We start from the raw sequence: 72,089 nt of genomic DNA on the forward strand, positions 1-72,089 counted from the left end.
TTCCAACGGGCCAATCAAACAGGGAGGATTGAGTGCTTACAAGGAGATGTGAGTTGGGAGATGTAAGTGGAGCGGTGAGAGTGCCACCATAGTAGCCGTCGCTGAAAGGGAGACGTGGAGGCGAAACCATGGCCCCGGTGAACACATCGACGACAAGACAATCTCCACGGTAGCAGCAGATGAGATGGCCATGTGAAGAGCCAGCAAAGTGCATGTTCTCAAAAGTTTCTTGAGGAATCTGGCAGCGAAGGGCGCTATTGTTGCTAGCTACATCAATGACTTTACGTATGCGTAGCATGTATCGAGAATTCTCAGGAACAGAAGAACATTTTTCAGAAAAAATGGAAGGAAGAGAAGAACCTTGGTTAGGACCAGCGGGTCGGATAAGAAGAGGTGGGATTAATGTGCATAGGTTAGATGCAGATCGATAGGAAGAGAATGCTGCACGCCAAGAGTGGCAGGTTGCAGCAAAGGCAAGAATGTCAATGGAGGATCCCAACAGAGCAACAATGGAGTAAAGCGGGCCATCCGGAAGATCGGCCCAACCTTGTAATCCAGACACAACAGGGTTAATTGAAGTAGAAACTACCGACAATCTGCTGGGGCTCTGCATGATGGGAATTTGTCTGCATCACATACCAAATTCAGGGCCTAATATCAGAACCGATGAACAATTTCAAGGATATGATAAAATAAAGAGACATATATCATGCAAGAACAATGTATATTTCCTCAGGGGCCTAAAATACGCCTATGCATGAAGAAACTTGTTATACACTAGCAAAAATAAGGAATTTGATACTACACTCTTGTGGGATGCCAAAGTTCAGACAGTTCATTATCAGATAATAAGACCTGTACTGTTTAGCAAATGTCTCACAACAGTAGACACTTTTAACGAAGCCCATCATTTATAAGAACATGAGGTTAAAAGAGGTGACAATTATTTATACCATGAGACGGATGCGTTGATGATATGTTTATAAGATCATTTCATGGAGCGCCAATTTTTGAGGAAAATCAAAGCTTAACCGGATCAGTCCATTCTAATTCAGGCCACCCAAAGATCCAGCGCGAGCTGAGTTCTAGATGATTCGTAGGCATATGCATGACCCCATATAGATGAAACAAGGGAAATGTGTACGGGAGAGAACGAGCACAACACAGACCTTGCGGATCAGGATGGGAGGCGGAGGCGGTGGGGGTGGGCTGTCGCCGGCGTCTTCGATCTCCTGCGTTGTGGCGCTGTGGCTCGATCGCCTCCAGAAACCGCCCGGCCGCTTCGCCTGGAAGGGAAACGGGCTGTTCTCTCTCTCAGACTCTGGTTACTTATTATAAGGCTTTCCGTTGTGGGCCGACTTGGGTTTGCATGGGTCTGCTTGTTCTAAAAAAAAAGATACTACTGATTGTTTCCTGATCCTGAAAAAACAAACAAACTGCTAGTTTTTGCTTTTTCTTTGCGGGGAACTTTGAGACCTTTATTCAAAACAAAGTACTCATGGGACAATCAGCCATAAGGCTGGTGAATGTGATCAGGAAGGGGGGGTTCAGAGTCCAGCCAACTCTCGGTAACCATGAGCGAGCAGGCATGGTTCGCGCAAAAGATTGGCTGGAAAGTTAGCTGTCCTGCTTACATGTTGAATAATAGATGAAGTAAACGATGAAGCGAGCTCTCGAATTTCTAATTGGATACGAGCCACAACTGTTTGTGAGCCATGGCGAGAGTTCCAGAGGTTCACCACCTCCGCGGAGTCTGTTCCCAAAATCACATGTGAGTAACCCCCAATTATGCGAAGATAACTCCGGCCCAGGGGTGAGGTTTGCATCATGCAACTCCCAAAGCCATTGGCGAGCGAGCGACACCTCTGACAGCAGCCAACCCAGCTTCAAAATTAAAAGCAACATCCGCGTTAATCTTAACCCAACCGTCAGCAGGTGGTCTCCAACTATAACCTGAAAGAACAGCAACTTGATCACTTGGGATATCAAGCCCCGCTAGATCCTCTCCGACTTGGCGGATAGGAAACATCGGATCAATTTGCACCTCATGGTAAGTCCATTTGTTCCTCGAATTCCTGATCACCCACTACTGTAATGTTTTACATGATCTTGATCTAAGCAGGCCCGTCGATGAGGGGGAGCGAACTGAGCGACCGCACAGTGCCCCCCAAATCGTGGGGCCCCATCGAAGGAAAAACCTGTAGATGGAAGCTTGGTTAATTGTCTCAGTTGCCGCTAAAAAGACACTAAAAGACCACTACATTTTTTGAGGGGTCTAACAAAAAACAACATAGGTGCCCCTATCTACTCGATGGCTGCATGAAGCACGGAAGGTCAAAGGCCCAAAAATAAATATCAATGCCCAACGCACCGATCGGGAGCCAGGACACGACGCAGATCCATGGATTCCGCTTCGTTGCAGTTGAACAGGCAGTCGAACTGGCGTCTGGCGATCCGCGATTAGCGAAGCCCTAGGCGAATATAGCGAGGCGCCGAAACCCTAGCATTCTTCCTCGTGCCGGCGCAGTTGCCTCCGATGATCCGATCCGTTCCCATCGGCTAATCTCTTGCTGCCGTGAGACGCAAAAGTCGCGGACCGTGGTGCCTTTCGTTGCTTCGATCAGGAACACGCCCACGCCCGGACTACCTAACGTGTTTTAATCATGACTAGAACAATGCCTGTGCGTTCCAACGAGATATAAATGTTCTAGTACGTTAGCTTGTGATTTCCTATCGATAATAATGCGATTGTGTAAATAAATGTTCTTCAAATTCTGCATGTGAATTACCTTATATTTTGATTAGAAGTTTGGTAAGTAAATTCAAGTGGAATTGGTTCAGAAGGTAAGTAAATTAAGGTGATTGATTATCATATACATGAAAGGTTGGACGAAGGGGTGGTGTGAAGAAAAGTGAAATGGAAACCTTTCATTCTTTTTATGTAGTAGAGAAGAGCAATGTCTTTTTTTTCCAGTTTATTTCTTATATTGGAATGATCTAGTCATCTAGCAATATTTGAAACTAATTATATATTGTTTGACCTTTTATAATTTTTTAGCTTTTTACCTAAATCTTCATCATGTCTATGAGAATTAGCAAAAAATATTTTGGTGCTGCAAAGCGTAAGAAGAAACAAAGGCTGGAAGTTGATGCTCAATCTAAAACAGATGTTCCTTTTTGGTAGAACATGAGGTTAGATTATTACTTTAGTACCCTTCACCTTTTTTAGCATTAGATTTGACACATGCCTAATATTGTACGAAATAAAACACACTTGAGATTATATAATGAAGTGAGATTATGTTTTACGAATAATATTTTTTCTATGATATGAGTTGCTCAAAATTTTGGACCCCATTTCGGTTTTCGCCAGGGGCCCCGAATTCCTAGAGACGGCCTTGGATCTAAGAATCGACTATCACACAATATATCCCGCACCCAAGTGTCTTTATGGAGCCTGGGTAAGCGGAAATCAAAACAGGACATGGCCTCATCCCAGAAACGCCTTGCATGGAAGCGCTCAATTTATGCATGCATGAGATCCTTCTACTCCGCCTTGCAGATGTTGCACAAGCTGATTGGCATAATATGTCGACGCTTTAAAGTTGCTTCATCAGGGAAAATACCATGAACCACTCTGCACCAGAAGACCCTAACTTTAGGTACAACTTTGAGATTTCACAAGGATTTCCACATCTATTCATTTGTCTATGAGGTTCTGCTAACCGCCCCTTCCTCGAGAGTTGCACACTCCTTTTGATTCATGAAGCACGGCTCGTTGATTTTACAGAGAAGGTACCTGGGTTTTTGAAAGCCCAAGCTAAGAATCCTCATGGACTCCGTTCCAAGTTGGGATATTCAATCTAGCATCTGCATCAGGTGGGAGGAAAGTATCACTGTCTGAATCGGGATATTCCGTCACTCCCCGCCACTAGGTCAGCTCGCCAAGTCCAATTTTCCTTGTCGATGAGTTCATTCACTATCTGAATTGGTGAGTCGGCTGGCGGAAACATAGGAGAAATACGAAGAGTAGCCGGAATCCATTTGTCATGCCAAATTGATATGGATTGTCCATTGCCAACCAGCATACATAATCCAGCTCGCAGAGCCTCCCGTCCCACAACAATGACTCGCCAAATTGGTGAGGCCGGCTGTGGCACTGGGGCATGCATAAATCCGTCTACAGGAGGTATCTCACCTTCATCATTCAAACAAACAATGATCCAAGGTTAGTCATGAACCTCCGACCATACTTTCCAAGAAGTGCCAAGCTAAATAACTCTAGATCTTGGAAGCCCATTCCAAGCTTGATCATTGGGCTCGCGAGTGATTTCCATGACACCCAATGCAAAGATCGTTTGTCTAGAGAACTGCCCCACCAATATTGTTCCATACTTGACGTGATGCCTTTACATCCTTTCTTTGTAAGCTAAAGCAACTCATACTGTATGTGCGGATTGCTTGTATCGCAGTTTTCAGCAAAGTCCCTCACCCAACACAGGCAAGATTTCTCTCTCACCACCCCCTCATAATAGTTCTCGACCTCTCTTCAATTTCCACTTGTAATTTCTCCAACTATAGTAGGAAGATCAAGATATCTTTCGCTGAATGCCTCCACTGCAATATGAAGCAAATTCTTCACACTTACCCTCTGAGCTTGAGGGGTATTTGGTGTGAAATAAGCTGAACTCTTTCCTCTGTTAACCATCTGGACCGAACGCGTAATTTTTCATAATGATCACCCTGTTACGGATGAGGTTCGGACAACCCCAAAGCACAACATTCGGTATTGAGTGATTCGATACTCGCATGGTCTAAGGAATCATACATATGTTAACTCCCATGTTATAAACTATAGACTTCAGATGATATAATCTCGAAGTATAACATACAACTTGGGTCTTCAACAGGAATGTTCTACCAACATCATGTTGCGTTCTCTAATCCAGCTCAACCATAGTCCAAGGCTCAGGGGAGTCATAGTGAGAGCATGAAATGTATACACAGTTACTCTTTCTACCCATCTTTTAGCGTTCTTGAAAGCAAAGGTAGGGCTCCTTGTGTCAGTGCCAACAAAGAGAGCCTACTCCAATTTCTCCACCTTCACCAACATGGCTAGCTCAATTGACAAATTGACTTGGAAGGCCTCAAAGGTAACCAACTTGTAGCTTACAGAGAATTTGATCATCCACCACACAGAACCAACCCATGTACTACAGTGGATGCCAGGAGGTTATTTGCAGATCTATGCCCATGAAGATGCCACATCCTGGACACCGAGTCGATGGCTCAAGCGCGCACTAAAGAGCATTTCATAGTCCAGCATGAAGACCGTACCCCAGAATACCGCAATCTGGTAGGTTTTTCTACCACTGGAAAAGGGAGAAATTGTTGCAAACTAGCAGATATGTGATGGGCAATTTGAGAGGCGTAGTGAGGATACCTTATTTAATCCTAGAGTTGTTATTGAGTGGTATCTGAAGTGTTCTGACTTGAGTACTCGTGCAAACATTGACAAGGATGTGATTGTAGAAGTTGAAGAGAGCAATGATCTCGTAGAGAAGGCTGTCCAGAAGGTTTGCCCAACCTAGGGGCGTAGACATGTGGAAAGCGTCCTCAGAGGAGCTTTGACTGTCTTCCGCAACACCGACTTCCATGTGACACACCATCAATCAAAACCGAAAATTCAAAAGCAAGAACACATAAATAATGGAGAGAGTAACTAGTTGACTGCTTGAAATATGGATAGATTGTTTTGAGGGTTAGAAATATGGCTAGATGTGCAGCGGCGGAGACAGGGGGCGAGAAGGGGCCTGCCCTGTAATGGGCCCCCTCCAACTCAAACACAAGTAAGAAAAACTAGGGAATGTCGTGGACTTAATCACCCTCCTCCCATGTTTAACGTGTGATTAGAGTAGCCTCGCTGTCCTCCTGCCGCCTCCTACCCCGTGCAGTTTCTGGGGATCAGATTCAGAGTATATACACCTCCATCACAAGACCAAGCAACTGCTCAGCCACGCGGAAGTCAGGAAGACCAAGCGAGTAACTACATCAGGAAGGGTGTCGGCGCTGCCAAGAAGCGCCTCAGGCCACGACCGTCTAAGTGGTCGTCGGTGCTCTCTTGGTCGCCAATTCCCCATCCAACTGGCCAATGTTTGCATTACTGACCACTCTCCACTAAATTCTTTAAAAAAAATTGTCTTATACTTGTCAAATTGTACATAAGCTAATTCTTTTGATTGTGTTTTGTGCGATCTAGATGCAAATTTTGAGACTTTAAGTTATGAAGAGAAAAACCCCTGCTAAGCGCCGTCAAGATTAATTCAAACTAAAATGGAAGGCCGCTTTGGCATTGCAGAATAATTTACATTGAAAGGGAACTAGCAGTTAAGTTTTCTTCTGACAATTATTGATATTTCATCCCACTAACAAGTGTAGGGAAATAGTTTAATCGAATAGAAATATCAGTATGTTTTTATAGTGCCACTTTGTCACATTATTGTAGTATTATGATAGCAACAACCTAGACAAAGAAATCTTAGGAACTAGGCTTGGCCCCCCCATACTCAAATCCTTGCTCCACCCCGGTAGATGTGCTATTTGTTATCCCTATAGTACTAATCATTACTTCCCGTTCATTGCTAGTTTAGAATAGATATGCACTGCTGCTTGACTTTGGCGTGGCATGCTCGGTTCTGTTAACCTTCGACATGTGATCATCTCTCTAGAATGTACTCTAGCAAAATCCCCTTGCCCATGACATGTCATTGCCGCTGCTGGCAAGGCATTACTAGAGTCTCTACCAAAATTGCCACCAGTACATCATTTGGGACGTCACTGTTGGTCTACACAAAGATCCCGTCAAGTACATCTACATCAAAGTTTGCCCACCGATTGCCCCCCGACTAGCCTCCCGAGTACTATTTGAACTTGTATTGCGAAAATGCCACAAAGAGAAGTGTGTAATTCCTAGCACATGCTAGAAGGGCACCACATGGAGCCTATCTATCTCGATTGTTCCATCAGCAGATTGCAACTTTGACTGCCCCTTTGATATTGCATACATCATTGTGGATCCAATGCATTTTGACTTGTTGCCTAGGTTGCGCAGCGATGACCCCACCAAATCAGCAACATTAGTATAATGCCTCACCATTGGTTTCCCCACCTTGAGCATAGATGATGTTGTTATCTACATGCATGATGTCCAAGACCTGCCCCAAGGCTGGATGGAAGGGGTGATTGTTCTTAACATGAGGAGGAAGAAGTTGCAAGGAGTTGCTAAGCTTGTTCCCAAAAATAATTCACTTTCATGTGAAACTGCATCAGTGAAGTCTCAAAATTTCTTATTAAAGATGAAGACACATGCGAATCTTGATAAACAAACACAAAGGTAGAAAATGTAGGAATTTACTCACTACTGGGAAAAGGCTTATAGGTGGCCTCTGATGAGTGGCGGGCGCTGCCTAGCATCGGAAAATTAGCCGCTACTACTACACTCTTTTGAATTTCATTGGCAAAAAATAGCAATGGCGGGCACGGCCTAATAGCCCACCATTGGTGCCTAGAGAATCAGTAGCGGGTGATGAGCGTCTCCCACCATAGCTATATTTCGGCGACCCACGCCCAAAATTTTCAATTTTTCCATTAGTCTGCAGTGGCGTGTGTAGTTTACTGCCCGCCATAGCTATATTTCAGCCCCCTGCCACCTGCCACTCAAATATAGCTGTGGCGGGTGGATACTATCGCCCGTCACTGTTATTTCTGACCTTATCCACTTACCTCATGCCCACGTGGTCTCTCACACCTTATCCAGATGCGACATATGTCTAGAGCACGAGAACAACCACTGAGAGCACTAGAGCAGCTGCTGAGAGTGCACGAGTAGCCGTCAAAGCTGCGAGAACCGCCCAAGCCGAGATCTCGAAGATATTGTAAGGCGAGGAGAGCTCATGAAGGAGCTGAACTTTTACTTCTAAATGACTAGTGCACCACCTTTATGTGATCTATATGATCGACACATGTGAACTTAATTTCTATGTTGCTATGATGGAGCTGAACTTTTGCTATTGAACTACTAGTGAACTGCCTTTATTTTATTTGTATCATCAATGCTTCTGAACTGCCTTTATTTTATTTTATTTTATTTATTTATTTTCGTAGATGAAGTAAAAGTGATATGTGGTGTACTATGGGAAGAATCGAGGAGTCTATGATTCACGCGAGATGCAATGAACAAGTGCACGATTAGGAAAACAACTGCAATAAATGATATAAGACTAAAAAAGAAGCGGAGGATCACGCCAACTTCATTTGCATAGAGAAAATCAACTACGAAGTATGCAAGACTATGTTTACAAGTGGATGAGTGAAAAATTTGATTATCTTTATCCAATTCATTCTCATTATGATGTTGTTGTTATCACGGGGTTGTATATGTATGTAACATGCAACATGTTGGAGGCTTCGCTTAGAAGGCTATGTGTACTAATGATGTTACATAAGTTGTACTCTAATGAGTCCATCTATTTTACTATATTTGGATTATTGTTATGGTAAAATATGTTGCGGCTAATCTGAGATATATCTATTGTAATGTGTATGATCGCATACAATAGTTGTTGTTTAATGTCTAGTTTTACGCTGGTGGCTGGACATGTAGTTGTGGCGAGTGCCTTTGATTGCCCGCCACAACTAACAATATATACCAGTGGCGGGTGCCAAGATACACCCGCCACTACAGAGGCTCTACCAGTGGCGGGAGCGCACCAGCCACTGATGCCATGTTAGCAGTGGAGTGCGCACCTCCTTGCCCGCCACTGCTAGGCATTCCTGCAATTGTGGCTCAATAGAAAGTGGCGTCTTGGCAATTAGTCCAGATGAGAGGGAACAATATTGAATGGATGTGTATATATCTACTGACAAACTTTCTTGTGTTTTATCGTTGTTGCACAATCTCGGGTGTAAAAATAATACACTTAAGGGTTCCACCCCCTAAACAGTCATCACCACATTGGTTACTCCCATGTTGCATCACCGTCGGCCATTGTCGCTGCATCGTCTCTCATCATTGTGGTCCCAACCATCGCAACAGCGTCATCGCTGCAGTGCCATCTTCGCCCAACACCGTGTCATCGTCGTTTTAGTTGTCTCCAAACCATTGAAGCCATCATAACTTCCGCAACGTTGCTTTCGTTGCTACACAACATCATACACATTGCAGTCATTGACACGCCAACATAGCCCTGTTGAAAAAATAAGAGCCGTTGTTGTGAAAAAGCAGGCCATCAACATGCATGCAGCATTGCCGCCGCCATTGCAGCCCCCGCTCCCACCACGGTGGTGCCGCCTACCACACCGGCTCACAACTTATCCGACGACATGACTCCCTACTTGCTGTTGCGGGTGTCTACATCACCACGGGATGGGGGCATGTGGGACCTTGCAGCCGTGGTGGTCGATGTCGCCCCTCCCTCGGCTTGCAGCAAATGGTGTTGTTACGTTGGTCGGCGACGTCTGCTACCGTTTGCAACACCATCATCGCAGCCATGGGCAGGATGCAACAATGGTGAGGCCATGCCACACTGTGTTTTGTTCCATCGGATCTGTTGTGATAGGGATGCAGTTGGCGGTGGTCGGTGTCGACCCCTCTCGTTTCATAGCAGCAGTCGGTGATGATGGCCCCGATGTAAATATGGGAACACGGAAGAGACAGAAAGCACGTTAAATAGACAGGTAAGAGAGGGCCCCATAGAGGCACATATTGTGCTGAGGGATGTGGCCGACACGGGCGCTATGACCTGTCGGACGAGTTTAAGCCTTTTTCTTGCTCTAATTGATGAACCCTATTCATACTTGTTTTAAAAACAGTGATGCTTTTTTTTTGGTTTTCATCAATTTTGTATTGCTTACGACGTTTGTCTATTTTTTGTAGTAGTTTAGATTGCTTACCACATATGTCGTGTGGTCCCACGTTTGCCATGTTGTGGTAAACAAAATTAGTTTTTTCAATCATTAGTAGGCCCAATAACCTGGACATGCCAAATTTCAGGAGGCAACTTTGAGTTAGTTTCGGTTTTAAAAAAAGTTTGAGTTAGTTTCCAGATTGCAGTTTTGAGTTGGTTCACGTGAGCGACTCGGTTTAGACACGGCCGAGTCTCTGCTCGTATACTTGCCTTTATGGCGCTCATAATGTAGCACTTGGCAGAGGTACGACGGCCTGCTGTTTCAGTTAGCACAAGAAAAGTAATAATCCGAGGCCTGTCAACCAGCTGCAGCCAAGATGACGTCCCTGCCTCACGACCTGATCGTGTCCGAGATCCTCGTCCGGCTGCCCGTAAAGTCCCTGTTGCGTCTAAGCTGCGTCTGCAAGGCCTGGTGTACCACCATCTCCGACCATCCATCCTTCTCTCCGGCGCACCTCCACCGGCTCCATCAACAAAACAAGAGGCCGTGCAGCCTACTCATTGCACCACGTATCACCGTCGAAGCCGCGGAACCTTGGAGTTGGACGATCAGCCACGAGGTCTCTGCCCCGGGATTGTACCTCTGGGAGGAGAGCAAGCCGGACGTCGCGGCCCTCTTGCATAGGGATGTAAGTGGCAAATAAATGGCGTCCGCAATCCCGTTTAGATAGTTTTTGCTAGCTTGATAGTTCATTTTCCTCAAACAAACAAAAAATCCTTTTTAAACTATCATATCATAAGTGGACTTTAAACGGGATTAAACGGGACCCGGTTGACATCCCTACTCTTGCACGACACCTCATCATTCCCCGCGGAGGACCAATGGCCAAGGCACCGGTTCGCGCACTGCGACGGGCTTGTGATGCTGCCCACAGAGGATACCGTGCGCGTGCTAAACCCGGCCACGCGCCAGGTCGTCGTGCTGCCTTGGAGCCCCAACATCGTCACATCGGGTCGGCGCTGGGGAACCGAGGGCCACCAGGCGTTCGGCTTCGGACGGGATCATCGCTCCAACGCCTACAAGGTCGCTCGCTTCTTCTACCGCGAGTGTCTTGGCGAGGATGCTCTCGGGATGGAGGTGTTCACCATTGGAAAGGACGACTGTTGGCGTGAGACGGTCACACGGCCGCCATTCTGTTTCGTAGCAACGCAGACGGCGACCTTCTTCAAGGGCTCCTTGATCTGGACAGTCGACCATCAGTCGCTCATGTATGAAGACTTGTGCCCAGAGGAGATTGCGGACATGCCGTGCTTTGTCCGCTTTTGCCTGGAAGACGAGTCATTCAACATTATGACAGTCCATGGTACCGAGGGCCCAATAAATTTAAGCCCGTCTTAGCCGAGCTAAACGGGGAGCTAGCCATGCCGCGTCCAGGTTATAAATCAGTCGAGATATGGATGTGTGATGATGTGGAAAGCATTAGCCCACCACGATGGGAAAGACGTCATGTACTCAACTTCCCATTTTCTTTTCACCAGCTGATAGGCACGTCTAATGACGAGATAGTGTTTCGAGACATTTCGGACTCTCTATGGCGGCAAACTCCTCAAGGAGTTGACATTATGTTTCACATGGAAGCCTTGAGGTATTACAACCATGACACGGGCACGCTTGTTGAATACTCAGGGTAGACCGTCCAAGACTTTGATGCAATCTTTTACATTCCAACCCTAGTTCCAATCTAGCTATAGCTTCTAGTTGGCTTATTTCTCACTATGTAAACGGCAAAACCCACTAGTTTTCTTCGATCAAATCCACTAGTTTTCTTCGATCAAACCCTAGTTCCAATCTAGCTAGCTATAGCTTCTTTTGGCTTATTTCCCACTATGTAAATGGCAAATAAGCATTTATATGTTTCAAGAAATGTTGGCTTCATCATTGTTTCAAGACCAAAGATCCCTCTTGAGGCACAAAACACGATCACATTCCTATTACTAGCATATAGTAGCTTATCCAAATGATTTACTATTTGGATTTTTTTTTAGACAACATAGAACAGAAGTACAATAGGAACATTCTCTATAAACCGTAATGTTCCACTCCTATGTTCAGAGATATAGATAAATTCTATACCAAAAACTGAATGTAATAGATCAACTGCATGTATATTTCTGTTTAAGAAAACACATGAGTTCTCATCTACTTACACGTGTATTGGCATAATTTCAATTGAAAATTTCCAATTAATCCGATCTGATACTTTTACATATTCAACATTTGATCTGATACTTCAGAGCATTTCCCTACTGAATTTTGTGTAAACTATTAGATGAAATTTCTTCATGTACGCAGAAATACAGGAACAATATAGAAAAAAATTACTTAAACTCACATATTAAAAATTTATACTAATTTATTAGCTCATTTTAAACTAATTTTAAGACATTAAAGATGTTGCCCTCGCATTTGCCAAGGCCACTTTGCTAGTGCAAAATAAAAATAGGATACTTAATTATTACTCCCTCCGTAAACTAATATAAGAACGTTTAGATCACTACTTTAGTTATCTAAATGCTCTTATATTAGTTTACAGAGGAAGTACAACTAAAGAACGGCATGGCAATGCACACTTTAGACATAGATCAATGCTACACATGGCTTCATTGGTCCTTGTGCCACAAAGTAAAGAGGCCACACAGTTTCCCCATGACTAGCTCGTGGCCTTGAGAATAGGCTCGTGGTTGGATAACGATCGTGGTACTCTGCTGCGATAAAGTGATGGCCGATTGCACATTTCAAGGCGCATGGACGGCTATCAATGCACAATCACCGTATGACGATGCAGTGCCATATCGTATACATACTACACTTAATCAACACGTAGCTACAGAGATCCTTCAACGATGATGATGGCAAGCGCTCAAGAGCAAGGGCTGAAGCTGCTGGGGGCAGCGTCCGGGGTGAGCCCGTACGTGATCCGCGCCCAGATGGCGCTCGGCATCAAGGGGCTGACCTACGACTACCTCCCCGAGGACCCCCGGTGCAAGAGCGACCTGCTCCTTGCGTCCAATCCCGTGCACAAGAAGCTGCCTGTCCTCATCCATGGCAGTAGGCCCGTCTGCGAGTCGCTGATCATCTTGGAGTACCTTGACGACGCCTTCCCCGGAAATGGCGTCTTCATCCTCCCTACTGACCCCTACCACCGTGTTGTCGCCCGTTTCTGGGCTACCTATGTGGACAACAAGGTTTATTTCCTCTCGTCTAGTTTGGCCCATCTTGACTTTATTTTCATTGAATTGATACTACTTTTTTTGTTTTGAGTTGGACATGTTGGTTGCATGCATTGTGTTATGCATATGTTGGGCATTCGGTCGGAGTTGTATTATCTTATATATCCATTGAATGAAAAATATCGATTATTGAAAAAATCACATAATCAATGTGCTGCCGCAGCTGTTCCCTTCGTGCATCGGCATCCTCAAGACGAGGAAGCCGCAGGAAAGAGCCGACAAGGTGGAGGAGACCTTGTCGTCGCTCGGGCTCCTAGAGGCTGCCCTGGCGGAATGCTCAATTGAAGGGGAGGCGGAGGCGTTGTTCTTTGGCGGTGGCTCTCTCGGGCTGCTCGACATCGCGCTTGGGTGCTATCTTCCCTGGATCGAAGCGATAGGCTGCCTTGCCAGCATGCCGCCGTTCCTCGACGCAACGAGGACACCGAAGCTGGCCGCGTGGGCGGAGCGGTTCAGGGCCGCCGAGCCAATCTGGGGGCTGCTGCCTGAGGCGGACAAGGTGGAGAAGTACATCTCAACAGTTCTTTATCCAAAGTGGAAGGCCGCGCTCACTGCGCCGGAAACTAATTAGAGATCATGCCATCTCGTTCCATCGCTTTTGCTACACTCGCCTTCAGATTGAGTTGATGTTTTCCAGAGGTGTTGTGCTCGTTGAACTGTTGTTACTTGGTTGTTAGGGTCTGATCGTCATGGATGGTGCGCACGCGTGAACTGTCTTCGATCTGAGTTTGTTGTTTTGGGAATAAATTAAAGCTTCCTCAATCTTTCACCTCTTTGTCAAGGACGTTACTGGTACCAAATGCAATGTTCTCCGGTTGAGTTCTTAATAACTATAAGAAAAGTTTAAAACATGTTGACACCACATTTTGGCATGGCAATAAAAATAAATAGGATGGCCTAGAATGAGAATGTGATCAACATGAAAAATCTCCATCTCATCAAAATGGAGAAAAATGATGTTTAGGTCATCTCCATCCGATTTCATATCGAGGGCCAAAGTAGTGCCTGGGGTGCTGAAAGTTGCTGCTCAGAGTACTGTTCGGCTGATCACACACCCAAGATCACCTCCGATGAAAAAAGGTTGCTGCTCGGGGTACTGCGCGAAGGTGAAAAGAACGATGATATGTGCGACATTGCCTGCATGAGTCTTTTTTTACCCCCTCTTTCCCATAATGTAAGATTGTTTCTTACATTATGGGATGGAGGTAGTACTAGAAAAGAAAGAAACGAACCAGTGTGGAAGAACCCTACCCTGCTGAGCCGCCACTGTGTCTCATTGTCGCTGCCAGGTGGCCAACCACGTGTGGCAGCGGGCAATACTCCACTTCCATGTCCTGTCCTGCTGGGCGGCAGGCCCTCTCCTTCGACAAGGCAACATGCTACCTGGTGAGGCGGCGGTCCTATTCGTCCAGTCTAGTCATGGCGGCCGGTGCCCTTCATCAATCCACCTCAGCGGCTCAGACCCAAAGGGTATCCCCGTCTTAGGCTCTCCCAAATCCCAACTGCTCTTGTTAGATGCCGCTGTTTGATGCCTTGACTTTTTTTTCGAGAACACCTTGAAAGGGGCAGAGGGTTCCTACATTTCATTAAGAAGAGAGTTGGTCCAGTTTATAAAAAAAACCGGACCCGAAAACCTAACATTCACGGCTAATCAGGGGTAACCGAAAAAACACACGCCGACCCCAGGGCCGCGCTCCAGCCGAGCTGCCGGCTCCGTCACCCAAGCAACCCATAGCTGACACCCAACAACCAAGACCGAAGCCGCCGCTCCGGCATCCATGCCGACCCCGAGGCCGCGCACCAGGCGAGCCGCCTGCTCTGCTGCCCGAGCAACCGGAGCCGACACCCTACAACCATCTCCAGAGCCGCCACTCCGACATACAGATAGAAACCCCACACGCCGACCCCGAGGCCACGCACCAAGCGAGCCGTCAGCTTCGTCACCCGAGCAACCGGAGCCGACACCCAACCACCATATCCGGAACCGCCGCTCCAACATCCACGCCGACCCCGAGGCCGCGTACCAGGCTGGCCAACGACACTGCCACCCACGTGACCAATGTCAGCACCCCTCCAAGATGACGAGATCCGGAGCAGCCGCTCCGACTTCCGCGCCGGCCCCGAGGCCGCGCACCACCCGAGCCGATGACTCTCCCAGGCCAAGACCACTCCAGAACGATGCCTCCACAAAGGACCGCGACACCAGAGCGCCGCCATCATCCGCTCCAAGAACTGGAGCAAGGGTTTCCCCCGGAGTGTGAGAGAAGAGGTCGAATGCCCTCGAACGACGACGCCTCCAAGTAGGTGTGCGGCGCCCATAGGCGTCGCCGCCGCCGGCTTTGGCCAAGGCCGGAGCAAGGCTTTCGCCCTGAGCAGCCAAAGGAAGCCCTTCCCTCGAACCGGCACACGAGAGCCACCGCCTGCCTGAACCACCACCAACCTCCAGAGCCCGGAGCCACCGATCAGAACAGCCTCGCCGCCGCCACCCGCACCACGCAGAGCCGTCGACCAGGCTACACCATCTCCACTGTAAGAGCCAGAACTGGCCACGTCTGGTCAGATCCGAAGCCCCGCGCAACAGCAACAGCCAACCCTCCGGCCAGCACCAAGCGTCCCTGGCGCGACCGACGGCCGACGCACTGCCGCAGAGCACCGACGCCCCCGAGCTCCAGCCATGGCGCTGCCCACGCAGCCACCACAGCCGTCGTTGCCAAAGAAGAGGTCCGGGGCCGCTGCCCCGGCGTTCAAGCACCACGCTCTCACATCCGCCCCACTGCAGCCGAAGCACATCCCCGCACGCTTGCCCCACGTCTTCGGTCCCTGCGCACGACCCCAGGAGGCAGATCCGCGCCGCCGGCCTCAAGAGCGCCGGCGCCGCACCTCCATCGCAGCTGCCCGCGAGCAGATACATGCTCGCCCGCCTCCGAGGGCCACAACCCGCACCTCCCGCGGCAGCCACCGCGAGGGCCAATGACGAGCAGCAGAAGCCGCCCACCCCACGCTGCCACTAGCCGGATCCGCATACACAGAGCCGCCTGAGCACCGCCAGAGGCCAGATCCACGCCGCCGGAGCCGCCATTGACTTGCAGCACCCGAGCCCCGTCCACCACATGCGCGTGTGGGGGAAACAAATCCCGTCGCCACCGGTCGCCTGGGGGCTTTGCCCGCTGGCGTGCGCCGGCGACGGCGAGAGGGTGGGAGGGGATGGGGAGTAGTGGTGGCGCCGGCGCTGGGATCCGCCCATGCCGCTCCTAGGAGCGACGCGGGGGCTCGAGCTGTCGCAGTCCGAGGATCGATTACCGATTTGCCTTGACTGGAACTTGATCTTTAGTTCCTAATGATTTCCTCTTCCCATGTTATTTCCTTCCTTTAAATTCTAATTCTAAAGTCTCTGAATGTGGAAACCGGTTTAGTAATTTTCGTTTCTATATAACTAGATAATACCTCACGCATTGCTGCAGGAGCTATTAGTCATATGCACATTGAGGGAGTCCTGGATTATGAGGTATCCGGACAGCCGGATTATATCCTTTGGCCGGACTGTTGGACTATGAAGATACAAGATTGAAGACTTCGTCCTGTGTCCGGATGGGACTCTACTTGGCGTGGAAGGCAAGCTAGGCAATACGGATATGTATATCTCCTCCTTTGTAACCGACCTTGTGTAACCCTAGCCCCCTCCGGTGTCTATATAAACCGGAGGGTTTTAGTCCGTAGGACAACATACAATCATACCATAGACTAGCTTCTAGGGTTTAGCCTCTCTGATCTCGTGGTAGATCTACTCTTGTACTACTCATATTATCAAGAATAAATCAAGCAGGACGTAGGGTTTTACCTCCATCAAGAGGGCCCGAACCTGGATAAAGCATCGTGTCCCCTGCCTCCTGTTACCATCTGCCTTAGACGCACAGTTCCGGACCCCCTACCTGAGATCCGCCGGTTTTGACACCGACATTGGTGCTTTCATTGAGAGTTCCTCTGTGTCGTCACCGCTAGGCTTGATGGCTCCTTCGATCATCGATAGCGATGCAGTCCAGGGTGAGTCTTTTCTCCCCGTGCAGATTTTTGTATTCGGTGGCTTTGCACTGCGGGCCAACTCGCTTGGCCATCTGGAGCAGATCGAGAGTTACGCCCCTGGCCACCAGGTCAGGTTTGGAAGCTTAAACTACACGGCCGACATCCGCGGAGACTTGATCTTCGACGAATTCGAGCCCCTGCTGAGTGCGCCGCACGATCATGATGAGCATGATTTAGCTCTACCATCGGTCAGTGTTCAGGAGACCACACCGGCAACCGCTCGGACCCACAATTCGGAGCCAATTGCGCCATCCATGGACGGGTGGATAGACCCCGCCCCGGAGGCCGTATTCTCAGCGGTGATCGAGCCGAATATCGACCTTACCCTTCACGGGAGCCATGACGAACTGCCGGATTCTTCCCCGGCCACGGACTCCGAACTGCCCGCGCACATGCCTATCGAATCCGACTGGGCGCTGATCATGGAGTTCACCTCCGCGGATATCTTTCAGCACTCGCCCTTCGGCGACATGCTGAACTCATTAAGGTCTCTCTCCCTGTCAGGAGAGTCCTGGCCGAACTATGTTCGGCGGGATTGGGATGCGGATGACGAAGAAATTCGCCACCCACCCACCACCCACTTAGTAGCCACTGTCGACAATTTGACCGACATGCTCGACTTCAACTCCGAAGACATCGACGGTATGGACGATGATGCGGGAGACAAAGAGGAACCACTGCCCACATGGCACTGGACAACCACCTCATCATATGATATATACATGGTGGACACACCCAAAGAAGACAATGGTGACGAGACAGCGGAGGATGACCCCTCCAAGAAACAACGCAAGCGCCAACGTCAGTGGCGTCGCTCTAAGTCTCGCCAAAGCAAAAGCGGTGACACCGGCACAGGAGATAATAGCACTCCGGACAGTGCCGAAGACGACAACAATCCCTTGCAGCAAGATTTAGAGCAGGAGGATGAAGAAGCCAGCCCTCTCGAGAGAGCGGCAGATGGAGAGGCGGAGGATGATAATTACATGCCTCCCTCCGAAGACGAGGCAAGCCTTGACGATGACGAATTTGTCGTGCCTGAGGATCCCGTCGAGCAAGAGCGCTTCAAGCGCCGGCTTATAGCCATGACAAATAGCCTTAAGAAAAAGCAGCAGCAGCTTCAAGCTGATCAAGATTTGCTAGCTGAAAGATGGACTGATCTCCTTGCGGCCGAGGAATATGAACTCGAACGCCCCTCCAAGAGTTACCCAAAGCGCAGGTTGCTACCCCGACTGGAGGAGGAAGCATTAAAACCTACATCTCCAGCGTATGACGCGGCTGATCGGCCACCTCGTGGCAGCGACAGAGAGGCATTTCAGCCAAAAGCTCAGCCCGCACCCCGACGCCACTCAAATAAAAATGTCAAGGCACGGGGAAACACGCTAGACCTGCAAGATGTATTGGAGGACAAAACAAAACATGCAAGATCGATCTACGGATCACGAGGGCGCGCCATCACGCGGGACGATAACCGTCACGCCAGATACAGTAAAAGTAAATCCGGCCGGGCCGAACACAGCGGACAAGACTCATTTGAGCTGCGTCGCGACATAGCCCAGTACAGAGGCGCCGCATACCCCCTATGCTTCACAAACGAAGTAATTGTTCACCAAATCCCAGAGGGTTTCAAACCCATAAACATAGAATCATACGATGGCACAACAGATCCTGTGGTATGGATCGAGGACTTCCTCCTGCACATCCACATGGCCCGCGGTTATGATCTACACGCCATCAAATACTCCCACTTAAACTCAAAGGACCAGCTCGGCATTGGCTCAACAGCCTGCCAGCAGAATCCATTGGCTGTTGGGAAGATCTAGAAGCCGCATTCCTCGACAACTTCCAGCGCACTTATGTGTGAAAACCAGATGCCGATGACTTGAGCCACATAATTCAGCAGCTAGAGGAATCGGCCAGGAAATTTTGGACACAGTTCCTGACAAAGAAAAATCAAATCGTTGACTGTCCGGATGTAGAGGCCCTAGCAGCTTTTAAGCACAACATCCGCGATGAGTGGCTCGCCCGGCACCTTGGCCAGGAAAAGCCAAAATCCATGGCAGCCCTCACGACACTCATGACCCGCTTTTGCGCGGGAGAAGGCAGCCGGCTGGCTCGCAACAATAACATATCAAAGAACCGCGGTGCCTCAGATATCAAGGATAGCAACGGCAGGTCACGTCGCAACAAACATAAGCACCGTGTAAATAGCGACAATACCGAAGATACGACAGTCAATGCCGGATTCAGAGGCTCTAAACCTGGTCAGCGGAAAAAGCCATTCAAAAGAAGCACTCCGGGCCCGTCCAGTTTGGACCATATACTCGATCACTCATGTCAAATACACGGCACCCCCGAAGCCAGCCAACCACACCAACAGGGATTGTGATGAGGACATCAATACAATTGTTACACCCACAGCCCCTGCTGCTATACATACTGGACCAATTACTAGAGCTCGTGCACGCCAACTAAATTACCAGGTACTTTCGTTTCTTGGTAATGATTCTAATGTTCATGAGAATATGATGCTGCCTAAATTGGATACATTTGTTTTGCTTACAAATGAAGGGCCTAGCTTGGAGAAGGATGAACATTGGAGCAAGAACAAGCATGGAGATGATGGCATGCACAAGGGGAACAAGAACGGAGTTACAAGTGATGATTTCAGGACTTTGAAGCCACCATAATGGGTGCATGAAGCCTTGGACGAAATATACAAGATGCCACTTCATAAATTTCGTCCCGAGGCTATTTTAGGTGCTGCGTCACCTTATTATTGGGCCAGGCCCATGTAATTTCGAAATACATAAGTATAGGCTATTTTTAGAGTACGTATGTGTGGGGAAACAAGAGATAGGGTTGATTTCGGACCCCTCCACCAAGGGCCACGAAATTCCCCCCCTCTTCCTCCATATATACAGCCCTTAGGGCATCGTTTAGACTTCGGGTTTTGTTTAGATTAAAAGTTCGCCATAGCTGCAACTTCGCGTACTTCGTTTGTGTTCAATGACCAGACAAAGGCGTCACAGAACCCCACCTTGATCAATAAAGCTTTCATCTTATATTCGCAATATCCAGATTGCAATCTTAGTTTCTTGCTTGTTCTTCGTTTGCTCGCAGGAAACAGACCCTCGTGGTCAGGTTGATCATGCTCCGGCGTGGTCAATAACCTCTCGGAGTTGGTTTAGCGATTGCTAAGACGCGACGTCCTCGCACGTTCGTAGTCGGATCGTCAAAGTTGACTGCCACCAAAGCGATATCCATCATCTCATCGAAAGACGGGACACCTTTGCCTCTATCAAGTGGTATCAGATTTCCAGGTTGCTCGGTGAGATTTTATAGTTTTTCGTAGTTTAGATCGAGTCTGTTCTTCATACCTACAATCCACAAAAAAGCCAAAAAAAAATTAGGGTTAGTTCATCATATCCGAACCAATCTGAGCCTTTGCATAATCTTTTTAGGGTTTTGCTTTGTTGAATTTGTGGTTGCATCGTCGTGTCTAGTTGCTAGTCTTAGCGTTAGTCTTTTAGAGTTTCGAGTTCTGGTCATAAGTTGTCACGCTGCCACCGCACCATCATCATCGCCCCTGTCACCTACCACCACCGCTCCAAATCCGTATCCATATACCACCACCAATCCGTATCCATATACCACCACCGATCCATATCCATATATTACCACCACTGCCATATACCACCACCATATATCCACCACCAATCCGAGTTCCTTGCATATTAGGTGTGTTTTTGAGATCGATCTAGATTCCGATTCGTGTTTCCTTGCCGGAGTAGGTTTCGGGAAAAAAAAGGAGTCCGGAAACCACCCTCCGTTTAGGCCCAAAAATTTTCGAAAACACATTTTTCGAAAAAAATTCTGGCTATCCTATTTTTAGGTGTTTCTGAGTGTTTTGAGACAGGTGCCATTATAGGAAGTTTTTTTGACCCGTTTCCAGTTTTTGGGTCCGGGCAGTCGAAAAAAACGAAAAAAAAATTTTGGTCGAAAAAATTTCGTGCTCATCCTGTCAGTTTGACCTAGGAAGAGTTTTGAGACACTCGCCATTATAGTGATTTTTCACAAAAAAAAAGCAGCGCAAAAAAAAAGAGCGCAAAAAAAAGAGCGAAAAAAATATTCCAGAGTGTGCTTTTTCCTTGTTTACGTGCAGCGCCGTGATTTTGTTAGTGTTCTAGGCTCGCGTCTCTAGCACGGTCTAGCGTAGGACCAGCACAGTACCGTCGTTGAGCGTTTATTCAACTTTGCATCTCTGAATTGATTATTGCTGACCCTTTTTGCTACCATATTATAAGCCTTCCCAGATCCACATACATCTACGTCGTGCGTTTGACTCTCCCTGGTAATCGCTCTATCCATGCTTTGAGAGTTTTGACTACAACGGTTGCCGATCACCGCCTGCTGCTGGGTAAGAACTGGTAAGAATTTGAGTTTTGCTTGACGGGTTTGTGATACACCACCACCGCTTCTTAGTAGTATGTAGGATCATATTCTTGTGTGTTTCTATTTGCTGCTAACCATGGTAGGATCACAAGCCGATGAGACTGATTGGGAGAACCTGACGAACAAATAGCAAATGATGAGTGGACAGGTGCAAGATGTGCTAAACAGATTTGACGAGGCCATGGAGAAGATAGATGGCATGGAGAAGACGTTCGAAACAAAGCTTGATAGAAAGTTTAATGAATTGCTCGCCCGTTTACCACCACCGCCGCCGGCTGCACCTATCGCACCTCTGCAACACCAACAACAACGCATCCTTCCGAATCAGTATGGACGAGCGAAGCGTGTTCCTATTGAGGATGGCCAAACTTCTGGTGCTGCTATTCCTGTTATTGATGCTTCTTTGGCTCCTGCTACTGCTGCTGCTGGTACCCAGGAGGATGATGAGTATGCGGGCGATTATGAGGATGAGGTTGATCAAAATCAGAACTACGTGCACCCACCAGCACCACCACCAGCAGGTCGACCTCAGGTATATATTCGTAATGGTAGGCCTGCACCACCACCTCAGGTACGAGATGATGTGCATATTCCTAAACTGAAATTGAATATTCCACCATTTGAGGGTAGATATGTTCCTGATATATATCTTACTTGGGAGTTAGAAACTGAACAACGTTTTACATGTTTACAATATCCCGAGGAGAGACGGGTTGCTGCTGCTGTTTGTGCTTTCACTAGTTTTGCATGTGTATGGTGGTCTGAACATTGTAGATTATATCCTATTCCAACTACTTGGGCTGCTTTGAAAACTGCTATGCGTACGCGTTGGGTTCCACCATATTATCAACGTGAATTGCTTCAAAAATTGCAGCGTTTAAGACAAGGGAAAAATTATGTAGAAGAATATTATCAGGAATTACAAACTGGCATGATTAGATGTGGTATTGTTGAGTAGAATGAAGCTATGCTTGCACGTTTTCTGGGTGGATTAAATAGAGAGATTCAGACCATTCTAGACTATAAGGAGTATACTAATATCACTCGTTTATTCCATCTTGCTTGTAAAGCTGAACGTGAAGTGCAGGATCGACAAGCATTGGCGCGATCTAACTTTTCTGCAGGCCGACCTTCATCATCGACACCGCGTGCATCTTCTACTTCAACTGCACCAGCACCTCAATCAGGTGCCTCCTCCAGTCGTGATACAAGAAAACAGGCACAACCACCATTATCTGCCAAGAGCGCACCTGCTGGGCCTGCACAGAGTTCTTCTTCTTCCATGGCATCAACAGGGCACACAAGTGGTATTATTTGTCTCGTTGTAAGGGAGGAGGTCATTATGCGAGAGAATGCAAATCTCCGCGTGTGATGATTGATACCGCAGATGGTGGATATGAGTCCGCTAGTGACTATGATGAGGAGACTTTGGCTCTTATTACACGTGAAGAACATGGTGGAGATGATTCTGATCATGAGACGCAATACATGGCTCCTGAAGACGCTGACAGGTATGAATGTTTAGTTGCTCAACGTGTTTTGTGTGTGCAGGTCACACAAGCTGAGCAAAATCAGAGGCACAATTTGTTCCATACCAAGGGAGTTGTGAAGGAACGTTCTGTGCGCGTCATAATAGACGGAGGGAGCTGCAACAACTTGGCTAGCATGGAGATGGTGGAGAAGCTTTCTCTCACCACAAGACCACATCCACATCCTTACTACATCCAATGGTTCAACAACAGCGACAAGGTTAAGGTAACACGTACTGTTCGTGTGCATTTTAGTAGCTCTACATATGCTGATTATGTTGATTGTGATGTGGTACCTATGCAAGCATGTTCCTTATTACTTGGTAGACCATGGCAATTTGATAAAAACTCTGTACACCATGGTAGAAACAATCACTATACTCTTGTTCATAAGGATAAAAATATTACTTTGCTTCCTATGACTCCTGATTCCATTTTGAAAGATGATATTAATAGAGCTAATAAAGCAAAACAGGAGAAGAATAAGAGTGAAAATCAGATTGTGGCAAAAGAATTTGAGCAACAAATGAAGCCTAATAATAAACCATCTAGTGTTGCTTCTGAAATTAAATTTAAAAGTGCATGTTTATTTGCCACCAAATCTGATATTGATGAGCTAGATTTCAGCAAATCTGTTTGCTATGCTTTTGTGTGTAAAGAGGCATTATTTTCATTCGAGGACGTGCCTTCCTCTTTGCCTCCTGCTGTCACTAACATTTTGCAGGAGTTCGCTGACGTCTTTCCACAAGACGTGCCACCGGGATTACCGCCTATTCGAGGGATTGAGCATTAGATTGACTTATTTCCCGGTGCTTCACTGCCAAACCGTGCACCATACCGTACCAATCCAGAGGAGACGAAGGAGATTATGCGTCAAGTACAAGAGCTTCTCGACAAAGGTTATATACGCGAATCCCTTAGTCCTTGTGCTGTTCCTATTATTCTAGTGCCGAAAAAGGATGGTACATCACGTATGTGTGTTGATTGTAGAGGCATTAATAATATTACTATTCGTTATCGTCATCCTATTCCTAGGCTCGATGATACGCTTGATGAATTGAGTGGCTCTACAATATTCTCCAAAGTTGATTTGCGTAGTGGATACCATCAAATTCATATGAAATTGGGAGATGAATGGAAAACAACATTTAAAACTAAGTTTGGATTATATGATGGTTAGTCATGCCCTTTGGGTTAACTAATGCACCTAGTACTTTCATGAGATTAATGAACGAAGTTTTACGTGCTTTCATTGGACGATTTGTGGTAGTTTACTTTGATGACATATTGATTTATAGCAGATCTTTGGAAGAACATTTGGAACATTTACGTGCTGTTTTTATTGCTCTACGTGATGCACGTTTGTTTGGTAACCTTGGGAAGTGCACCTTTTGCACCGACCGAGTATCTTTTCTTGGCTATGTTGTTACTCCACAGGGAATTGAAGTTGATAAAGCCAAGATTGAAGCTATTGAGAGTTGGCCGCAGCCCAAAACGGTCACACAAGTGAGGAGTTTTCTTGGCCTCGCTGGATTCTATAAGCATTTTGTGAGAGATTTCAGCACCATTGCTGCACCTCTCAATGAGCTTACAAAGAAAGATGTGCCTTTTCTTTGGGGTACCGCACAGGAAGAAGCCTTCTCGGTATTGAAAGATAAGTTGACACATGCTCCTTTACTCCAACTTCCTGATTTTAATAAGACTTTTGAGCTTGAATGTGATGCTAGTGGAATTGGATTAGGCGGTGTGTTATTACAAGATGGCAAACCTGTTGCATACTTTTCTGAAAAATTGAGTGGGCCTAGTCTGAATTATTCTACTTATGATAAACAATTATATGCTCTTGTTCGGACTTTAGAAACATGGCAACATTATTTATGGCCCAAAGAATTTGTTATACATTCTGATCATGAATCTTTGAAACATATTAAAAGTCAAGCTAAACTGAATCGTAGACATGCTAAATGGGTTGAATTCATTGAGACTTTTCCTTATGTCATTAAACACAAGAAGGGAAAAGAAAATGTTATTGCTGATGCATTGTCTCATCGCTATACTATGCTTTCACAACTTGACTTCAAAATATTTGGTTTGGAGACCATCAAAGATCAATATGTGCATGATGCTGATTTTAAAGATGTAATGCAGAATTGTAAAGAAGGAAGAATGAGGAACAAGTTCGTCGTTAACGATGGATTTGTGTTTCGTGCTAACAAGCTATGCATTCCAGCTAGCTCCGTTCGTCTTTTGTTGTTGCAGGAGGCGCATGGAGGAGGATTAATGGGACACTTTGGCGTGAAGAAGACGGAGGACGTACTTGCTACACATTTCTTTTGGCCAAAGATGAGACGGGATGTTGAGCGTTTTATTGCTCGCTGCACTACATGTCAAAAAACTAAGTCACGACTCAATCCTCATGGTTTATATATGCCTTTGCCTGTACCTAGTGTTCCTTGGGAGGATATATCTATGGACTTTGTTTTAGGTTTACCTCGAACAAAGAAGGGGAGGGATAGCATATTTGTTGTCGTGGATAGATTCTCGAAAATGGCACACTTTATACCATGTCATAAAAGCGATGATGCTTTTAATGTTGCTGATTTGTTCTTTCGTGAAATTATTCGCTTGCATGGTGTGCCAAATACTATTGTTTCAGATCGTGATACTAAATTTCTTAGCCACTTTTGGAGATGTTTATGGGCTAAGTTGGGGACTAAACTGCTTTTTAGTACTACTTGTCACCCCCAAACTGATGGACAAACTGAAGTAGTCAATAGAACGTTGTCTACTATGCTTAGGGCTGTTTTGAAGAATAATAAGAAAATGTGGGAGGAATGCTTGCCTCATATTGAATTTGCTTATAATCGTGCATTGCATTCTACTACTAAGATGTGCCCTTTTGAAGTTGTGTATGGTTTCCTACCTCGTGCACCTATTGATTTGTTGCCTCTTCCATCTTCGGAGAAGGTTAATTTTGATGCTAAACAACGTGCTGAATTGATTTTAAAAATGCATGAGTTAACTAAGGAAAACATTGAGCGTATGAATGCTAAATATAAACTTGCTGGAGATAAGGGTAGAGAATATGTTGTGTTTGCACCTGGAGATCTTGTTTGGTTACATTTGCGTAAGGATAGATTTCCTGATTTGCGCAAATCAAAGTTAATGCCACGTGCTGATGGTCCCTTTAAGGTGTTAGAGAAAATAAATGATAGTGCATATAAACTTGAGCTGCCTGCAGATTTTGGGGTTAGTCCCACTTTTAACATTGCAGATTTGAAGCCTTATTTGGGTGAGGAAGATGAACTTCCGACGAGGACGACTTCATTTTAAGAAGGGGAGGATGATGAGGACATCAATACAATTGTTACACCCACAGCCCCTGCTGCTATACATACTGGACCAATTACTAGAGCTCGTGCACGCCAACTAAATTACCAGGTACTTTCGTTTCTTGGTAATGATTCTAATGGTCATGAGAATATGATGCTGCCTAAATTGGATACATTTGTTTTGCTTACAAATGAAGGGCCTAGCTTGGAGAAGGATGAACATTGGAGCAAGAACAAGCATGGAGATGATGGCATGCGCAAGGGGAACAAGAACGGAGTTACAAGTGATGATTTCAGGACTTTGAAGCCACCATAATGGGTGCATGAAGCCTTGGACGAAATATACAAGATGCCACTTCATAAATTTCGTCCCGAGGCTATTTTAGGTGCTGCGTCACCTTATTATTGGGCCAGGCCCATGTAATTTCGAAATACATAAGTATAGGCTATTTTTAGAGTACATATGTGTGGGGAAGCAAGAGATAGGGTTGATTTCGGACCCCTCCACCAAGGGCCACGAAATTCCCCCCCCCCCCTCTTCCTCCATATATACAGCCCTTAGGGCATCGTTTAGACTTTGGGTTTTGTTTAGATTAAAAGTTCGCCATAGCTGCAACTTCGCGTACTTCGTTTGTGTTCAACGACCAGACAAAGGCGTCACAGAACCCCACCTTGATCAATAAAGCTTTCATCTTATATTCGCAATATCCAGATTGCAATCTCAGTTTCTTGCTTGTTCTTCGTTTGCTCGCAGGAAACAGACCCTCGTGGTCAGGTTGATCGTCCTCCGGCGTGGTCAATAACCTCTCGGAGTTGGTTTAGCGATTGCTAAGGCGCGACGTCCTCGCACGTTCGTAGTCGGATCGTCAAAGTCGACTGCCACCAAAGCGATATCCATCATCTCATCGAAAGACAGGACACCTTTGCCTCTATCAAATTGTTGGGTGTTCAAGCAGGCTGGCAAGTTAAATGCTGAAAACAAAGATAAGGGGTCACATAGCGATGGCAAGGAGGAGCCTCGGCAGCCGAACACCGGAGGACAGAAGAGGTTCCCCCCATAAGTGCGGACGGTGGACATGATATACGCAACCCACATCCCAAAGAGGGAGTGGAAGCGTGCGCTAAGGGACATATATGCGTTGGAGCCAGTCGCCCCAAAGTTCAACCCATGGTCCTCCTGTCCGATCACCTTCGATTGCAGGGACCACCCCACTAGTATCCGTCATGGCGGATTCACCGCACTGGTCCTAGACCCAATCATTGATGGATTTCACCTCACTCGAGTCCTTATGGACGACGGCGGCAGCCTGAACCTGCTTTATCAGGACACAATGCGCAAAATGGGTATAGACCCCTCAAGGATCAAACCCACAAAAACGACCTTTAAAGGCGTCATACCAGGTGTAGAGGCCCATAGCACAGGCTCAGTCACACTGGAAGTGGTCTTCGGATCCTCGGATAACTTCCGAAGTGAGGAGTTAATCTTCGATATAGTCCCGTTCCGCAGCGGCTATCATGCACTGCTCGGGCGAACCGCATTTGCGAGATTCAACGCGGTACCGCACTATGCATATCTCAAGATCAAGATACCAGGACCTCGGGGGGTCATCACAATCAATGGAAACACAGAGCGCTCTCCCGCACGGAGGAGCACACTGCGGCCCTCGCAGCAGAAGCACAAAGCAGCCTCTTAAGGCAATCCACCAGTTCGGCACTTAAAGACCCGAACACCTTCAAGCGCGCCCGGAGTAATCGGCAACAAGACCGCCTGGCATGTTCCGAGCTCGCATAGCAATGCGACCCCCACCCCAGTCCCAGCCAAACGACGAAGTCCGTGCCACGCGTACATAATTATGCATTGAAAATACCATGGGCACAGGTGGGGAGGGGGGGCACGACTATGGCACGCCCCAAGACGCGGCTCAACCGCACTAGGGGCTTCCCGCTTTGTTATTTTTCTCTCTTTCAGGACTTTAATCTCTAGAAACCCTGTCTGGCAGTATGATTGTCGGACACACGATGCAACAACCAAGGAGGCAGAAAGCTACGTCGCACCATGGAACTCCCAGGTGGTCTCCGATAACGAGTGAAATACCTGCTTTAAATACCATTCCTCAGCTTGCCCTTGGAGGGGACATGTCAAATAGTCCTACTTTTTGCTTATCGCACTACATGTATCATTCTGCTTCGACACACCTTTTTGAATAAACAATGCATAGCACTAGACTATTACCGCATTCGCTATCCATGACATTCAGCACCTGTACACTCTGGTACGGCCAATACGCCAGGGGCTTAAGCATACCCCATAATACGATGTGAGAAGTCCGAACACTTTCGACAGTGAGGCACCCCGAACTTATAGCATTATATGCATCAGCTCCGAATCATGTCTTGGGTCAATAGTTGGGTTTGCCCGGCTCCCATGTTTTGGTACCTTATGTTCCGCTATATCGGCTAAGGTAGCACTGGGAGAACTACTGCGATTGTGCCCCGGTTCATCTAGGCTAAGCACCTCAGTAGAGAAAGCTAAAACTAACTGTCATGATAAGGCGAGAGCTGGTTGCTGTTTGAGAGGTCTCGAGTCCCTAAAGACTTATGCCGCTTAGAGCGAGGAGTCGTCTTTGTCCGGCTTAAGGCGTGTATAGCGCCCCGAATTCGGCCTTCCGAATACTAGGGGCTTCGCCAAAATTTAAAATTGTAGAATTCTATGGCTAAGTGAGAGTGATAAAATTATAGTCCAGTTGCCTTGTTCGTTGTGCTGAGCACCTCCCTCGAAGGACCCAACAATGAGAAAAAGAGTGCTCAGGTTTATCCCGAACACCCCAACACTCGTGGCATGGGGACAGAAGCCGACGACTGGCCATCTCTCAGATTTGATAAACAGCCGCATAGAAGGTAATATTTTAAATTCAAACAAGCGTTGCATAGCGCATATGAACAAGTTTTCATAATACAGGATCACACGAGCAAGTTTATTCAAAAATTACATCCTTCGCACACTCGTCCGCCGCAAGACGGGCACCCTTCATGACACCCTCATAATACATCTCAGGGTGGCGATGCTCCTTGCCCTGCGGCGACCCCTCCTTCACCAGCTTCTCGACGTCCATCTTGGCCCAGGGCACCTTCGCACGGGCAAAGGCCGGGCGTGCACCTTCGATGCAGACGAACCGCTTTATGGCCTCCAGCTGTGGGCAGGCATCCACAAGCCACCTCACCAGGCCGAAGTAGCTGTTGGGAAGGGAGTCGCCATGCCACATCCGGACTATAAGGCCCCTCATGGCTTGTTCGGCCGCCTTGTGCAGCTCGACCAGTTGCTTCAGCTGGTCGCTCATAGGCATCGGATGTTCGGTCCTAGTATACTGAGACCAGAACAGCTTCTCCGTCGAGCTTCCCTCCTTGGCCTGGTAATATTTCGCGGCATCTGACACGCTGCGGGGCAAATCTGCGAATGCTCCTGGAGAGCTCCGGACTCGGGTAAGTAACAAGTAATTTACTTTCACATGCTTGCTTTGCATATTGAATGCCTTACCCGCCGCTCCTCGTCGCCTCAGTTTCCTAGAGGGCCTTTTGTGCTTCGGCCTTGGCATGCTTTGTGCTCTCGAGGGCCGTGGCAAGCTCGGACTCTCGCGTCTTCGAGTCAAGCTCCAAAGCCTCATGCATCTTCACGAGAGCCTGGAGCTCTTGCTGCACCTCGCCCACCCGTGCCTCTTGTTTTTCCCACTCGGTGCGCTCCTTGGCCGTTTTGTTTTCGGCCTCGGACAGCGCTTGCTTCAGGGTCGCCACTTCGGTCGTTGATGGGGTTATGTACCTAGGGTAGGGTCATGGACCTGATCTAAGTACCTTACCCAAGGACACCCTTAGAAGAAGTCGCCTTCCAGTCGACCAACGAGGGACACACTCGACTGACTTGAAGGACTCGACCACGAAGACTCACTCGACCACCAGAAGGTCAAGAGGCACTCTGCACTGCAACGGCCTGTAATTAAGTAGACTTTATGATAGTAAAGACACTATTATGTGGGGCGTTACCAGTAACGCCCCGGACTTAACTCACCTTAAACCCTCTCCTACGTGGGCTGGCTGGGGTCCTGACGCACTCTATATAAGCCACCCCCCTCCACAGGCAGAGGGGTTCGGCACCTTGTAACTCATATACTCATAATCCACTCGACCGCCTCCGGGCTCCGAGACGTAGGGTTATTACTTCTTCCGAGAAGGGCCTGAACTCATACATCCCTTGTGTTTACAACCTCTCCATAGCTAGGACCTTGCCTCTCCATATCTACCCCCCACTCTACTGTCAGGCTTAGAACCACGACAGTTGGCGCCCACCGTGGGGCTGGTGTTTTAGCGATTTTGTGGAGAAGTTGCGATTCTTCCGAGTACTTTCATCATGGTGTCTGCTGGAGTTTTGGTCGAAGGTCGAGAGATCTGTCTCAGCACTCTCACCTTCATCGCCGACGACTCCGCCTGGCTCCAGGAGGCTCCACTCGACGTTGATGCGCTCCCCGTCCGCGGTGCGACGCATTTTCGCGCATGTGTCCGCGGCGTTCTGCTGCGGCAACCGTCAACCCCGTATCGGTCGGCTCCTCCATCGTCCACCCTCCCGGTCTCCCGCCAGCGCAAGCGCTCGGGCCGGTCGAGGCTTCAGCGATGGGTGAGGCATGCGGAGGCTCGCCAATCGGCCACCACCCAAGTTGCGGCAATCGAGCCCAACGAATCTCTCTACGGCTTGTTCGATCTGTCGACTGGCTCCGTAGAGACTGCATCCGAGTGCGGTAGCAGTCATCCAGCAGCGGAAATCTTGATGGTCGACGGGCCCCGCAGTCCCCCTGGCTTCGCCCGTGATGGTGGAGCAGGTGACGGAGGCGACCCCGCACGAGGCCACGAAGAGTACCAGCCCGAGCCACTCGACTCTCTGCAAAGAGAGGAACTTCGCCGCAGGAACGTGGATGCCCTGCGTACTCCCATCGCAGGAGAAACCCCCGAGGCTCGTGCCTTGGAGGAGGCACGTCTGGCCAATTTGGCCGAACGCACTCGACTGGAGAATCTTCAGCGAGCACTCGACGAGCGCGCGCGGCAACGAGTTCCCGACACCAGTCGATGTCAACTCTTCCCGCCGACTCAGGTATATCGAACGCCAATCCAGAATTTAGCAGCTGCGACCCGTATAGCAGAGTCCATCCAGCCTTCGCAGTCGGAAGCTGGCAGAGGTTTGCTGCAGATCAGGGATCTGCTCCGGGTAGCAGGAGATCAGAATTCAGCCGTGTCTCAGTCGCGCAATAGAATTCACAGTCGGTCCGTCACTACGAATACGGTTCAGTCGGCTCATAGCCCCAGATCGCCTCCGCGGCGTGAAGGGCGCGAGAATCGGCGAGATCAATATGGTGACCGACTCGACCGAGATGATAGGCGTCGAGTGCCCCATTCCCCTCCGAGGGGTGGGTCTTATGCTCCTCGGCAGCAAGATGACAGGCGTCAGTACAGTACAGGGCGAAGGGTTCCAGTAGACCCCAGAGAACCAGGCTTCGACGCGCGATCCATTATCGTGCAAGGTTTGGTCGACCGGAACAGAGCCCATCGGGGCGGACTCGACAGAGATGCACCCACAAGCAGTCGAGTGCATGTTTCTGGTCCTGAATGTTTCAGCAGAGCTATCAGAGCCGCAGTTATCCCTCCCAATTTCAGGTTGGCTACAGGAGTCAGCAAGTTCACTGGTGAGTCTAAGCCTGAAACTTGGCTTGAAGACTACCGAGTGGCAGTTCAGATTGGTGGTGGGAACGACGAGGTAGCCATGAAGCATTTGCCCCTCATGCTGGAAGGTTCTGCCAGGGCGTGGTTGACTCAATTACCTCCTAGCAGCATTTACACTTGGGAAGATCTGTCCCGAGTGTTCATCAGAACGTTTGAAGGAACTTGCAAGCGACCAGCTGGATTGACAGAGTTGCAAGTCTGCGTGCAGAAGGCTAATGAGACTCTCAGAGAGTATATTCAGAGGTGGATCACTTTGCACCACACTGTGGAGAATGTGTCTGATCATCAGGCAGTCTGCGCCTTCAAAGATGGCGTCAAGAACAGAGAACTGAGTTTGAAGTTTGGTCGAACCGGTGACATGACCTTGAGTCGGATGATGGAGATTGCTACCAAGTACGCCAACGGCGAAGAAGAAGACCGACTCCGAAGCGGCAAGCACAAGCCGAGTCAGTCGGAAAAAGGAAACACCAGTCGGAAACAGAAGCGGAAGGCTGAACCGGCAGCTCCTGGAGAGGCTCTGGCCGTGACTCAGGGAAAGTTTAAGGGGAAACCAAAAGGATCCTGGAACCCCAAGAAGGTAAAGGATAAAGAAGGGAACGACGTAATGGATATGCCATGTCACATCCACACGAAGAAAGACGAAGAGGGGAATATCATCTACCCGAAGCACACCACTCGCCAATGTCGACTCCTAATCCAGCAGTTTCAGGGAAAATAGTCTAAGGACAAGGAGAAGGAGTCGGACAAGGCCGAAGACAAGGAGGACAGTGAGGAAGGATATCCGCATATCAACTCCACTCTGATGATCTTTGCAGATGTGGAAAGCAGGAGTCGACTGAAAGTCATTAACCGAGAGGTGAACATGGTTGCCCCAGCAAAAGCAAATTATCTGAAATGGTCTCAAATACCCATCACATTCGACCAATCTGATCACCCGACTCATATTGCCACCCCTGGGAGGCAAGCTTTGGTGGTCGATCCAGTTGTCGAAGGCACTCGACTGACAAAGGTGCTGATGGATGGTGGAAGCGGGCTGAATTTGTTGTATGCAGACACACTGAAAGGAATGGGCATTCCGATGTCCCGACTGAGCACTAGTAACATGAGCTTTCATGGAGTTATACCAGGGAAGAAAGCCGAGTCACTCGGCCAAATAGCTTTGGACGTGGTGTTTGGTGATTCGAAACATTTTTGCAAAGAAAGTTGACGTTTGAGGTCGTGGATTTTCAGAGTGCATATCATGCCATTTTGGGGAGACCAGCTTACGCACGGTTCATGGCTCGACCATGTTACGTGTACCTCAAATTGAAGATGCCCGACCCCAAAGGAGTGATCACTGTCACCGGTGATAGGAAAAAGGCAGAAGAGTGCTTTCAGAAGGGCTCAAAGATTGCTGATTCCCAGGTGACAGCGGTCGAGTTCGAGGAATACAAGCAAAACGCAGATCCGAGTGACTTGCTGCGATCAAAGAAACCCGCCACAGAATCTGCATTTCAGTCGTCCGGTGAGACGAAGCCTGTTCACATTCACCCGACCGATCCCGATGCAGCTCCGACCCACATCTCCACAACGCTCGACCCAAAATAGGAAGAAGCGCTCATCCAGTTCCTCCGTGAGAACTGGGACATTTTTGCATGGAACCCGCTGACATGCCAGGTGTTCCCAGGGGACTGGCTGAGCATCGCCTAAGAGTCGACTCGTCTGCAAAACCAGTCAAAGAGCATCTTCGGCGGTCCGCTGTCTAGAAGAGAAAAGCCATTGGTGAAGAAGTGGCTCGACTGTTGGCGGCAGGATTTATCCGAGAGATATACCACTCCGAGTGGCTCGCTAATGTCGTCATGGTTCCTAAGAAGGACAAGTCGCTCCGAATGTGCATTGATTTCAAGCACATCAACCGGGCCTGCCCGAAAGATCATTTTCCTCTCCCTCGCATAGATCAAATTGTTGACTCGACCGCGGGATGCGAGAGGCTATCTTTTTTAGATGCCTACTCCGGGTACCACCAGATCCATCTGTACGGACCCGACGAGGTAAAAACAGCTTTCATCACTCCATTCGGGTGCTTCTGCTATATCACCATGCCATTCGGCCTCAAGAATGCCGGAGCCACATTTATGCGAATGATTCAGAAGTGTCTACTCACTCAAATCAGTCGGAATGTGGAAGCATATATGGATGATATTGTTGTCAAGTCACGAAAAGGTTCCGACCTGCTCGCTGATCTCGCCGAAACATTTGCCAACCTCAGAAGATATGATATCAAGCTCAATCCGTCAAAGTGCACATTTGGAGTTTCTGGTGGCAAGTTACTTGGTTTTCTCGTTTCCGAACGGGGAATTGATGCTAACCCAGAGAAGATTGGCACTATTCTCCGAATGAAACGCCCTGTGCGAGTGCACGATGTCCAGAAACTTACTGGATGCTTGGCCACATTAAGTCGATTCATCTCACGACTCGGTGAAAAGGCATTGCCTCTTTACCGACTGATGAAGAAGACAGACAAGTTCGAGTGGACTCCAGAAGCTGATGCAGCGTTTGCCGAGCTAAAAGCTCTGCTCTCCACCCAGCCGGTGCTTGCTGCTCCAATCAGCAAAGAGCCTCTGTTGCTCTATATCGCAGCCACAGGACAAGTTGTCAGTACTGTGCTTACGGTCGAGCGGGAAGAAGAAGGAAAAGCTCTCAAAGTTCAGCGCCCAGTGTATTATTTGTCTGAAGTCTTGACTCCATCCAAGCAGAGATATCCTCATTATCAGAAGCTTGTGTATGGAATATACATGACCACAAAGAAGGTTGCTCATTATTTTTCTGATCATTCCATCACAGTCGTCAGCGACACTCCACTATCAGAGATTTTGCACAACAGAGATGCAACTGGTCGAGTGGCCAAATGGGCGATTGAACTTCTTCCCCTTGATATCAAGTTTGAGGCAAAGAAAGCCATTAAGTCCCAGGCAATAGCAGATTTCCTCGCCGAGTGGATTGAACAACAGCAGCCGACTGAAGTTCACTCGGAGCATTGGACCATGTTCTTTGATGGCTCTAAGATGTTGAATGGTTCCGGTGCTGGGGTTGTCCTGGTTTCCCCCAGAGGAGATAAGCTCAGATATGTGCTCCAGATTCACTTTGATTCCTCCAACAATGAAGCAGAATATGAGGCCCTCTTATACAGGTTGCGCATGGCCATTTCACTCGGCGTCCGTCGCCTGATGGTCTATGGCGACTCAGATTTAGTGGTCAACCAGGTGATGAAAGAGTGGGACGTGAGAAGTCCAGCCATGACTGGATACTGCAGTGCAGTGAGGAAGCTGGAAAAGAAGTTCGAGGGGTTGGAGCTCCATCATATACCCCGACTGAAAAATCAAGCAGCTGATGATCTAGCAAAGATAGGTTCCAAGAGAGAAGCCATTCCGAGTGGTGTGTTCTTGGAGCATATACACACTCCGTCAGTCAAAGAAGATCCTTTCACCGAAGAAACTCCACAGCCCAAGAGTGCCACAGATCCGACTGAAGTTGAAGTCCCAGCGGTGGTCTACTTGATCATGGAGGTCTTGGTGGTCATTCCCGACTGGACAGTTCCATATGTCGCGTATATCCTGAGAAAAGAGCTTCCGGAGGATGAGGAAGAGGCTCGACAGATCGTCCGACGATCTAAGGCCTTTACCGTAATCAAAGGACAATTATACAGAGAAAGCGCGACTGGAGTCGGTCAGAAGTGCATAACACCAGAAGAAGGTCGACTCATCCTCAATGATATTCACTCGGGGACCTGTGGTCATCATGCGTCCTCTCGGACCATCGTGGCCAAAGCATACCGAGCCGGATTTTACTGGCCAAAGGAGAATGAGATGGCAAAAGAGATAGTGGATAAGTGCGAGGGATGTCAGTTCTACTCGAATATGTCGCACAAGCCTGCGTCGGCCCTGAAGACCATCCCACTCGTCTGGCCTTTCGCAGTATGGGGACTGGACATGGTCGGTCCTTTGAGAACAGGACGAAGTGGCTTCACGCATGTACTGGTGGCAGTCGACAAGTTCACCAAGTGGATCGAGGCTAAACCAATCAAGAGCCTTGACACCGGTACTGCTGTTAGCTTCATCAGGGAACTAATATTCAGATATGGAGTCCCGCACAGCATCATTACAGATAATGGGTCGAACTTTGACTCAGAGGAATTCAGAGATTTCTGCAACTCCCAAGGCACACGGGTCGACTACGCTTCAGTCACCCATCCGCAGTCGAATGGACAAGCAGAGCGAGCTAACGGACTGATTCTTAAGGGATTGAAGCCTCGACTGATGCGTGATCTCAAACACGCGGCTGGAGCTTGGGTCGACGAACTTCCCTCAGTGCTTTGGGGGCTGCGGACCACACCTAATCGGTCGACCGGAAGAACTCCATTGTTCTTGGTCTACGGAGCTGAAGCAGTCTTGCCGAGTGGTCTTCTCCACAATGCTCCTCGAGTTGAAATCTACAACGAAGCAGAGGCCGAACTAGCGCGGCAGGACGCAGTCGATCTTTTAGAGGAAGAAAGGGAGATGGCTCTGATCCGGTCGACCATCTACCAACAAGATTTGCGTCGTTTCCACGCCAGAAATGTGAGAGGTCGAGCCTTCCAGGAAGGATATTTAGTTCTCCGAGTGGATCAGCACAAACCACACAAGCTTGCTCCTTCTTGGGAAGGCCCCTTCATCGTCACCAAGGTTCTCCACAACGGGGCGTACCGTCTTTACAACGTCGAGCATAATATCGACGAGCCCCGAGCTTGGAACGCGGAGCTACTCCGCCCATTTTATACTTAAGTTTTATCACTCGGATGAGTTGCAATAAAGTACTTCTGTAGTTCATGGACCTCAAAATAATAGTGTCATAGTTCCTCCATAATTTCTGTCACTTTTTATTTTTGTCCAATAAAATTCCCCCTCAGTGGGTGACTTAGCCGCGAATCCGTTTCGCCTAAGTTTGTAAAAATCCTACCGAGTGGTGAGCCAGACTCCCACTCGGAGGCTTAGCTGCGAATCCGTTTCGCCTAAGTTATCAAAATCCTACCGAGTGGTAAGCCATACTTTCACTCGGGGGCTTAGCTGCAGCCCTGTGCTCGCCTAAGTTATCAAAATCCTACCGAGTGAAGAGCAACCCTCTCACTCGGAGGCTTAGCTGCAGTCCAAGCACTCGCCTAAGTTACAAAAATCCTACCGAGTGAAGAGCGACCCTCTCACTCGGAGGCTTAGCTGCAGTCCAAGCACTCGCCTAAGTTACAAAAATCCTACCGAGTGAAGAGCGACCCTCTCACTCGGAGGCTTAGCTGCAGTCCAAGCACTCGCCTAAGTTACAAAAATCCTACCGAGTGAAGAGCGACCCTCTCACTCGGAGGCTTAGCTGCAGTCCAAGCACTCGCCTAAGTTATAAAAATCCTACCGAGTGAAGAGCAACCCTCTCACTCGGAGGCTTAGCTGCAGTCCAAGCACTCGCCTAAGTTACAAAAATCCTACCGAGTGGAGAGCAACCCTCTCACTCGGGGGCTTAGCTGCAGTCCAAGCACTCGCCTAAGTTACAAAAATCCTACCGAGTGAAGAGCAACCCTCTCACTCGGAGGCTTAGCTGCAGCCCAGTGCTAGCCTAAGTTATCGAAATCCTACCGAGAGAAGAGTAAACCTCTCACTCGGGGGCTTAGCTGCAGCCCAGTGCTCGCCTAAGTTATAGAAATCCTACCGAGTGGTAAGCCGGGCTTCCACTCGGAGGCTTAGCCGCAGCCCAGTGCTCGCCTAAGTGGACTAAAGAATAAGTCGATTGCAGTAAAGGCGCCTTGCTTTGAACCTACAAAAGACATTTCGAGCCAAAGGCAATCGTATTCAAGCACCAAATTCAAGTTTGAATCGATATCTAAAGGAACCGAAACTGCTCAGGCGTTAAGCCTGTTAAGGTTTATCGGTTACAATTCCACTCGGCATACCGAGGCAAATTTAAAGCGTCGAGCCAGAAGAAGTTTTTTACCCCTCCTGTGGAGGCCTGGAAGGTGCAACGAATTCATCAAGGTCGATTCCGTCGGCGATCCGAGTGGCAGCTGCAAGGAAAGTTTCCATAAAGGACCTGAAGTCGTGTTTCTTGGTGTTGGCCACCCGAAGAGCCGCCAGCTTCTCTTCTCGCGCATCTTTACAGTGGACTCGGGCCAGACACAGAGCAACATCTGCACCACACCGAGCCGAGGACTTCTTCCATTCCTGCACTCGACCAGGGATCGTGTTCAAGCGGGCCATCAGCGACTCAAGGTCATTCTGAAGTGTCTCCTCAGGCCAGAGCGTCGAGTCGATGCGAGATGTGGCGGCCTTCAGCCTTGCGAGATAGTCCACGACAGCTGCAACACGAGACTCCAGTCGGAAAACATCCATGGCAACTTCGTCGTTCACCGGAGAATTGACGGGGTCGAGGTTTGGCTCCAGCCGGCTAGTTTCTTCTTCAAAGTTTTGACAAAATTTTGCAAGGATGATCACTAAGTCAAGGGGATGGTCGAATGGAAAAACCACAATTGGAAATGTTTGCCAAGCATAGAGGTTTACCTTCAAGCATAAGAAACAGCTTCTTGGCAAGACCACTCAGGAAGGCCTCCAGATCAGTTTTCTTCCCAGTCAATTTGCTGACTTGGTCGGTCAGGGCAGCTTTATCAGTTTTTAGTCGACTGACCTCCTTGTTGGCGATCCCAAGAGCAGCTTTCAGATTGGTATTGTCTTGTTCAAGCTTGGTGACTGAAGCTAACTTCTCGTCAGCAAGCTTGATCTTCTCAGCTAGTTCGAGGTCTTTCTTCTGTTGGGCCTCCCTTACCTTACCTGCAAGTTACAGCAAGGTCAGATTTTGAAACAAGCAAGGGGAAAAGCAGTTGTCAAGGTCTCACCAAACATACCTTCGGTCTCCTCCTTTGCCTTTGTCAGCTTCTCCTGAACCAGCTTCAAGCTCAGCTCGAGTTGAGTGTGCTTGTTTTCCAGCTCAGAGTAGCGAGCCACAAGATCACAGGAGTTCTGCGAATAACCAATCGACTAAATGTCAAATATAATTCACTTACGAGTGAAAAAGGAAAAAACACACGTTTCTAAGACTACAGCCGAATACAAGCATTCGACCGTAGTCTCGGGGACTACACCCAGTGGGTGCACTCAGTGTGCCCCCACTAATTCTGTTGAAGACAAAGTCGACCAGTTGACCTCAAAAAAAAGGAGATGTATTCTTTAAGACTGTAATCAACTGCAAGCAGTCGACCACAGTCTCGGGGACTACACCCAGTGGGTGCAGTCAGCGTGCCCCCACCGGTTTGTGAAATCCAGTCGACATAGTCGACTGACAGAAAGACTGACATCATAAAGCCTAAGGCCGACTGCCAGCAGTCGACCTTAGCCTTGGGGACTACACCCAGCGGGTGCACTCAGCGTGCCCCCGCTAACACGGAGTTTAATCGACACACCCAGTGGGTGACTACTATAAATTCCGGAAAGGAAAAGTTTTTGGTAGCATATCCAACAGAACAAACAGTGGTCGACTGACCTGAACATTGCTTTGAAGAACAGAACTGGCGTCATAAGCTGCCTGGCTCGCATCCCGGATGGTCTTCAACTGCTCCATCATGATTCCCGCCTGGCGTATCGCTTCCTTCGCCGCGCCAGCTTGGTCCTCTGGGACGTGGTGCGTCGTGAAGAGGGAGGGCTGCTGAGCACTCGTCAATGGATCTGCGAAGGACACCGTGTGTCGAGTGGTGTTCTCTTCCTCCGCAATCAGAATCTCAGGCGCTGTCACATCCTGGGGCACCTTACTGGCGGACGCTTTCCTACTCCTCCTGCGCTTCAGTGGTTCTTCATCCTCATCATCATCAGGGAGATTGATAACAGTATTGGGTGGAGCTACGGAGAAGAATCAGGATCAGAGATCGCGAGTCAGTCGACTAAGAACGGCGTTAAGAATACAGTACCTGGTTTCGAAGTTGCTGCGTCCTCCATCTCATGGTCATCAGCCCGGGCTGAGGTTTCAGAAGTAGCAGCACTGCAACTCCAAAGGATCAGTCGACTAACTTCAGCGTCGACCAGAGACAAAGTTCACACAAAATAAGAAGACTTAAGCAGCACGATTACCCTGATATGGTGGGGATGGACACCTTCATCTTCGGCAGGAGCTTGATCGGCTTCGACGAGGCAGCCTTGGGCTGCTTCGGCGCCTTTTCAGTCGGCACCGGAGAGGTGGTCCGAGGGCGATTGGTCGACTGAGCAACGGTCGCAACCCCCTTGCCACGTTCAGTCGAAGGGTCGTGGACAAGCTTCGACCGCCTTTCTGAGCGCGGTGGTACGACCTCCTCCTCCTCTTCTTCCTCGTCCTCAACGTCATCTTCATCACCGTCATCATCATCATCGTCGTCATCATCCTCTGCAATGTCCGAGTCCCATTCCTCCTCTTCCTGGCTCTCGCCCCCACTCGCCTCACCCTCCTCAGTCGGAGCTTGTGCCCCATTGGGCATCGAGTACAGCTCGGTGAGAGCCTAGCAGATATCAAGACAAGGATCAGTCGACCAGTCGGCAGGATAAACAGAAATGAATGCGACAAGAACACAGTGGAGAGCAGAGCAAACGTACCTTGTTTGGATCGCTGTTGTGGTCGAGTGGAGGAATCCTTCTGGCTTCGCGTGGGTTGTCCTTGTTTCCGGTAACGACTACCATCCATCTTTCCAGAGTGACATCGTCGACTGCTTCTGGATGGACTCGAGTCTCGTCTTCGGTCCCACAGTACAACCACATGCAGTGGCTCCGGAACTGAAGGGGCTGGATGCGACGCCTAAGGAAGACCTCCAGGAGGTCCATGCCCGTCACTCCCTCCCGAACCAACTGCACCACGCGCTCCATCAACATCTTCACGTCAGCTTTCTCCTCCGGAATCAACTTCAGAGAGGAGGGCTTGTTCACTCGGTCCATGGTAAACTGAGGGAGTCCACTCGACTGCCCCGGCGTCGACTGGTCCTGGCAGTAGAACCAGGTCGACTGCCAGCCTCTGACTGACTCGGGAAAGGTCATGGGCGGGAAGGTGCTCTTATTCCTCACCTGGATCCCCAGACCCCCACACATTTGGACGACTCGGGTTCTCTCATCACCTGGGCTCGCCTTCTTCACGGTCTGAGAGCGACACGTGAAACTATGCTTGAACAAACCCCAGTGCGGTCGACAGCCCAAGAAACCCTCACACATGGACACAAATGCGGCAAGATAGGCGATAGAATTTGGGGTAAAGTGGTGGAGCTGCGCTCCAAAGAAGTTCAAGAAGCCACGGAAGAAAATACTCGGCGGCAAAGAAAATCCACGATCAACATGGGTGGCCAAGAGCACACACTCACCCTCTTCTGGCTGGGGCTGCCACTCCTTCCCCGGAAGCCTCGCAGCTCCATGAGGGATCAAGCCCTCGTTGGCCATGTCGAGGAGGTCTTTTTCTGTGATGGTCGACTGGATCCAGTCTCCTTGGACCCAGCCCTTCGGCAGGCGGGATCTGGACGAAGACCCGCCGCGGCTGGTAGATCTCCCCTTCGCCTTCTCCGACGCCGACGCCTTCTTCGCATGTTCCAGTGCCGCCGTCTTCTCCTTGGCCATGGTTGCCGGCGAGATGCGCGTGGGGAAGTTGTGCGGGGGCGAGAGCGAGCGCGCTGGACGGGGACGAAGGAAGCAGAGAGAGAGAGAGAATGCGGAGGCACAGTACGGAAATCCTCGCCGGGCGCATTTATAAGGTCCCTTCCGAGTGGATGACAGGTGGGCCCGGTCGATCTAATCATATCCAGGAACAGTTACGCAGACGGGATACGTGGCGAAGAAAGCGGCGCGGGGATCGAGGCGTCTATGTCCCGTCCCATCCGAACGCCGCGGTCCGCCCCGCTTCGCGCGCGTCCCCAAATTTCGCATCCCGCGGAATCCGCGAACAGCAGATCAGTCTGTCAGACGCGGGGTTTCCCGCGATCCGTCGCTCGGAGATCGTCGAAGCCCGAAAGATCACTCGACGAAAGAAGAGAATGGATCGAGTCGACTGAAGACAAGTTGCTCACTGTCGACGAAGAGATTCTTTGGTCCAGAACAACGCTCGACCAGAGCGCAAAGGTTAATCGGAAACGACATCAACTCCTTCCTCACTCGAAGCCTCAATCCATTCGGGGGCTAATGATGGGGTTATGTACCTAGGGTAGGGTCATGGACCTGATCTAAGTACCTTACCCAAGGACACCCTTAGAAGAAGTCGCCTTCCAGTCGACCAACGAGGGACACACTCGACTGACTTGAAGGACTCGACCACGAAGACTCACTCGACCACCAGAAGGTCAAGAGGCACTCTGCACTGCAACGGCCTGTAATTAAGTAGACTTTATGATAGTAAAGACACTATTATGTGGGGCGTTACCAGTAACGCCCCGGACTTAACTCACCTTAAACCCTCTCCTACGTGGGCTGGCTGGGGTCCTGGCGCACTCTATATAAGCCACCCCCCTCCACAGGCAGAGGGGTTCGGCACCTTGTAACTCATATACTCATAATCCACTCGACCGCCTCCGGGCTCCGAGACGTAGGGTTATTACTTCTTCCGAGAAGGGCCTGAACTCGTACATCCCTTGTGTTTACAACCTCTCCATAGCTAGGACCTTGCCTCTCCATATCTACCCCCCACTCTACTGTCAGGCTTAGAACCACGACAGTCGTGGCCCCTGGCACATTCATGATGATCCTGTCAGTTCGCAACCACATTTTATTTTTTTAAATAGACAAGGTACTAGTTACCTTTGTTCTCCTTGAGCTGCCTCTTGGCAAGGCCGAGCTCCTTCTCGGACCGCTCGAGGTCCTGCTTCAGTGCAGCGACCTCTGCAGTCAGTGTGGCAGAGGTCAGCAGCGAAGCCTGCATACGCATACAGACATACTTATATTAGACTCCTGCAGATATTATTGATCCTCTATTCGGCTTTTTTGTGAACACCAAACAGAGCATCAGGGGCTACTGTCTATGCGGTAATATTTTTCCTATATTTTAAATACTTACCTCAAAGCCTGTTAGAAGGTTGGCACAGGCTTCATTCAGTCCGCTCTTGGCGGACTGAACCTTCTTGATCACCGCACTCATAATAGTGCAGTGCTCTTCATCGATTGAAGCACCGCGAAGCACTCCCAGCAGGTCGTCCGGTGCCTCTGGTTGGACAGAGGTCACCGGCACGGATGGCTTGCCCTTCTTGGAAGAGGGCCGCCTACCCGAGTCCGGAACCACTGGAGGTTCCGACGGGGTGTTCGGCTGCTGGCCGAAGTTGGAGCCCTTGGGAGCCTTGCTCCCTTTGCTCTGAGAGTCCGGAAGGTCGCCTTGAGTTGCCTCCGGGACTGTCTCCCCCCCCGGCTCGGTGCCCCTTGAGACAGTACCTCGTCATTGTCCGTAGGGCAAGGAGAGGTGGCGGTTGGAAGTGTATCACTATCCATGTCCGACGAGTCTAAGAAACCACCCGACGATGATACGTCGATACGGGCTTGGGGCGGACTGCATAATCATATTCGACGTTAGGGGAAGCAGTGCAACAAAGGTATGCTATGAGTTACTCTGGTATTCGAATACTTACGACTTCGCCAGGGGCTTGACCCTAAGCAGCCACTCGTCTTCGCCGCCGGCGGCGGTGGTGGAACAATCCGGAAGGAAAGTCCTTCCCTTGTTGGACCCTTCAGCCTCCCTGGTTGGGGCGACCTTCCTTTTCTTTTCTCCCCCGGCTGGAGGGGGAGAATCTTCATCTTCCTTTTTCTCGTTTTCTGGGGAGGAGTGCGTCTCGGTGTTATCGGACGATGAGTCCGATACCACCTGGCGCCAAGAACTCTTTCGATTTCCCTTGGCCTTCTTCTTGGTATTCTCCGGCACCTCATAAGGAGCCAGAGTCCGCATCTCCATCAGGAGAGCGTCCATAGGGTCTTCGGGCAGTGGGGCCAGACAGTTAATCTGCTCCGATGCCTCCACCCAGTCCTGTCAAAGGCATGGGAGCTCAGACCCCGCACATGGTTAAGCTATGGGAAATAAATACTCTACCAGATGTATAGAACTTTCCATATTCGCAGGGCGCTTCACGCTTAGCCTGCGGTCCTCGGTAAGAGAAGGAGGGACCTCGGGGCCCTTGAACAGCACCTTCGAGACGTCCTTATGCGTCGTGTCGAAGAGCTCGCATAGAGTCTGGTGCTGGGCCAGCTCGAACTCCCATAAGTTGAAAGCCCGTTGTTGACACGGGAGGATCCGGCGGAAGAGCATGATCTGGACTATATTGACAAGCTTAAGTTTTTTGCTTGTCATGTTCCAGATACACTTCTGGAGTCCGTCCAGCTCCACCGATGAACCCCAGGATAGGCCCTTCTCCTTCCAAGAAGTGAGCCGCGTGGGGATTCTGGATCGAAACTCGGGGGCCGCCACCCAGTTGGTGTCGCGCGGCTCGGTGATGTAGAACCACCCCGATTGCCACCGCTTTATGGTCTCCACGAAGGAGCCCTCGAGCCATGTAACGTTGGACATTTTTCCCACCATGGCTCCGTCGCATTCCGCTTGTTGGCCGCCTAATACCTTCGGCTTGATATCGAAGGTCTTCAGCCATAAGCCGAAGTGGGGCCGGATGCGGAGGAAGGCCTCGCACACGATGATGAACGCCGAGATGTTGAGGATGAAATTCGGGGCCAGATCATGGAAGTCCAGCCCGGAATAGAACATGAGGCCGCGGACGAATGGATGGAGGGGAAACCCCAATCCATGGACGAAATGGGGGAGGAAAACCACCCTTTCGTGAGGTTCCAGGGTAGGGATGACCTGCCCCACGGCTGGCAGCCGGTGTGCGATATCTGCGGCTAAGTATCCGGCTCCACGTAGTTTTTTGATGTGTCCCTCTGTGACGGAGGAGGCCATCCACTTGCCTCCCACTCCGGACATGTTTGGAGAGAGTTGAGGAGAAGGATGCGGACTTGGGCGCTGGAGCTCGAGTGCGCGAGAATGGATGAGCAAGGAGGAAGAAGGCGTGGGTAGAAAAAGGTGAGATCTTATCCCTTTATGAGGGCGGACTAAACTATGCGCCCCCACTAGCCTGGTAAAACTTGCTTATCCCCCAATCGCCGTAATTGATGGCGCGGTTGGGTTACCCATGTCCGTATTGATGAGAATCCCGTGATAAGGGGAACACGATCTCTACTTTGACAAGACGTGTCAAGAAACCGCCTCGCGTTATGTGCGGGTCTGGTTAAAGAAAAACGGTTCAAATAATTACCGGGACGTGGCGTGATGTCATGCTTCCAAGACGTGTCAGCAGATTAGATTAGTGGAAATATTATTCTCTCTACGGTGGTATGTGGAACTTATTTTGCAGGGTCAGACACTATCCTTGTATTCAAATTCTCCCGTGGTGCATTCGGAGGAGGAACCCGCCTTGCAATGCCGAAGACAACACTGCGCGCCGGACTCATCGTCATTGAAGCCTGGTTCAGGGGCTATTGAGGGAGTCCTGGATTATGGGGTATCCGGACAGCCGGATTATATCCTTTGGTCGGACTGTTGGACTATGAAGATACAAGATTGAAGACTTCGTCCCGTGTCCGGATGGGACTCTACTTGGCGTGGAAGGCAAGCTAGGCAATACGGATATGTATATCTCCTCCTTTGTAACCGAACTTGTGTAACCCTAGCCCCCTCTGGTGTCTATATAAACCGGAGGGTTTTATTCCATAGGACAACATACAATCATACCATAGGCTAGCTTCTAGGGTTTAGCCTCTCTGATCTCGTGGTAGATCTACTCTTGTACTACTCATATTATCAAGAATAAATCAAGCAGGACGTAGGGTTTTACCTCCATCAAGAGGGCCCGAACCTGGGTAAAACATCGTGTCCCCTGCCTCCTGTTACCATCCGCCTTGGACGCGCAGTTCGGGACTCCCTACCCGAGATTCGCCGGTTTTGACACCGACACACATGATACTACATAAATTGAATAAGTTTGTTTGCATAGTAGATATATGATATTAAGATGAAAAAATTGCTATATACATAGTACTTGGAGGACAATTATAGAGATTGAAAATGTGAATTATGTGATCAGAATATTACATATAAGCAATCTCATGTGACTTACATAAATATTAATGAATGTAAGTACACTAAGAACAGTGATTTTGAAATGGGGACGCTAGGAATGGAATATACAAATTTTCTTGAGAAACTTTGCGTGCTTACGATCTGCAAAGAATAAATGGTAATGCACACATCAAGAGGTAAACCAATCTTAATCTATGTATACTTCAGATCTGCAAAAGGAAGTTTATCCCTACAATATAGTAGGGTAACATGGTACTAATTGAGTCAAAAAGGAGCCATATCTATATATGTGTGACTACAAAAGTATTACTTAAATAACATCATGTCTGAATTCATAACATAGATACTTGTTCAGAGGAGGACATGTAGATCAATGACCCAGCAAGGCCTTGTGGACAGAGATGAGAGGCAACCTAAAAAAATTAAAACAAAAGGGTTGAAACTTAAACTGAGTATATAACATAGTATGGATAACCTGTGCTGCTAATGATATGTTCAAATACATCTACCTTGCTCGAGAAAGCAGCGGAATGATTTATGTCATCTTTGTACATTCGCTTGTACTTTGTTTGAACATCTGAAGAACCCCTTCATATTTTCTGCATACTTCAAGGCATAACTGAAGGAAAATATGCCCTAGAGGCAATAATAAAGTTGTTATTTATATTTCCTTATATCATGATAAATGTTTATTATTCATGCTAGAATTGTATTAACCAGAAACTTAGTAGATGTGTGAATACATAGACAAACAAAGTGTCACTAGTATGCCTCTACTTGACTAGCTCATTGAATCAATGATGGTTATGTTTCCTAAACATAGACATGAGTTGTCATTTGATTAACGGGATCACATCATTAGAGAATGATGTGATTGACTTGACCCATCTGTTAGCTTAGCATGATGATCGTTTAGTTTGTTGCTATTCCTTTCTTCATGACTTATACATGTTCCTATGACTATAAGATTATGCAACTCCCAAATACCGAAGTAACACTTTGTGTGCTACCAAGCGTCACAACGTAACTGGGTGATTATAAAGGTGCTCTACATGTGTCACCGATGTTACTTGTTGAGTTGGCATAGATCAAGATTAGGATTCGTCATTCCAATTGTCGGAGAGGTATCTCTGGGCCCTCTCGGTATTGCACATCACTTTAAGCCTTGCAAGCAATGCAACTAATGAGTTAGTTGCGGGATGATGTATTATGGAACGAGTAAAGAGACTTGCCGGTAACGAGATGGAACTAGGTATTGAGATACCGACGATCGAATCTTGGGCAAGTAACATACCAATGACAAAGTAAACAACGTATGTTGTTATGTGGTTTGACCGATAAAGATCTTCGTAGAATATGTAGGAGCCAATATGAACATCCAGGTTCATCTATTGGCTATTTTTCGGAGACATGTCTCGGTCATGTCTACATAGTTCTCGAACCCATAGGGTCCGCACGCTTAACGTTCGGTGACGATCAGTATTATGAGTTTATATGATTTGATGTAGTTCAGAGTCCCAGATGAGATCGGGGACATGACGAGGAGTCTCGAAATGGTCGAGACGTAAAGATCGATATATTGGACGACTATATTCGAACATCGAAAAGGTTCCGAGTGATTCGGGTATTTTTCGGAGTACCGGAGAGTAACGGGAATACGTGGAAGAAGTATTGGGCCTCATGGGCCAAGTGGTAGAAGAGAGGAGGCAGGGCGCCCCCCCTAGCCCAAACCGAATTGGACTAGGGGGCCGGACCCTCTTTCCTCCTTTCCCCCCTCTCCTTCCTTCTCCCTTTCCCCCTTCCTTTCCTCCTCCTAGTAGGAGTAGGAAAGGGGTGTCCTACTCCTACTAGGAGTAGGACTCCTCCTCCTGGCGCACCCTACAGGGGCCGGCCGGCTTCCCCCTTGCTCCTTTATATACGGGGGCAGGGGGCACCCTAGAAGACACAAGTTGATCATTGACCCCTTAGTCGTGTGCGGTGCCCCCCTCCACCATAATCCACCTCGATCATATCGTAGCGGTGCTTAGGCGAAGCCCTGCGTCGGTAGCAACATCATCACCGTCATCACGTTGTCGTGCTGACGAAACTCTCCCATGAAGCTCTGCTGGATCGGAGTTCGTGGGACGTCATCAAGCTGAACGTGTGCTGAACTCGGAGGTGCCGTGCGTTCGGTACTTGATCGGTTGGATCTTGAAGACGTTCGACTACATCAACCGCGTTCTCATAACGCTTCTACTTACGGTCTACGAGGGTACATGGACGATACTCTTCCCTCTTGTTGCTATGCATCACCATGATCTTGCGTGTGCATAGGAATTTTTTTGAAATTGCTACATTCCCCAACAGTGGCTTTTGAGCCAAGTTTATGCGTAGATGTTATATGCACGAGTAGAAAACAATTGAGTTGTGGACGATACAAGTCATACTGCTTACCAGCATGTCACACATTGGTTCGGAGGTATTGTTGGATGAAGCGGCCCGGACCGACATTACGCGTACGCTTACGCGAGACTGGTTCTACCAACGTGCTTTGCACACAGGTGGCTGGCGGGTGTCAGTTTCTCCAACTTTAGTTGAACCGAGTGTGGCTATGCCCGGTCCTTGAGAAGGTTAAAAGAGCACTAACTTGACAAACTATCATTGTGGTTTTGATGCGTAGGTAAGAACGGTTCTTGCTCAGCCCGTAGCAGCCACGTAAAACTTGCAACAAAAAAGTGGAGGACGTCTAACTTGTTTTTGCAGGGCAAGTTGTGATGTGATATGGTCAAGACATGATGCTATATTTTATTTTATGAGATGGTCATGTTTTGTAACCAAGTTATCGTCAACTGGCAAGAGCCGTATGGTTGTCGCTTTATTGTATGCAATGCAATCGCCCTGTAATGGCTTTACTTTATCAGTAAGCGGTAGCAATAGTTGTAGAAGCAATATTTGGCGAGACGACAATGATGCTACGATGGAGATCAAGGTGTCGCGCCGGTGACGATGGTGATCATGATGGTGCTTCGGAGATGGAGATCACTTTTGGGGAACGTAGAAGAATTTTAACATTTTCTACGCATCACCAAGATCAATCTATGGAGTCATCTAGCAACGAGGGAGGGAGGAGTGCATCTACATACCCTTGTAGATCGCGCGCGGAAGCGTTCAAGAAAACGGGGTTGATGGAGTCGTACTCGTCGTGATCCAAATCACCGATGACCTAGCGCCGAACGGACGGCACCTCCGCGTTCAACACACGTATAGTTGGGAAGACGTCTCCTCCAACTTGATCCAGCAAGGGGGAAGGAGAGGTTGATGAAGATCCAGCAGCACGACGGCGTGGTGGTGGAAGCAACAGTGATCTCGGCAGGGCTTCGCCAAGCACAGGGAGAGGGAGGAGTGTCATGGGAGGGAGAGGGAGAGGCCAGGGGCTAGGGTGCAGCTGCCCTCCCTCCCCCACCACTATATATAGGGTCCCTAGCGGGGGCGGCCCTAGGAGATCCAATCTCCAAGGGGGGCGGGCGGCGGCCAAGGGGTTGGCTTGCCCCCCAAGCCAAGTGGGGCGCCCCCCACCCCTAGGGTTTCCAACCCTAGGCGCAGGGGGAGGCCCAAGGGGGGCGTACCAGCCCACTAGGGGCTGGTTCCCCCTCCCGCTTCAGCCCATGGGGCCCTCCGGGATAGGTGGCCCCACCCGGTGGACCCCCGGTACCCTTCCGGTGGTCCCGGTACAATACCGATTACGCCAGAAACTTTCCCGATGGCCGAAACTTGACTTCCTATATATAAATATTCACCTCCGGACCATTCCGGAACTCCTCGTGACGTCCGGGGTCTCATCCGGGACTCCGAACAACTTTCGGGTTACCGTATACTAATATCTCAACAACCCTAGCGTCACCGAACCTTAAGTGTGTAGACCCTACGGGTTTGGGAGACACGCAGACATGACCGAGACGACTCTCCGGTCAATAACCAACAGCGGGATCTGGATACCCATGTTGGCTCCCACATGATCCTCGATGATCTCATTGGATGAACCACGATGTCAAGGATTCAATCAATCCGTATACAATTCCCTTTGTCAATCGGTACGTTACTTGCCCGAGACTCGATCGTCGGTATCCCAATACCTCGTTCAATCTCGTTACCGGCAAGTCACTTTACTCGTACCATAATGCATGATCCCATGATCAACCACTTGGTCACATTGAGCTCATTATGATGATGCATTACCGAGTGGGCCCAGAGATACCTCTCCGTCATACGGAGTGACAAATCCCAGTCTCGATTCGTGCCAACCCAACATACACTTTCGGAGATACCTGTAGTGTACCTTTATAGTCACCCAGTTACGTTGTGACGTTTGGCACACCCAAAGCACTCCCACGGTATCCGGGAGTTGATGAATCTTATGGTCTAAGGAAATGATACTTGACATTCGGAAAAGCTATAGCAAACGAACTACACGATCTTTGAGCTATGCTTAGGATTGGGTCTTGTCCATCACATCATTCTCCTAATGATGTGATCCCATTATCAATGACATCCAATGTCCATAGTCAGGAAACCATGACTATCTTTTGATCAACGAACTTGTCAACTAGAGGCTCACTAGGGACGTGTTGTGGTCTATGTATTCACACATGTATTACGATTTCCGGATAACACAATTATAGCATGAATAATAGACAATTATCATGAACAAAGAAATATAATAATAACCAATTTATTATTGCCTCTAGGGCATATTTCCAACAGTCTCCCACTTGCACTAGAGTCAATAGTCTAGTTACATTGTGATGAACCGAACACCCATGCAGTTATGGTGTTGATTATGTTTTGCTCTAGGGAGAGGTTTAGTCAACGGATCTGCCACATTCAGGTCCGTATGTACTTTACAAATATCTATGTCTCCATTTTGAACACTTTCACGAATGGAGTTGAAGCGACGCTTGATACGCCTGATCTTCCTGTGAAACCTGGGCTCCTTGGCAAGGGCAATAGCTCCAGTGTTGTCACAGAAGAGAGTCATCGGGCCCAACGCATTGGGTATGACTCCTAGGTCGGTAATGAACTCCTTCACCCAGATTGCCTCTTGTGCTGCCTCCGAGGCTGCCATGTACTCCGCTTCACATGTAGATCCCGCCACAACGCTTTGCTTGCAACTGCACCAGCTTACTGCCCCACCATTCAAAATATACACGTATCTGGTTTGTGACTTAGAGTCATCCAGATCTGTGTCGAAGCTAGCATCAACGTAACCCTTTACGACGAGCTCTTCGTCACCTCCATAAATGAGAAACATATCCTTAGTCCTCTTTAGGTACTTTAGGATATTCTTGACCACTGTCTAGTGTTCCATGCCGGGATTACTTTGGTACCTTCCTACCAAACTTACGGCAAGGTTTACATCAGGTCTGGTACACAACATAGAATACATGATAGACCCTATGGCCGAGGCATAGGGGACGACACTCATCTTTTCTCTATCTTCTGCCGTGGTCGGCATTGAGCCGTGGTCAATCTCGTACCTTGCAATACAGGCAAGAACCCCTTCTTTGACTGATCCATTTTGAACTTCTTCAATATCTTGTCAAGGTACGTACTCTGTGAAAGACCAATGAGGCGTCTCGATCTATCTCTATAGATCTTGATGCCTAATATATAAGCAGCTTCTCCAAGATCCTTCATTGAAAAACACTTGTTCAAGTAGGCCTTTATGCTTTCCAAGAATTCTATATCATTTCCCATCAACAGTATGTCATCCACATACAATATGAGAAATGCTATAGAGCTCCCACTCACTTTCTTGTAAATACAGGCTTCTCCATAAGTCTGTGTAAACCCAAACTCTTTGATCATCTCATCAAAACGAATGTTCCAACTCCGAGATGCTTGCACCAGCCCATAAATCGAGCGTTGGAGCTTGCACACCTTGTCAGCATTCTTAGGATCGACAAAACCTTCCGGCTGCATCATATACCATTCTTCCTTAAGGAAACCATTAAGGAATGCCGTTTTGACGTCCATTTGCCATATCTCATAATCATAGAATGCAGCAATTGCTAACATGATTCGGACGGACTTCAGCTTCGCTACGGGTGAGAAAGTCTCATCGTAGTCAACCCCTTCAACTTGTCGATAACCCTTAGCGACAAGCCGAGCTTTATAGATGGTTACGTTACCATCTGCGTCTGTCTTCTTCTTAAAGATCCATTTATTTTCTATGGCTCGCCGATCATCGGGCAAGTCAGACAAAGTCCATACTTCGTTTTCATACATGGATCCTATCTCGGATTTCATGGCTTCCAGCCATTTGTCGGAATCTGGGCCCGCCATCGCTTCTTCATAGTTCGAAGGTTCACCGTTGTCTAACAACATGATTTCCAAGACAGGGTTGCCGTACCACTCTGGTGCGGAACATGTTCTTGTGGACCTACGAAGTTCAGTAGCAATTTTATCTGAAGTTTCATGATCATCATCATTAACTTCCTCTCTAGTCGGTGCAGGCACCTCAGGAACAATTTCTTGAGCTGCGCTACTTACCGGTTCAAGAGGTAATACTTCATCGAGTTCTACTTTCCTCCCACTTATTTCTTTCGAGAGAAACTCTTTATCTAGAAAGGATCCATTCTTGGCAACAAAGATCTTACCTTCGGATCTGAGGTAGAAGGTATACCCAATAGTTTCTTTAGGGTATCCTATGAAGACACATTTTTCTGACTCGGGTTCGATCTATTCAGGTTGAAGTTTCTTGACATAAGCATTGCATCCCCAAACTTTTAGAAACGACAGCTTAGGTTTCTTCCCAAACCATAATTCATACGGTGTCGTCTCAACAGATTTTGACGGAGCCCTATTTAAAGTGAATGCGGCAGTCTCTAAAGCGTAGCCTCAAAATGACAATGGTAAATCGGTAAGAGACATCATAGATCGCACCATATCCAATAGAGTGCGATTACGACGCTCGGACACACCATTACGCTGAGGTGTTCTAGGCGGCGTGAGTTGTGAAACTATTCCACATTTCCTTAAGTGTGTGCCAAATTCGTGACTCAAGTATTCTCCCCCACGATCTGATCGCAAGAACTTGATTTTCTTGTCACGTTGATTCTCAACCTCACTCTGAAATTCCTTGAACTTTTCAAAGGTCTCAGACTTGTGTTTCATTAAGTAGACATACCCATATCTACTCAAGTCATCAGTGAGGGTGAGAACATAACGATAGCCACCGCGAGCCTCAACACTCATTGGACCGCACACATCAGTATGTATGATTTCCAATAAGTTGGTTGCTCGCGCCATTGTTCCTGAGAACGGAGTCTTGGTCATTTTACCCATGAGGCATGGTTCGCACGTGTCAAATGATTCGTAATCAAGAGACTCCAAAAGTCCATCTGCATGGAGCTTCTTCATGCGTTTGACACCTATGTGACCAAGACGGCAGTGCCACAAGTATGTGGGACTATCATTACAACCTTACATCTTTTGTTATTCACACTACGAATATGTGTAACATTACGCTCGAGATTCATTAAGAATAAACCATTCACCAGCGGAGCATGACCATAAAACGTATCTCTCATATAAATAGACCAACCATTATTCTTGGATTTAAATGAGTAGCCATCTCGAATTAAACGAGATCCTGATACAATGTTCATGCTCAAAGCTGGCACTAAATAACAATTATTTGAGGTTTAAAACTAATCCCGTAGGTAAATGTAGAGGCAGCATGCCGACGGCGATCACATCGACCTTGGAACCATTCCCGACGCGCATCGTCACCTCGTCCTTTGCCAGTCTCCGCTTATTCCGCAGCTCCTGTTTTGAGTTACAAATGTGAGCAACCGCACCGGTATCAAATAACCAGGAGCTACTATGAGTACTGGTAAGGTACACATCAATTACATGTATATCACATATACCTTTAGTGTTGCCGGCCTTCTTGTCCGCTAAGTATTTGGGGCAGTTCCGCTTCCAGTGACCACTTCCCTTACAATAAAAACACTCAGTCTCGGGCTTGGGTCCATTCTTTGACTTCTTCCCGGTAGCTTGCTTACCGGGCGCGGCAAATCCCTTGCCGTCCCTTCTTGAAGTTCTTTTTACCCTTGCCTTTCTTGAACTTAGTGGTTTTATTCACCATCAACACTTCATGTTCCTTTTTGATTTCCACCTCTGCTGATTTCAGCATTGAATACACCTCAGGAATGGTATTTTCCATCCCCTGCATATTGAAGTTCATCACAAAGCTCTTGTAGCTCGGTGGAAGCGACTGAAGGATTCTGTCAATGACTGCGTCATCCGGGAGATTAACTCCCAGCTGAGTCAAGCGGTTATGTAACCCAGACATTTTGAGTATGTGCTCACTGACAGAACTATTTTCCTCCATCTTACAACTGAAGAACTTGTCAGAGACTTCATATCTCTCGACCTGGGCATGAGCTTGGAAAACCATTTTCAGCTCTTCGAACATCTCATATGCTCCGTGTCTCTCAAAACACTTTTGGAGCCCCGGTTCTAAGCTGTAAAGCATGCCGCACTGAACGAGGGAGTAATCATCAGCATGTGACTGCCAAGCGTTCATAATGTCTTGGTTCTCTGGGATGGGTGCGTCACCTAGCGGTGCTTCTAGGACATAATCTTTCTTGGCAGCTATGAGGATGATCCTTAGGTTCCGGACCCACTCCGTATAGTTGCTGCCATCATCTTTTAGCTTGGTTTTCTTTAGGAACGCGTTGAAGTTGAGGACAACGTGGGCCATTTGATCTACAAGACATATTGTAAAGATTTTAGACTAAGTTCATGATAATTAAGTTCATCTAATCAAATTATTCAATGAACTCCCACTCAGATAGACATCCCTCCAGTCATCTAAGTGAAACATGATCTGAGTTAACTAGGCCGTGTCCGATCATCACGTGAGACGGACTAGTCAACATCGGTGAACATCTTCATGTTGATCGTATCTTCTATACGACTCATGCTCAACCTTTCGGTCTTCCGTGTTCCGAGGCCATGTCTGTACATGCTAGGCTCGTTAAGTCAACCTAAGTGTATTGCGTGTGTAAATCTGGCTTACACCCGTTGTATTCGAACGTTAGAATCTATCACACCCGATCATCACGTGGTGCTTCGAAACAACGAACCTTCGCAACGGTGCATAGTTAGGGGGAACACTTTCTTGAAATTATTACGAGGGATCATCTTATTTAAGCTACCGTCGTTCTAAGCAAATAAGATGTAAAACATGATAAACATCACATGCAATCAAATAGTGACATGATATGGCCAATATCATTTGCTCCTTTTGATCTCCATCTTCGGGGTTCCATGATCAACGTTGTCACCGGCATGACACCATGATCTCCATCATCGTGTCTTCTTGAAGTTGTCTCGTCATCTATTACTTCTACTACTATGGCTAACTATTTAGCAATAAAGTAAAGTAATTACATGATGTTTATGTTGACACGCAGGTCATAAATAAATAAAGACAACTCCTATGGCTCCTGCCGGTTGTCATACTCATCGACATGCAAGTCGTGATTCCTATTACAAGAACATGATCAATCTCATACATCACATATATCATTCATCACATCCTTTTCGCCATATCACATAACATGGCACATGCTGCAAAAACAAGTTAGATGTCCTCTAATTGTTGTTGCAAGTTTTTACGTGGCTGCTATAGGTTTCTAGCAAGAACGTTTCTTACCTACGCGATGACCACAACGTGATATGCCAATTTCTATTTACCCTTGATAAGGACCCTTTTCATCGAATCCGATCCGACTAAAGTGGGAGAGACAGACACCCGCTAGCCACCTTATGCAACTAGTGCATGGCAGTCGGAGGAACCAGTCTCAGTAAGTGTACGTGTAAGGTCGGTCCGGGCCGCTTCATCCCATGATGCCGCGGAATCAAGATAATACTAGTAACGGCAAGCAAATTGACAATATCCACGTCCACAACTGCTTTGTGTTCTACTCGTGCATAGAAACAACGCATAGACCTAGCTCTGATACCACTATTGGGGAACGTAGCAGAATTTTAAAATTTTCTACGCATCACCTAGATCAATCTATGGAGTCATCTAGCAACGAGGGAGAGAGGAGTGCATCTACATACCCTTGTAGATCGTGCGCGGAAGCGTTCAAGAGAACGGGGTTGATGGAGTCGTACTCGTCGTGATCCAAATCACCGATGACCTAGCACCGAACGGACGGCACCTCCGCGTTCAACACACGTACGGTTGGGAAGATGTCTCCTCCAACTTGATCCAGCAAGGGGGAAGGAGAGGTTGATGAAGATCCAGCAGCACGACGGCGTGGGGGTGGAAGCAACAGTGATCTCGGCAGGGCTTCGCCAAGCACAAGGAGAGGGAGGAGTGTCACGGGAGGGAGAGGGAGAGGCCAGGGGCTAGGGTGCGGCTGCCCTCCCTCCCCCCACTATATAGAGGGTCCCTAGGGGGGGCGCCGGCCCTAGGAGATCCAATCTCCAAGGGGGGGGGGCAAGGGGGTGGCTTGCCCCCCAAGCCAAGTGGGGCGCCCCCACCCCCAGGGTTTCCAACCCTAGGCGCAGGGGGAGGCCCAAGGGGGGCGCACCAGCCACTAGGGGCTGGTTCCCCCTCCCACTTCAGCTCATGGGGCCCTCCGGGATAGGTGGCCCCACCCGGTGGACCCCCGGGACCCTTCCGGTGGTCCCGGTACAATACCGATTACCCCCCAAAACTTTCCCGATGGCCGAAACTTAACTTCCTATATATAAATCTTCACCTCCGGACCATTCCGGAACTCCTCGTGACGTCCGGGGATCTCATCCGGGACTCCGAACAACTTTCGGGTTACCATATACTAATATCTCAACAACCCTAGCGTCACCGAACCTTAAGTGTGTAGACCCTACTGGTTCGGGAGACACGCAAACATGACCGAGATGACTCTCCAGTCAATAACCAACAGCAAGATCTGGATACCCATGTTGGCTCCCACATGCTCCTCGATGATCTCATCGGATGAACCACGATGTCGAGGATTCAATCAATCTGTATACAATTCCCTTTGTCAATCGGTACGTTACTTGCCCGAGACTCGATCGTCGGTATCCCAATACCTCGTTCAATCTCGTTACTGGCAAGTCACTTTACTCGTACCGTAATGCATGATACCGTGATCAACCACTCGGTCACATTGAGCTCATTATGATGATGCATTACCGAGTGGGCCCAGAGATACCTCTCCGTCATACGGAGTGACAAATCCCAGTCTCGATTCGTGCCAACCCAACAGACACTTTTGGAGATACCTGTAGTGTACCTTTATAGTCACCCAGTTACGTTGTGATGTTTGGCACACCCAAAACACTCCTACGGTATCCGGGAGTTGCACAATCTCATGGTCTAAGGAAATGATACTTGACATTCGGAAAAGCTATAGCAAACGAACTACACAATCTTTGAGCTATGCTTAGGATTGGGTCTTGTCCATCACATCATTCTCCTAATGATGTGATCCCATTATCAATGACATCCAATGTCCATAGTCAGGAAACCATGACTATCTTTTGATCAACGAGCTAGTCAACTAGAGGCTCACTAGGGACATGTTGTGGTCTATGTATCCACACATGTATTACGATTTCCGGATAACACAATTATAGCATGAATAATAGACAATTATCATGAACAAATAAATATAATAATAACCATTTTATTATTGCCTCTAGGGCATATTTCCAACAATCAAAAGCACAAGATGATGATGGCCATATCATATCACTTATATTGATTGCATGTGATGTTTATCTTTTATGCTTCTTATTTTGCTTAGATCGACGGTAGCATTATAAGATGATCTCTCATTGAATTTCAAGGTACAAGTGTTCTCCCTGAGTATGCACCATTGCGAAAGTTTGTCGTGCCGAGACACCACGTGATGATCGGGTGTGATACGCTCTACGTTCACATACAACGGGTGCAAGCCAGTTTTGCACATGCAGAATACTCGGGTTAAACTTGACGAACCTAGAATATGCAGATATAGCCTCGGAACAATGGAGACCGAAAGGTCGAGCGTGAATCATATAGAAGATATGATCAACATAGTGATGTTCACCATTGAAAACTACTCCATCTCACGTGATGATCGGACATGGTTTAGTTGATATGGATCACATGATCACTTAGATGATTAGAGGGATGTCTATCTAAGTGGGATTTCTTTAATAATTTAATTAAATTGAACTTTAATTTATCATGAACTTAGTCCTGATAGTATTTGCATATCTATGTTGTAGATCAATAGCTTGTGATGTAGCTCCCCATTTATTTTTGATATGTTCCTAGAGAAAATAAAGTTGAAAGATGTTAGTAGAAATGATGCGGATTGGATCCGTGATCTGAGGATTATCCTCATTGCTGCACAGAAGAATTATGTCCTTGATGCACCGCTAGGTGACAGACCTATAGCAGGAGTAGATGCACACGTTATGAACGTTTGACAAAGCTCAGTATGATGACTACTTAATAGTTTAGTGCACCATGATTTATGGCTTAGAACCGGGACTTCAAAAACGTTTTGAATGCCACGGAACATATAAGATGTTCTAAGAGTTGAAATTGGTATTTCATACTCATGCCCGTGTCGACAGGTATGAGACCTCTGACAGTACTTTGCCTACAAGATGGTGGAGAATAGCTCAACCAGTGAGCATGTGCTAAGATTATCTGAGTACTACAATCGCTTGAATCAAGTGGGAGTTAATCTTTGAGGTAAAAAGGTGATTGACAGAGTTCTCTAGTCACTATCACCAAGTTACTGGAACTTCGCGATGAATTATAATATGCAAGGGATGACGAAATTAATTCCCGAGCTCTTCGCGATGCTCAAATCAGCGAAGGTAGAAATCAAGAAATATCATCAAGTGTTGATGGTTAACAAGACCACTAGTTTCAAGAAAAGGGCAAAGGGAAAGAAAGGGAACTTCAAAGAAGAATAGCAAGCAAGTTGTTGCTCCCATGAAGAAGCCCAAAGCTAGACCCAAGCCTGGAACTGAGTGCTACTACTGCAAAGGAAATGATCACTGGAAGTGGAACTGCCCTAGATACTTGGTGGATAAGAAGGATGGGAAAATGAACAAAGGTATATTTGTTATACATGTTATTGATGTGTACTTTACTTGTGTTTATAGCAACCCCTCGGTGTTTGATACTAGTTCAGTTGCTAAGAGTAGTAACTTGAAACGGGAGTTGCAGAATGAACAGAGACTAGTTAAGGGTGAAGTCACGATGTGTGTTGGAAGTGGTTCCAAGAATGATATGATCATCATCGCACACTCCCTATACTTTCGGGATTAGTGTTGAATCTAAATAAATGTTATTTGGTGTTTGCGTTGAGCATGAATATGATTTGATCATGTTTATTGCAATACTATTATTCATTTAAGTTAGAGAATAGTTGTTGTTCTATTTACATGAATAAAACCTTCAATGGTTAAACACCCAATGAAATTGGTTTGTTGGATCTCGATCGTAGTGATACACATATTCATAATATTGAAGCCAAAAGATGCGAAGTTAATAATGATAGTGCAACTTATTTATGGCACTGCCGTTTGGGTCATATTGGTGTAAAGCGCATGAAGAAACTCCATACTGATGGGCTTTTGGGATCACTTGATTATGAATCAGTTGATGCTTGCGAACCATGCCTCATGGGCAAGATGACTAAAACTCCGTTCTTCGGAACAATGGAGCGAGCAACAAACTTGTTGGAAATAATACATACTGATGTATGCAGTCCGATGAGTGTTGAGGCTCGCGGTGGGTATCATTATTTTCTGACCTTCACATATGATTTGAGAAGATATGGGTATATATACTTGATCAAACATAAGTCTGAAACATTTGAAAAGTTCAAAGAATTTCAGAGTGAAGTGGAAAATCATCATAACAAGAAAATAAAGTATCTATGATCTGATCACGGAGACGAATATTTGAGTTACGAGTTTGGTCTTCAACTAAAACAATGTGGAATTGTTTCACAAATTCATGCCACCTGGAACACCACAATATAATGATGTGTCCGAACGTCATAACCATACTTTTGTTGGATATAGTGCAATCTATGATGTCTCTTACCGATTTGCCACTATCGTTTTGGGGTTATGCATTAGAGACATCTACATTCACATTATATAGGGCACCGTCTAATCCGTTGATATGACACCGTATGAACTATGGTTTGGCTAGAAACCTAAGCTGTCATTTCTTAAAGTTTAGGGTTGTGATGCTTATGTGAAAAAGTTTCAGCCTGATAAGCACAAACCTAAATCAAAAAAGTGCGTCTTCATAGGTTACCCAAAAGAAACTATTGGGTACACCTTCTATCACAGATCCAAAAGGCAATATCTTTGTTGCTAAAGAGTGGATCCTTTCTAGAGAAGAAATTTCTCTCGAAAGAAGTGAGTGGGAGGAATGTAGAACTTGATGAGGTAATTGTACCTTCTCCCGAATTGGAAAGTAGTTCATCACAGAAATCAGTTCTAGTGGTCTCTACACTAATTAGAGAGGAAGCTAATGGTGGTGATCATGAAACTTCGGATCAAGTTACTACCGAACCTCGTAGGACAACCAGAATATGGTCCACACCAGAGTGGTACGGTAATCCTTTCTGGAAATCATGTTACTCGACCATGACAAACCTACGAACTATGAGGAAGCGATGATGAGCCCAAATTCCGCGAAATGGCTTGAGGCCATGAAATCTGAGATGGGATCCATGTATGAGAACACAGTATGGACTTTGATTGACTTGACCGATGATCGGTGAGTCATTGAGAATAAATGGATCTTCAAGAGGAAGACGGACACTGATAGTAGTGTTACTATTTATAAAGCTCGAATTGTCACAAAATGTTTTCGACAAGTTCAAGGTGTTAAGTACGATGAGATTTTCTCACTCGTATCGATGCATAAAAGTCTGTCCAAATCATGTTAGCAGTTGCCGCATTTTATGAAATCTGGCAAAGAGATGTCAAAATTGCATTCCTTAATGGATTTCTTAAAGAAGAAGTTGTATATGATGCAACCAGAAGGTTTTGTCGATACTAAAGGTGCTAACAAAGTGAGAAAGCTCCAGCGATCCATCTATGGACCGGTGCAAGCATCTCGGAGTTGGAATATATGCTTTGATAAAGTGATCAAAGCATATGGTTTTATACAGACTTACGGTGAAACCTGTATTTACAAGAAAGTGAGTGGGAGCACTACTACATTTCTGATAAGTATATGTGAATGACATATTATTGATCGGAAATAATGTAGAATTTTCTGGAAAGCATAAAGGAGTGTTTGAAAAGAGTTTTTCAAAGAAAGACCTCGATAAAGCTAATTATATATTGAGCATCAAGATCTATAGAGATAGATCAAGACGCTTGATATATCTTCAATGAGTACATACCTTGACAAGATTTTGAAGTAGTTCAAAATGGAGCAGTCAAAGAAGGGGTTCTTGCCTGTGTTGCAAGGTGTGAAGTTGAGTAAAGACTCAAAACCCGACCACGGCAGAAAATAAAAAAGAATGAAAAGTCATTCCCTATGCCTCAGTCATAGGTTCTATAAAGTATGTTATGCCGTTTACCAGTCCTATTGTATACCTTAGCATGATTCTGGCAAGGGAGTACAATAGTGATCTAGGAGTAGATCACTGGACAGCGGTCAAAATTATCCTTAGAGAACTAAGGAAATATTTCTCGGTTATGGAGGTGATAAAAGAGTTCGTCGTAAAGAGTTACGTCGATGCAAGATTTTGACACTGATCTAGATGACTCTAAGTCTCGATCTAGATACATATTAAAAGTGAGAGCAATTAGCTAGAATAGCTCTGTGCAAAGTATTGTATATATAGAAAATTTGCAAAATACATACGGTTCTGAATGTGGCAGACCCGTTGACTAAATTTCTCACAAGCAAAACATGATCACCCTTTGGGTGTTAATCACATAGCGATGTGAACTATATTATTGACTCTAGTAAACCCTTTGGGTGTTAGTCACATGGAGATGTGAACTAATCACATAAAGATGTGAACTATTGATGTTAAATCACATGATGATGTGAACTAGATTATTGACTCTAGTGCAAGTGGAGACTAAAGGAAATATGCCCTAGGGGCAATAATAAAGTAGTTATTTATATTTCCTTATATCATGGTAAATGTTTATTATTCATGCTAGAATTGTATTAACCAGAAACTTAGTACATGTGTGAATACATAGACAAACAAAGTGTCACTAGTATGCCTCTACTTGACTAGCTCGTTGAATCAATGATGATTATGTTTCCTAACCATAGACATGAGTTGTCATTTGATTAATGGAATCACATCATTAGAGAATGATGTGATTGACTTGACACATCTGTTAGCTTAGCACGATGATCGTTTAGTTTGTTTCTATTGCTTTCTTCATGACTTATACATGTTCCTATGACTATGAGATTATGCAACTCCCGAATACCGAAGGAACACTTTGTGTGCTACCAAACGTCACAACGTAACTAGGTGATTGTAAAGGTGCTCTATAGGTGTCTCCGATGGTACTTGTTGAGGTGGCATAGATCAAGATTAGGATTCGTCATTCCGATTGTCGGAGAGGTATCTCTGGGCCCTCTCGGTAATGCACATCACTTTAAGCCTTGCAAGCAATGCAACTAATGAGTTAGTTGCGGGATGATGTATTACGGAACGAGTAAAGAGACTTGCCAGTAGCGAGATTGAACTAGGTATTGAGATACCGACGATCGAATCTCGGGCAAGTAACATACCGATGACAAAGGGAACAACATATGTTGTTATGCGGTTTGACCGATAAAGATCTTCGTAGAATATGTAGGAGCCAATATGAACATCCAGGTTCCGCTATTGGTTATTGACCGAAGACATGTCTTGGTCATGTCTACATAGTTCTCGAACCCGTCGGGTCCGCACGCTTAACATTCGGTGACGATCGGTATTATGAGTTTATGTGATGTGATGTACCGAAGGTAGTTCGGACTCTCGGATGAGATCGGGGACATGACGAGGAGTTTCTAAATGGTCGAGACGTAAAGGTCGATATATTGGATGACTATATTCGGAGACCGGAAAGGTTCCGAATGATTCGGGTATTTTTTGGAGTACCGGAGAGTTACGTGAATACGGGGAAGAAGTATTGGGCCTCATGGGCCAAGTGGTGGAAGAGAGGAGGCAGGGCGAGTGCCCCCTAGCCCAAACCGAATTGGACTAGGGGGCCGGCCCCCCTTTCCTCCCTCTCCTTCATTCTCCCTTTCCCCCTTCCTTTCCTCCTCCTAGTAGGAGTAGGAAAGGGGAGTCCTACTCCTACTAGGAGGAGGACTCCTCCTCCTGGCGCACCCTGTAGGGGCGGGCCAGCCTCCCCCTTGCTCCTTTATATACGGGGTAAGGGGGCACCCTAGAAGACACAAGTTGATTATTGATCCCTTAGCCGTGTGCGGTGCCCCCCTCCATCATAATCCACCTCGATCATATCGTAGCGGTGCTTAGGTGAAGCCCTGCGTCGGTAGCAACATCATCACCGTCATCATGCCGTCGTGCTGACGGAACTCTCCCGTGAAGCTCTGCTGGATCGGAGTTCGTGGGACGTCATCGAGCTGAACGTGTGCTGAACTCGGAGGTGCCGTACGTTCGGTACTTGGATCGGTCGGATCGTGAAGACGTTCGACTACATCAACCGCGTTCTCATAACGCTTCCGCTTACGGTCTTCGAGGGTACGTAGATGATACTCTTCCCTCTCGTTGCTATGCATCACCATGATCTTGCATGTGCATAGGATTTTTTTTTGAAATTACTACGTTCCCCAATAATAACATACAAAAGATCAAATGCTAGACAATGTGAAGTTCATAAGTATTGATAGTAAATCTTCTTTCGTCCTCTAGAAACAAACTTCCCATGTATAGGCCTGAATATATTGAATCTTCCTGTATAACTGAATATTACATTTCAGACTTTAATCTCCTCAGCTCCTAAGAAGCACAAAAATGACAGTACATGATCAATGGTAATACCATATCCACACCTTTGAAGAAAATCAAGGAAAATGACCTCTCGTATCATTACAAAACCCGTAGAAAGAGAAGCCTATAATACATACCTTTGAAGAAACATATCTCACTGTACTCTGTTTGTATGTTGTATCTACAACACTGAACATCAGATCAATTTGTGGCCCTATTTGTCCTACATCTTACCTCAGATGGATGGATGCGTAGGGGGAGTTACAGCAGCCGATTGCACCTCCTTTCTAAGGCACTCCTCCACAAGGGCTGCATAGCCAGGACAGGAAACACAGAAAACTCCACGCAGTTGTCAGCAAATCTTTTTCGGAGAGACATCTGCCGACTGCCAGAGCGCCGCCCACAGGGAGAGGCCTCCACCTGAACATCTACACTGGTCAGCAGAAGGGCGGACGCGTATTAGTAATCGGGGTGGCTGGAGCGCATCTCGCGCAGTGGGTCGCGCCTCGCCGAACGCAGGTACTGTCAACGGGATCAGGGTGATGTCGCCGAGATTGTGGGGGTGGCTCCGTTGGGTCGCGCCGGATGGCATGCCTCGCTTGCCGGAGGTGTCTGACCAGCCGTGCATGCCAGCGTCGCTGCGCTTGCAGGACCGCTCTCGATTGAGGTGGGTTTGCGTACTGAAGGAGGGATGGGAAATGAACAGAGGATTTATGTGATGAGAATGAATCATCGGTTACTGAAGGAGGAATGGGAAATGAACAGATTTACGCGAGTGGAACCGGGCATGGCATTGAAGTATTTTTTTTCTCTAGTGCTTTTCTTAGGATTTTTTTTTCTATAATGCTGATGTGGTAGCTTGTGCTTCTGGTTGGGTCCCTCGTGTCAGCCGGTAGTGAAACAATGACGTGGCTAGGCTGCTGAGGTGGATAGCTTGCATGTTAAGAGAATTAGTTTAATCAGGATGAACTATTTAGGTATTATAGATTTTACAGGAAGGTGAGACGAATAAAAGAAACAAGATAATGACACTTTCGCAAGTTCTCATCGGATCCTCCTCGGAAAACAGTCCATTAACTCAAACAACTAATAATATCCCTCGTATTAGAGCTCAACTCAACCCCGATGATGTTGAATACTAAAAGAATACCAATTGACTCTTTTTACATTTTGCATCTGTATTGTATTTCAAAATTTATCGTTTAAGGTTTAGCTTTTATTGAAGACTATTGGAGGCTGAGATTAATCACGCGACTGACTTGTTCCTGAAACCACGATACTTATTTCGGTTCAGAGGGAGTATTATTTATGACATATATTGTCTTTTGATATGTCCTAATTTCTTAGTATCACTATTGAATAAGTATTTTCATTGATTATTGTGGTTGGATTCTTATTTGTCTGAGAAGTTTTAACATGGCCCATCTTAACTCCTTTCTTCATGTGAGATATAAAGGAACATAAGGCTGCTCATAGTGTGAGTAACATAATTAGTAACACGCATGCCACATAGGAAAAAATATGATGTGACAAGTCATTAATAAGAAGAAATGCAAATGAAGTAACATAATATGTTTCCATCACGTAGCAGTTCCGAATATAAAACGACTCTACAAAGTAATGAATGAACCTCTGTATGTCATCACACGTATCACAGTACCCACCGGTCCAAGTTACTTCCTTTTATGACTGAGTTATTAAGTAGTGGGTTACGAAACTCTTACCTTACCATGTTAAAATTGCTCATGGCTTGAAACTGCGTTGTTTTAGTTATTTTTTGACCTTTAGTTTCTCACTCGCAGCCTCATCCAGTCCTGGCTCTGCTACTGTTCATAAGGAATGACACTTACATGATTAATGTAAAAGACTCGGGGGCATTTTTTTGGTTGAATGAAATTAGGAGAGGGTGTCACTACTAGGAAAAGGCCTACTAATGGCGCACCTAATTTGGCCATTAATGGCGCATTAGCGGTGCGCCATTAGTGCCACGCCATTAGTATATTTTACTAATGGCGCACCACTGGTGCGCCATTAGTATCTACAACAATGCGCCATTAGTATGCCTCCCAGGGGGCCATGTATACCTAGGTGCTTTGGCATACTAATGGCGCACATCAACAGGATGCGCCATTAGTAACTTCGGCATACTAATGGCGCATTGTTTAATGATGTGCCATTAGTATCCTTTGGCATACTAATGGCGCACTAAGATGTGATGCGCCATTAGTATGAATATTAGGTTTTTTTTATTTTTTTATTTTCTGTTTTTTGCACAGGTTACAAAATGTATAATTGGACAAAATATAGACAGCACACATCAACAACAGATTCATCGAATAAAATAGAAGATTAGTCTCTGAATACAATTCATCATTTTAGTCTCCGAATACAGTTCATCATATTAGTCTCTGAATTGAAAAGACCGAACAAAGATAGAACATTATATTACAAGTCTCGAGACTGCGAGTTTGTCTTCACATTACAAGTCGATATCGATCATCTAAACTACCATCACATAGAAGAGAGTTGCGGTCATCACGATGAGCATCATCACGATGAAACTCGTCTTCATCCGGTTCCTCCAACGCTCCCTCCCCTCTCCCGCTAGATAGCGGGCGTATCTAGATTCGGCCTCGGCCCTAGTGGTGTACCCTTTGTAACTGTTACCGCTGAATCGGTGAACCTGTCTCCGACACTCCTCCCAGTCGTTGTAGACTCCGGGAACCTTACCCTTGTACACGACATACCACGGCATCGCTATGCAGTAGCCAAACGAAACGTTAGTACCAATTCACAGACAATACATAAGCAATATATAAGTATGCAACAGAACGATCGGAAGAGAAAAGCAAGACATTAATAGCATCGATTACATCTAAGTTGAATGACTCTCGAAACCAAAGAGACATACTACAAGTTCATTAAAGTTTAATTACAACATGAGCCAATCGATGTTTCAGAACTAGACACAGCATCACTGCTTTCGACTCGACTCAAGGGACCGGAGCGTGGATGAAGCCGCCGTCTATCATGGGAGTCATGAAACAACAGGCATTGTCAGCCTGCATTTGTAGGATTGTGTCGATGTCACTGTTGGACGGTTGATTTCTGAGGTAGAACTGCCCCGAGGTACGAAGGACATCTTGATGGATGATTTCCGCAAACTCCGACTGGATGCGAAAGAATTCTTCTGATGTCCGCATCCTGGATTGCCGACACGCTCGCGGCCCAATCTTTGAGTCTACTCGGTAGCAGAAGTTGATGATGGTCCCGTACGATCGCCCGCATGTGATGGATGGCGTAGTAGGCACCCTTCTGACCGCCAGTTGGCTGCTTGACGCAGCAAAACGTCGTATTGTGGGAGAACACATGCTTGCCGTACTTACGAATAGGCCTGGTGAAGGTGCCTCCAGATTTGACATAGCCGGGGAGAACATCATCAAGAACCTTCTTGACATTTGTGTAGTCTACGTTCGACTGACGGTCCGGGTCGAAATATGTGGCCATGGAATATTTGGGGCTTAGGAGGATGAGCGTGCAACGTGTGTCACTGCAGAAAACACGGAATGTTAAAAGAAAAACGATCAAAATCTAAGAATTCATATGTTATGAGGCGGTTGAGGGGAGGACTTACTCGGGAAAGTAAGGCATGAGGAAGTTATCCTTATCTTGGTTTGCCAGAATGACGCCTTCGAGGTAAGAACTCGCGACTTGCCGGTCCCCAGCGCTGCCCAAGATCTTGGCACCCATGTAGAAGGGTTAGACTATCACGATGTCCGGGGTCTTGTCGCGAATGATCCGCATCTTCATACTCAGCGAAAATAGCCGAACGAAGGTGTAGTGCATCGGATGAAGGTTCAACATAGCGTGGATGTCATCAAACCGCAGGACGATCGTACCCCCGATGGAGTTATCCACAAAGCCCTTGCCCTCTGGCACCTTGGCCGCGAAAACCGGGTATGCCACATCCTTCTCTCTGAGACGCCGCTTCTCCAAAGAAAGAACACTGTCATGCAGACTCCGCATAGCACCGGTTGCAGCATCGAGCATATTTCTCGGTAGCATCGGCCTACCCGCCACATGCACCCTCCTCGAGATATCCTTAGGTGCAGGTGGCCCGTCCTGAGCACGGATCGTACTCGGTGCCGGCTGGCCCGCACCCTTGTTAGTCTTTCTTTTGCGTTCCTTCTTATTCTCCTGTAATGGGACCGAGTTTTGCTCACGGACCGCCTTCTTGAGTGTGTTGGGGCTGATAATATTTCGCACCTCGCCTATCTGAGGCTTGGTGAAGTCGGCAGCTGGAGATGTCTCCTGAGAGCTGAACGGCAGACGACGCCTGTTGCAACTTGGCTTCTCCGCGGTACCAGCTAGATCACGCATGTCTTTTCTTGGGTTGGGTTCTTGAGAAGGAGGCCCCATGAAGTCGCCACCGTACCCATGATCGGCAAAGTACTGATCGACATTGGCAAATGTATCGTCGTCGTCGTCGTTCTGATCCTGTGCCATATGCATGTTTGGATCCAGTGGCATAGGGATGTCCGGCACCGTTGCGGCGGTCTTGCCATGGGGCCGACTTGGCGCCGACACGACTGGCGGTGTTGTCTTTGGGGTGGTGTCCCCCGCCCCCAAACGAATCTGGCTCTTCGGCCAAAGCAGGGGCCAGCTCAGGCAGGCGCTGAGGGTCATCACGTCATCATCGTCAGCCCCGACGGGTCGAATCGGAGGTAACAACTTGTCGCAGCCTGGCAGCACCTGAACCAGTTGAACCCTAAACAAGTTGGGTGGCATTTGGGTACCGTGGAACAAGGGGTTGCCCGGTTGAACGATTTTGCCCATGGCGACATCGACCAACTCGTTGTTCACGAAGTGCAGGAGAGTGCACGGAACGTCGGCGGCGCCCTGTGAAAACATGTAGGGCGTCAGGGATGCCCAGTCAAAGGCAAGGAGATGAAGTCCTCGGCCGAGAGAGGCTTAATTAGTTACCGTGATGATGGCGTCGAGCTCGGCTAATGTCGAGGCACCACCAACGGCGGGCGTGCAGTTGACGGAGGGGCCGCTTGCTGCAGAGGTGCCGGCCGGCGTACACCCGGGTGCATTAAGCTCCCGTGCCGGAGACAACAATGCCGCCTCCGCCGGAGACACCAATGGCCCCGCCATCGCGTTCTGCGAGTTGCTAGCCGTGAAGCTAGGAATCGGGGGCGGCCCCTATTGGCCGCCCGCAATCCACGCACTAATCCCCTGGATCAAGGTAGGCACAATGGCGGTGATCGTCCTTCCGAGTTTTTGTTCCACTTGCTCTTGGACAATCTCCGGAATCCGCGCCACCTGTGCCCTGAGTTCTTGAACCTCGCGCCCCTGGCTTTCCGAGCTGGTCTTTTTCTCCTTTCGCCCACCAGTGTTATAGTATGACGACCATTTTGTCGACAATCCTTTGCCGGCCACACGACCAGCTGACGTCGGCTTACTGAGCTTATCCTTGTTCTTCATTACATCCAATGCCCTATTTAGAGTGGTGTCCCAAGGGTTGCTCTTAGTCGACCCCGCGCTACTGCTTTCAGTCGCCTGCGGAAGGAATGTGAACCATTTAGAAATTTGGCTTCATTAATTAGAATGCAACCATATGGAGCTAATTACGCGGGAGTGTATTCCTTACCAGCACAAGCTCAAGCTCCCTGGTCTTCGGATCCGTGGCAAGCTCCTTTGTTTTCGGGTCCTTCTTGCACCGGGCCCTGACAAAGTTCCTGGTCTGCTTGTCACCGTATTTATCGAAGAGGGGCGGTAGGCCTTGCTCGGCACGGTCCGCCTCCTCCTTGTCCCATATAGGCTCCGCCACTCTGTAACCGCCGGGACCGAATGTGTGTTCCCCTAAGTTCAGCTCCCGCATTTCTTTCCCCCACTTACTTGATTCGGAGCTTGCGGTGCTCGAGCAATTGATCTTGAAGTCATTGTAGTCATCTTCGGTGATCGAAGGATTTTTCTCCTTGATCTTCTCATAACTCTCACCTTTCTCGATCATTCTCTTCACATTGCTTTTTCAAGTAGACAGGGTCGTGCTCATCTTCGTGAGGGCAGCACTGTTCACTTTATTCCCTTTGAGGCTTGTGTTTTCAAATTTAGCGGGGAACTTGTATCGTTCGTGCAGCTTCGTGAAGAGGAGGTTGCGCAAATTCCCTCGGTCAGGATGCCTGAGGTTCTCGGTGTTGATCAAGACGGTGCTCCGGAGAATGCACCCGAGCTGAAGCGAGTACCCCTTGACTATTCGTTCGGGCGCCGTTGGATTCCCGTTGGAGTCCACTTCAGTAACTTCCTCCTTGAGGGTGCGGAGCACGGTCGGGCGCCGGTCCTTCCGTTGCCTCTTCGGTTGGCTGCCATCTGTGCGTGCACCGCCATCATCAGTGGTGGCATCCTCGGCGGCACCATCAGTGGTGGCATCAGTGGGGTCATCCTCGGCGGTACCATCAGTGGTCTCAGGATCGGTGGGGAAGGCGGCGTCCTCATACAAGTGAGGTTGTTCCTCCATCTCCTGGGACAGCTCCTAGAATGCCTTGATGCCCGAACCCCCGGCCTCATCGTTGTTGGCCATGTTTCTCTCTAAATAGGAACAAAGTTTGGTAAAAAAGTTGGTTATTGTCAAGGAACAAGATCATGGTCTCATCATTTAGGGTTTGTCGACACCGAGGAGAATTCTAAGTTGGGCTACATTTGGTCGGCGTAGAGGCTCATGGAGTAAGATAGCATAGATGTCTGGGTTCTAGCTCATCGCATGCTTTTTAGAAATGAATGAGCTAGCTAGTCACTAACAAATCGAATTTCATCAACTTGCAATACAAGGCTCAAGCAATGGGTCAGGCGTCTTCTAACTATACCAGAAACTTGTTTTGGTCCAAAATGTCTTTTATACTACTCTAAGTAACAAGCAATAATTTCACCACTATTTTAATGGTAACATGCTAGTAAAAATAAAAAAATGGCATTATTCAGGAAAGGTAGTTTTTATAGTAAATCGAGTCATTTTTTTATCATGTGTTTTGTATGAAGTATTAAACATCAATAGTGGCCAAAACTGAAGAAAAAACTCCACACAAAGCATACTACGTATAGTTTTGAGCTGCCAAATTATAATAGTGGAGCAGCAAGTGAATCCCTCACATTAATCAACATCGTGATTCACTCACAGTTGACTGATCAGAACAAATTGCTTTACTTGTATTGGGCAGTCCTTGAAACATAGAAAAAGAGATCACACAATTGATTTAACACTGAAAATTGTATGTCTCTATTCAACATAGGAGACTAGAAAGATGGAACACTGAAAATTGTTAAAGCTACAATATAGGAAAAAAATTAATCTTCTCAAGGCTCACAACTGAAAAATAATTAATAGCTTGCAATAACACATCTTAGAGGAACCAGGCAAGAGAAATAAAAGTTGGCTTGCATTGTGGAAACAATTAATCTTCTCAAGGCTCACAAATAAAAGTTTCGGTTGAGAATCGGGCACCTTCTAGGTCAAGAAAATTGGGCATGACCTTTGCTAATTTTCTTGACCTAGGAGTGCCCCATTCTCAACCGAAACGTAAATTAATCAACATTTCAGGAGAAAGGGATCATTTCACATCAGAAGAAATAGATCAT

The 72,089-nt window shown here is 47.5% G+C and overlaps 2 protein-coding genes and 2 pseudogenes across 3 annotated transcripts in view; 2 read left to right on the top strand and 2 right to left on the bottom strand.

Moving 5' to 3' along the window:
- Window positions 1-1,305, bottom strand: part of LOC123151584 (uncharacterized) — a 2,280-nt gene extending 975 nt beyond the window's left edge. Inside the window, exons 1-2 of one of the 2 annotated variants that reach the window (XM_044571268.1) lie at window positions 1,170-1,305; window positions 41-626 (exon numbers count right to left, since the gene is read on the bottom strand). In XM_044571268.1, the coding sequence (XP_044427203.1) occupies window positions 41-613 (573 nt within the window). In that variant the 5' untranslated portion in view covers window positions 614-626; window positions 1,170-1,305. Of the gene's footprint in view, window positions 627-1,169 lie in introns of both variants that reach the window. The other variant, XM_044571267.1, reaches the window with a different exon arrangement.
- Window positions 1,306-10,282: 8,977 nt separating this feature from the next.
- LOC123152802 (F-box protein At5g10340-like) lies at window positions 10,283-11,651 on the top strand (annotated as a pseudogene).
- Window positions 11,652-12,746: 1,095 nt separating this feature from the next.
- On the top strand, window positions 12,747-13,955 carry LOC123153182 (probable glutathione S-transferase GSTU6). The gene is made up of 2 exons (XM_044572419.1): window positions 12,747-13,151; window positions 13,360-13,955. The coding sequence occupies exons 1-2, from the start codon at window positions 12,810-12,812 to the stop codon at window positions 13,762-13,764; spliced, it is 747 nt and encodes a 248-aa protein (XP_044428354.1). The 5' UTR covers window positions 12,747-12,809; the 3' UTR covers window positions 13,765-13,955.
- Window positions 13,956-15,133: 1,178 nt separating this feature from the next.
- Window positions 15,134-16,437, bottom strand: LOC123152805 (uncharacterized; annotated as a pseudogene).
- Window positions 16,438-72,089: the final 55,652 nt, after the last annotated feature.

The sequence above is a fragment of the Triticum aestivum genome, chromosome 7A (genome assembly GCF_018294505.1).
Source record: "Triticum aestivum cultivar Chinese Spring chromosome 7A, IWGSC CS RefSeq v2.1, whole genome shotgun sequence".
Taxonomy (NCBI): Eukaryota; Viridiplantae; Streptophyta; class Magnoliopsida; order Poales; family Poaceae; genus Triticum; species Triticum aestivum.

Bases quoted from the DNA above. Each gene is read 5' to 3' on its own strand.
- LOC123153182 (XM_044572419.1), top strand. From the start codon at position 12,810: ATGATGATGGCAAGCGCTCAAGAGCAAGGGCTGAAGCTGCTGGGGGCA. The intron at 13,152-13,359 runs GTTTATTTCCTC...GTGCTGCCGCAG, and splicing joins CTACCTATGTGGACAACAAG to CTGTTCCCTTCGTGCATCGG.